The sequence below is a fragment of the Ovis aries genome, chromosome 1 (assembly GCF_016772045.2).
Source record: "Ovis aries strain OAR_USU_Benz2616 breed Rambouillet chromosome 1, ARS-UI_Ramb_v3.0, whole genome shotgun sequence".
Classification (NCBI taxonomy): Eukaryota; Metazoa; Chordata; class Mammalia; order Artiodactyla; family Bovidae; genus Ovis; species Ovis aries.
The window spans coordinates 29,831,154-29,903,242 of NC_056054.1; the positions used below are offsets into that span (position 1 = coordinate 29,831,154).

At 43.6% G+C, this 72,089-nt stretch overlaps 1 non-coding gene across 1 annotated transcript; it reads left to right on the top strand.

Moving 5' to 3' along the window:
• The first annotated feature begins 25,504 nt into the window (after window positions 1-25,504).
• On the top strand, window positions 25,505-25,576 carry TRNAW-CCA (transfer RNA tryptophan (anticodon CCA)). The gene has a single exon. It is a non-coding gene; the product is annotated as a tRNA-Trp (tRNA).
• Window positions 25,577-72,089: the final 46,513 nt, after the last annotated feature.

Below are 72,089 nucleotides of genomic sequence, written 5' to 3' on the forward strand. Positions count from 1 at the left end.
GTTCCTTCTCAGCTAAAAATAAGGTTTTGTTTGCACACAGGGCAAAGGGCCTGGGACCCTCCTGAGAAAATCCGCAGAGGAAACAGGACACAGAGTGGGCTGCAAAGGCAGGAACGGCACTCCTAGGCTCTCAGAGGCTGGAGGCACGGAGCGGGAAATGGCACTTCCCCTGTGTTTTTATGTTTAGCTGGGGTTTAATTAATAACCAGCAAACAAGTCTATAATTAACTTGATTTCCCTTTTGGCCAGCCAAGGGAATCATAATAAAGCTCCTTTTTAAGTCCATGGTATTGCTGGAAGGATGGGAGGGAAAGCAGGCTTTCTAGCTCTGCTTGCCCAATACTGAGGGCCCTGACTTGCAATCCTGGCTCCCTTCTCCTGCAAATTGTATTATCTGTACCAGATGTTGCATTAAAATAAGAATTACTATACTTCAGGGCTCAAATTATATGTGTCTGATTTACTGCCCTGCCTCAGTTTCAAATGCTACCTTGCAGAACGCTGATAAATGATAGCTGATTATTTTGCAGAGTGCCGAGGCTGATGAAGATACAAAGAGCGGGAAGGGGTTAACTGCTTCCAGGCTGGAACCACTTGGCTGGCCATTTGCATTCTCCTTCTGAACAGCTCAAATCTCCGCATACCTACTGCACTGAACATGTACCATTTGGTTGTTTTTATTCTTCATCTTCAAAATGACATGCTCAAGATGCTTGGCTCCTGAGATACTAAGGCACATTGTATGTAGCCATGAAATTAGAAGATGATTGCTTCTTGGAAGGAAAGCTATGACAAACCTAGACAGTGTATTAAAAAGCAAAGACATCACTTTGCCAACAAAAGTCTGTATAGTCAAAGCTATGGTCTTTCCATTAGTCATGTTCAGATGTGAGAGTTGAGCCATGAAGAAGTCAGGGTGCTGAACAGCTGGTACTGTTGATCTGTGGTCCTAGAGAAGACTCTTGAGAGTCCCTTGGACAGCAAGAAGATCAAACTGGTTAATTCTAAAGGAAACCAATCCTGAATATTCCTTGGAAGGACTGATTCTAAAGCTGAAGCTCCAATACTTTGGCCATCTGATGAAAAGACCCTGATGCTGGGAAAGATTGAAGACAGAAGGAGAAGAGGGCGAAAGAGGATGAGATTATTGGAAGTAATCACTGGTTCAATGGACATGAACTTGGGCAAACTCCAGAAGATAGTGAGGGACAGGAGGCCTGGCGTGCTACAGTCCATGGGGTCACAAAGAGTCAGATATGACTTAGAGACTGAACAACAACACAACTTTCCATAATGCATACTCATTTATCTGTTCGTGTGATTGTTTACCTGTTTCCTCTACTGTATTATGGGCTTCATAAGGCTAGGAACTGAACCTGTTTACCACTGTAATTCCAGAGCTTAATACAGAGTGAGGCACAAATGCACAACATTTTTTAATTGAATGAATGTTTAGGGGAATAGTCAAGCTGCCTGCCTGCCCCATCCCTTACCTGCTCCTCATCCTCTTTGATTATTTCTCCTTCCAAATTAATGTCTTCACCTATTTCTGAAACCACCTTGCCCTACAAAAAAGCTCTCTTACTAGCTTTATGAACTTGGGCAAGTTCCTCGACTTCCCTGAGCCTCAGTTTCTCCTATGTGTAAAATGGGGGTAACAATAGACCTGCCTTAATCTGGTCATTGTGCAGATTTAAATGAGTCAGCGTATGAAGGCACTCTGAAGTGTTCCTGACTCATGGAAGATGTTGTGTAAAATGGTTAAAACAAACACTTTATAAAAAGTGTTTTCTTGGTGAATATGCATTTCCTCTAATGTGACTTTAATTTAGGCCTTTGCTCTGGCTCTGCTTATCCCAGCCACACCCTTTGGCTTTGATTTTGCCATTCTCAGCATTCCTGGCCTCAGAGATGGCACAGGTCAACCAAAAGAGCAGCTGACCCAGACTTGGGAAGGCTGCTCAAAGGAGTGGATGCCTGCACTGGTTCTTAGAAAATGGAGAAGACTTTGCCAGGTGCTGAAACAGGACAGAATGTTCCAGGCAGAAAGAACAGCATGAAGAAGGCCCAGAGGAGCTGGAGGACAAGATGTTTGGGGACCACAGCTCACATCAGGGCCTAGTGTAGATGGAGTAGAGAATGCAAATCGGTGTAAATGCAGAGGAGCCTGGGCCTTAGAGGACTTCACATGTCATGCTAAGGAGTTTTGATAGTGTCAAAACAATTGACATCTTTGGCAGAAGAGGACACCATGGTCATCTCCAGTGGCCATAAAAGGGAAAACTGGGCCCACAGCAGGGGTCATGGTCCTGTTAGAAAGGGGAGACATGAATGCTTCAGCTGCATTCAGTCCTGCTCAGCGCCTGCAGAGATGGCTCCAGGTTCCAGGAGCACTTTCCTGGGAACCATATGGACTCCTGGGAGTCACCAACTTTTTAAAACCAAGGTTTGAAAGATGTGCCAGCTCTCCAGGCATGGATGAAGCTTCCTTCTCCTCATTTCAATTCAGCTCTCATAGGTCTCAGGGGATGTCACAGATTTGTGAGCGAGCAGGCAGCTGGAGAGGAAAGAGGTAGTTTTGTGGAGGTTTATCGAGTTCATCAGGCTCTGTAAGGAAGCTTTCACATGCTGGAATGAACAATTTCTTTCAATGTTCCCCAAAATCATGAGATGTAGGTATTGTGAACCCAGTGTTTATAGATGAAAAACTTAGGCCTAGAGAAGCTTTGAAAATTTGTTCAGCTAGTACTTGAGAGTGTTAGACTGTTTACACCCAAACTGTTGTCATTTCTACTTTACCTGGCTGTTTGCTTTACATTTACCCACCGTAGAGTGATTCTTTGGTACATGTGTTATTGCTCTGCTGGATTCTGAGCCTGTTCAGCATCCAGCACTGGGCATTTCACATATTAGGTTCTCTCAGTCTGTGTTTACTGATTGGCCCAGTGTCCTCTAAACCTACAATGACTCCATCAGTCACTAGAGGGCATGATGGATATGCAGTGTGGAGTGAAATTAAGAGTTACAGATGATTTAATTACTCAACTCGCCTCCCTTCCATCCATCCTTCATTCTATATATGGATCATTAATTTGTTCACAAAAAATTTGTGAAATGTCTGACATGTATTATGTACTATGGGACTCTGTGGTTAAAACTTTCAGATTTCTCATTGTTTTTGGTAACTACAGAGGAAAGACACCACAGGTTTAAATCATAAGAACACATAGAGAGCTCTTCACTCAGTCTTGGAGTAAAAGAGAACATTTTTGAAAAGGTGGTATCTGAGCTGGGTTTAAAAATGAGTTGAAATTTGCCAAGTGTAGAAGGGAGAGAGAAAGATAGTCTAGGTAAGAGCCAGCAGAAGCAAAGGCCAGAAAATGAGAAGTAACATGGTTCAGAGACTATAAGCAGATTGAGATGGAGAGATGTAATGGAAGCCTGGAGGCAGGTCTGGAGATATGGGCATATCCTTGAATGTCAGGATGATGACTAGCCCTGAGGTCTGCAGCAGAGTCCATGAAATATTTTAGGTGAGTTGAAGGTGAGAGAGAGAAGAGATTCTTTTCATGGTCTGTTTTGTCTTTCAGAAAGATCACTTTGGTTGCGAAGTAGAAACTAAAAAACTGGGGATAAGAAGAGCTTGAAGACTGTATTAATCCAGACAAGAGATGATGGTGGCCTGAATTAAGGCAGCAGATATGAGAATGGAGAGAATTAGATGAAATTTAAGATTTAAACAAACTTTAAGGAAGTGGAATTGATACATCTTGTTGACTAGTTAGAGATGAGGGAGGCAAAAGGGATTCCCAGGTTTCTGGTTTGAGTGACTGATGGATGGAGGTGACATTCACAGGGGTGGGGAACATGGAAGCAAGCAGTAGAGTTTGGAGGAAGTTGACAAGTGCAATTTTAAACACATTGAGTGTGAACTGCCTGGGGCACATCTGGGTGAAGAAGTCCAGCAGGCCTCTCCATGAAGAGACAGACTTTTGGAGGCACAAGAATATGGATGGTCTTTGAAGACATGAATTTGAATGACTTCAAGTAGGATTAGTGTTTGAAAAAAGAAGTAACAGGTGGAGGGGGAACCTTGAGGAGCCTCAACAGTTAAGGATTAAGATCTGAAACGGTGTAGGAAAATCTCTTCAAGAATTACATCATTGAATCCCACAGGGGCAGACTTTCAGGAAGGTTTGGTTAACAGTGGTAAGAGCTGAAGAGGTCAGGAAAAAGGACTAAGAGATATCTACTGGTTTAGAAAATAATATGGAAAGAGCAGTTTCTATGAAATAGTGTCGAAACCAAGATTCAATGGCTTGAGAAGTGATTCAGAGGTGAAGGCAGTGAGTGAAGATGCTCTTAAGGGAATCTTGGGTATGAAGGAAAGGAAAGGAGTTAGGAAGAAACTCTCTAGGATGCAGAATTAAGTGGGAGTGGTTAAATGTAATAGAGAATCTTGGCCACATTTATGAAATCACAGTGACTCAAGAGAAAGAGGCTGAAGATAGACGATGGAGAGTGGATATAGACAAATTTATGGGTGGCAGGTAGACTGCAGGGGATGGAAGTGACGTTTGCCTAATGGAAGCATTTCTATCCCTGGAGAATACAGAAAGAGACTGTAAACTGAAACAGGAGGGGATGATTCCCTCAGCCACACCTGTCTGAAGCTGAAAATTAGTCTTGTGATTCTGTTGCAAGTCTTTATGGTCATTTTGTCTACCCATCTGTCCATTCATCTAGTTTCCAATCATCCCCACACTGGAATCTACCCAGTTACTGGTCTGTCTGAGACACATCCAACTTGGCTGAGCCAATTCCCATCTCTATGTGTGAGACCAGTCATGCTGAGTTTATTATTTTCATTCTCTTTATAAAGCCCCCAGATAAAGATCCTTTCCAGGCACTGTTAGGGACGGAATAAATGAATCAATAAATGAATATACACATGAATACTCACTCCAGATCTCTTTTGTCCAAACATTTGACACGTACTTATTAAGCAAACATTATATGCAAGGCACCGTGCAGATGATAGGGCCATGATAATGAGCTGAGTGGTGCTTATAGAGCTAACCGCCTGGTTAGAGATACAGATCAGAGAGCAGGTGCCTGCACAGCTGATGCATTTTTGGGGAAGAGGCATAATCTATACACAGGAGGCTGGAGGTGGCTTCCTGGAGTGGGTGACTAACCAGAAACTGAGCTCTCCAGCTTAACCCATGTTGACAACTCTAGTCTGTTGTTTTAAGAATAGAAACCCAGAGTATTTCTATCAAAATCTGCCATACATAAATACATGAGTGAACAAATGAATGAAAGAATAAATGTGTCTTCCATCCTATTAACAATATTTATAGTCATCTATCATTGGAAAAGACTTTGATGTTGGGAGGGATTGGGTGCAGGAGGAGAAGGGGACCACAGATGATGAGATGGCTGGATGGCATCACTGACTCGATGGACGTGAATCTGAGTGAACTCTGGGAGTTGGTGATGGACAGGGAGGCCTGGCGTGCTGCAATTCATGGGGTTGCAAAGAGTCGGACACGACTGAGCGACTGAAGTGAAGTAAACTGAACTGATCTTTGAACATTTGCTTCCCAGAAAGCATTAGCCTCCAGTAACCAGTGGCCCAGTGTCAGGGGATTTTGTAAATAATGAAATGTTCTAATTTCATCCTGTTCTTTCCTAGCATTAGTATTTTTCTGGAGGACTGTAAGTATCTTATCTGACTGTAACAGGTATTTAAGGCAAGGCCCTTGAACTTAGGACATGAGGGACCTATTTTCAGTTGAAGTCAGCTTCTCCTCTGGGCTGCAGGTCATTTAACTGACTCGTGTGAGCCCTGTGAACATGACTGTCAGTGGAGGGTGGTTTTGCTCAGAAATTGTGGAAATGACTGGGAGAGATGGACAGTTTTGGCTAGTCCACCCCAGTCTTTTGGCCACACCACCCAGAAACCAATCTCCAGAAGAAAATAGTCTTCTCCTTTTGCAAATCTCCAGAGGAAAAAGAATCTACAGTTTTAACACACCTCCATTATAGTAATTAGAAATGATAAAATCAGGAAATGCTTTGGGTTAGAGACAAGGTTGATAGATGTCTTGAGGATCTACAGGCAAAGCTTTGCTAATAAAAATAACAGTGACTCCCATTGAGGAGTCAGGCTATCTATGTCCCCATCTAAGGAAGTGAAGAAAAGACAGGGGGCAGTGCTGAATAGGGGATAGAGAAGGGCTCAGCCAGGGTCATGTCCCCAGCTTGACCACCAGGGCCCAGGAGCTGCAGGGGACATTTTGAAATGCTCTAGTAAGACCCTATCATTCACCACAGGCTGAAAGGGGGAATTCTTTTTTTACTTAACACAGAGAAAAATACTCTAAACAAACAAGAGTTATAAACCAATCAACAAAGGTCTTCTAAAGACTTACTGGGTGCTGTTTGTCAGGGGTAATACAAAATAATTAGAAAGCTAGGAAAAAACATCTATTACACAGAAGAATCTGAAGAATAATACTATCTTTATAAAGTTAAATACTGAATTGAATGGTTCAAAATCAGGGACTATCAAAATTCAGAGAAAGTGAGGGTTGCTGTGGCGTCAGCTGCTCATGAAAGGCCATAAAAAATGAAATCTTGCTATTTGCAGCAACAAGAATGGACTTGAAGGTCATTATGCTAAGTGAAACAAATTGTTAATAGAGAAAGACAAATACTTTACAATATTATTTATTTGTGGAATTTAAAAGATACAACAAACTAGTGATAAGTCCAACAGGGGGGAAATAGCCAATATTTCATTAAAAAAAAAAGACTGCTCAGGAGTCACCTTTTCTGAGAAGCCTGTCTGACAGCTCCTTCTCCCCCAGCCACTGTTTGGGCTCCCAGCCATGTGATGTCATAGTGTGTGACATACTTGACCTAATACTTGACTTGCCTCCTGGTGCTTGCCAGGTCCTCCACTTGCCCATCCCCGTGAGTTCCAAGCAGTACTGATACAATGTGGTGTTTGGAAGACATTGAGCAAATACCTAACTTTCCAGGCTAACTTCCCTTATTTGAAACACTGGGGATAATAACATATCTCTTTCTCTATCTACTTACCTATCCAGCTATAAAATTATTAATATTATTATGATCTTTTCTATTTGCTCCCTGATGCATTTTTGACTCTCTTGCTTTGCTCTGGAATCCCAAGACTGACCCTTGTGGACTGCATCACGTGGAATCGCTCCCTTGAGGACCAGTTTGGCTCCTGGGAGGTCCTGGCAGGAGGTGGAGCAGTGGGAAGAGAGAGGTGCTGGGTATTACTTCGCTACCCCACTGCCACGTTCTTGGCAGCATTTTGCGGTTGATGTCCTGCTGGTTTTCATAGCTTCACTGACACAGTCTTGGCCCTATCCTGTCCCTCCAGCCCTTGGGGTGCTAATAGCTCACTGCTGTTGCCAGTGTTTGGTGCTCCAGGGTTCTCATCTGTTGCCTTATCTCTGTCCCTTTTCTTTCCAACAGTCCTTTTACAAAATCTTTTTGTTTTTGTTTTGGACCGTCTGTGGTGAACTTGGTTTCCCTGATGAATACCATTGTCTAACAGGGATGTTGTTGTATGGCTGGTAGAGGTCACTTGAGTTTTGTTCTTTTTCTCCTTCTGCAGTCAGACTGGCTGAGAGCCTGTGTTCAGCTTAGACAAAAGCCCTCTTACCCACTCCACTGTGAGTGGTTGCTCTTGCCTGATGGCTGGTTAGCGCAGGGGTCTCAGACATGCTGACAGTCCTGGCCTCTGTGGTAGAGGAATGTTCTCCGGGCTACCCTAGCTAGTAGAGGTTTGCCCCCCTTTTGCTAGAGGTTTTCCACTACATCCCCAGCTTCAGTTCTGATCTTCCTACCACCTGGCTCCTTTGGGGTTTATCAAGGCCTAAGAGAGATGTGAAAGTGTTTTCTTCTTCCTCTTTGGACCATGCCTTAGTCTGCTAGAGCAGCCATAATTGGATGCCACAGACTGGGTGGCTTAAACAACAGAAATTTATTTCTCACAGTTCTGGATGCTGGAAGTCTAGGATCAGGTACCAGTAGGTTTGGTTTCTCCTGTGGCTTCTGTCCTTGGCTCTCAGCTGCCTGACTTCTTGCTGTGTCTTCATATGGTCTTTTCTCTGTTGCATGCCCTCCTGGTGTGTCTTCCTCTTGGAAGGGCCCCTAATCTAATTGGATTAAGGCCCCACTCTTATAGCCTTGTTGTTGTTGTTCGGTTGCTAAGTCGTGTTTGACTCTTTGTGACCCCATGGACTGCAGCATGGCCAGCTTCCCTGGCCTTCACTATCTCCCGCAGTTTGCTCAGATTCGTGTTCATTGAGTTGGTGATGCCATCTAACCATCTCCTCCTCTACCACCCTCTTCTCCTTTTACTTTCAGTCTTTCCCAACATCAGGATCTTTTCCAATGAGTCGGTTCTTTGTATCAGGTGGTCAAAGTATTGGAGCTTCAGCTTCAGCTTTAGCATCAGTCCTTCCAATGAATATTCAGGGTTGATCGCCTTATTTAACCTTAACTGTCCCTTCAAAGGGCTTCCTAGGTGGCTCAATGGGTAAAGAATCTGCTTGCAATGCAAGAGATGCAGGAGACAAGGGTCTGATCCCTGGCTTGGGAAGATCTCCTGGAGGAGGGTATGGCAATCCACTTCTGTATTCTTGCCTAGAGAACCCTATGGACAGAGGAGTCTGGCGGGCAACAGGCCATGGGGTCACAAAGAGTTGGACATGACTCAAGTGACTAAGCACACACCCATGCATCCCCTTCAATGCTCTATCTCCAAAAGAGTCACATTGAAGATTAGGGCTTCAACATTTTGGGAGGACACAATTCAGTCCATAATAGGCAATGATGGAAAGCATGAAAAAGCAGACACATCAGCTCAGACACTTTAGGAAGAGAAATGCCTTCTTTCTCTGTGAACAGAGGACTCTAACTATATTACAGCCCACAGATCTGCCTCAGGGCCAACTTTCCATCCTCTTAGGTCTAGAGGAAAAGATGTGGGCTTCAAGCCAGTTGGAGCAAGAGACATTTTCTCAGTTTTCCTTTTGCCTTTTTTTTTTTGCTTTATGGAGAACACTCTTGAGCTACAGGAAAAGCAGGTGCTTTTCTTCCTATAGTGCCAAAGCCTCTCCTGCGACATCAAGACTTGTCCCTTGGTCTTTCCTAGTGACATTCTCTTTTCCAGCTTCTTTTTCTTCCTTCTCTCATGTTCTTCCTTCATTTTCTGTTTCTGCATCTTCTTCCTCCTGCTGCTTGTGCTCCTGCTCCATGGTGATGTGCTCCTGGAAAGCTTTGGGTGCTCCAGGAGCACAGACATGATGCTGCCCAGGGTGTTCAGATGGTGGGTGCTTGGCTCTGACACTGATCACCCGACTTTGTTATTTTTTTTTTTTATAATTTTATTTATTTTATTTTTTTCTCTATTTTTTTTTAGTTTTTTATTTTTTAAATTTTAAAATCTTTAATTCTTACATGCGTTCCCAAACATGAACCCCCCTCCCACCTCCCTCCCCATAACATCTCTCTGGGTCATCCCCATGCACCAGCCCCAAGCATGCTGTATCCTGCGTCAGACATAGACTGGCGATTCAATTCTTACATGATAGTATACATGTTAGAATGCCATTCTCCCAAATCATCCCACCCTCTCCCTCTCCCTCTGAGTCCAAAAGTCCGTTATACACATCTGTGATCACCCGACTTTGGATGGCTTCACCTTCTTTTTGCTTTCTCTTCAGCCTCCCTGGTTTTTTTTTTTTTCCCCCTCACTCCCAAAGGTGTGGGAAATTGAATAGAATGAGTGAAGGATAGAGCTATGGGAAAGTGAGAAACTTACCCTTGAGTTGGAAGCAGAAGTGGTGCTTTTAAACTTCTAGGAGGTTAGGAAAGATGTCTTGGGGCTAAATAAAGAGAACTCGCAAGGACTGAATTGAAGGAGTTGAGTGTGATGAAATGGTTTTATGAAAAGCTACTGATGTGTGTGGCAGTAAAATGCCTACAAGTGTGCATGTAGTTCAGTTCAGTCAGTTCAGTCGCTCAGTCCTGTCCAACTCTTTGCAACCCCATGAATCGCAGCACGCCTGGCCTCCCTGTCCATCACCAACTCCCGGAGTTCACTCAGACTCACGCCCATTGAGTCCGTGATGTCATCCAGCCATCTCATCCTCTGTTGTCCCCTTCTCCTCCTGCCCCCAATTCCTCCCAGCATCAAAGTCTTTTCCAATGAGTCAACTCTTCGCATGAGGTGGCCAAAGTACTGGAGTTTCAGCTTTAGCATCATTCCTTCTAAAGAAATCCCAGGGTTGATCTTCAGAATGGAGTGGTTGGATCTCCTTGCAGTCCAAAGGACTCTCAAGAGTCTTCTCCAACACCACAGTTCAAAAGCATCAATTCTTCAGCACTCAGCCTTCTTCACAGTCCAACTCTCACATCCATACATGACCACAGGAAAAACCATAGTCTTGACCAGATGGACCTTAGTCGGCAAAGTAATGTCTCTGCTTTTGAATATGCTATCTAGGTTGGTCATAACTTTTCTTTCAAGGAGTAAGCAAAGCACAACTTCTGGGGGCCTGCGTAGGATAACCTGAGGGATGACAAGCTGGTGGGAGTCCACCTGGGATCAATCTGGACATACTTACCCAGTGGCTCTTGACCTGCTGTGCTCATTGCTCCCCTGGGCCGTTCTGGAGGCCAATCTGTTGTAGAGCTTGTTGGCTGCCTCGTTTGTTGTATTTAGAGCCAGAGCCTGGGCTGAGGAGACCTCCTCCCCTCATGACCTCTGAGCTATCCCCATCACGAAAGATACATGTTGCTTTTGTATTTCTAGTTATACAAGCATTATGCTTCATCCTAGAAAAGTGGGAACATATGGAAAAATATACAAAGAAGGGGATTAAAAACACTGTCCTGATATCAAAGAGATCTGACATCAGAGTTTACAGAAACACTGTTAACATTTTGGTATAACTTCTTCCAATACATTTTTTTCTTTGTCCGTGTACATTTACATGTGTGTGCATAGAAACGTAAGTGTTCATTTAACTCATATAACCTGCTTTACATCAAGCTGGCATGAAAACAATGGGTTGATATTAATAGTTATAATGTATATTTTGCTGGCTCCCCCCTCTTTTGCAAAGGCCTTCTGAATTAGTTCTGGGAAGTTCTAAGGAATTTCTCAGATGAACTGAGGAACAACTCCTTTGTTTTTTTGTATTTTCAGAATTGTGGTCTTTACAGCAATATTTGCTCAGGAGGCCTCCAGGCCTCTGACTGTGCCTTGCTTTTGCTGCCAGGGCCCACCTTCAAAGCTTTTCCTAATGGTCGTTGTCATGAATCTTACAGCTGCCATTGACTTTGGCCCCTCCTGGTGCTGTGGAGCCATCTTCCAACTACAGAGCACAGGTGAGCTCTCCAGAGCCTGCAGGAAACCAAAGCCAAGCTGATGTCCCTATGGAGGTGGGAGGCTCTACCCCTTTTGGCTTATATTTTGGGGCACAAAAAAACCTGCTTTAGGTCCTATGTAGCAATTTCTGCCAGAACTTTTTATTGAAAACAGTTGGGGTAAATAGGCTTGAAAAATGGCCAAGATCAGCTCTACCTCTGCCTTCAAGCACTTGCTGCCCCTCAGCAAGAATTGAAATCTAGCCCCAATTCTTTGAATCTGGGCTGGTTCTAATGACTTACTACCAATAGGACATGTCCAAAAGTGCATTCTGGGACTAGGTCATAATAAGGCTTGCCACTGCTACTTGGGTCTCTTGAAATGCTCGTTCTTGGGCTCCTTTCTCTTGGAACCAACCACCATATGATGCGAGGCCTTATAGAGGGTCCATATGTAGGTGTTCCAGTTGACAGTCCCATCTGAGGACACAGTCAGTACCAACTGCCAGGTATGTGGGTATGCCATCTTGGATTTCCAGAGTCCAGCCTTCAAGTGACTCCAGCCCCAACAGACACTTGACTGCAACCACATAAGAGACCCTGATGGAGAACTGCCCAATTAGTGCAAGGAACCATGAAGGAACAAGATCAATTGCTCCTTTAAGCCACTAAATTTTGGGGTTGTTTGCTGTACTGTCACATAATCTAAACAGCAGAACCTCCTCTCTCTTGGCTCAGATATATTCTGAGTCCCCAAGGAACTAAGTGACGGACATCCTGTCTCCCAGAGCAGCCCCTGCCCTGCCTATGCATGGGGCTCTCTGTCTTGGCCCCTCCCTCCTATTGCTAACTGCTCTCCCAGGACAATTCTTCTGGAGTCATCCCATCCTTCCACCCACCATTTCCAGACATGCCTCAATCCCAAGGGTACATATTGCTTAAGCTCTAGCTGGGAACTCTGTGTATACAACATGAGGAGCTTCCTGTACATACAATTGTGTTTAATAAATTCATTTTTCACTTAGTGTTGTATTGGAGTAATTTTCTCATGTCATTAGAAATTCTGCAGAATTAATAGTCCATCATTTGAATTTATACCATCATTCACCCGTTTTTGGAAAATTGTCCCCATCTCTTTGTCTGCTTAGACTATAAAAAAAGCTGAGATGAATATCTTTGTCCATAAATCTTTACTTAGGTTCTCATCTTAAGGAAATAACTGAGTAGTCATCAAAGAGCATGACTTTTTAAAGACAATGGATAATGTCAAATCACTTTTCAGAAAGAGCATACGAAGCTACCCATCACTAGTCAATTTGATAGGCAGAAATTAGAATAAGAATAAAATTTTTATTTTAATTTGCATTTCTCTGATTCTTGGTAGTATCAAATAAAAGTTTTTTTTACTCTTTCATATTTCTGCTATGATTTTTCTCCTTCTTTAGCCACTATTAATTATCTCCTATGTGCTAAGAAATCAGCTTGACCACAGGAAGTGAAAAATTAGGTATAGAACCCTAAGCGTGTACCACATGGCTTGAGAAATAGCATTAGGACTGTGAAGTAAGGAAAGGACTTGACCTGAGTTCATTTTGGACTTATTCTTAGTCATGTTTTCAGTAAACTTGATTGGGTGCTACATGGCTGTCTCGCTCACCATTCGTTGAACCAAGGATAGGCAAGGAACAAGCAGAGAAGCTGGAAGAAGATGCGAGGAGCCTAGGAACTGCAGACAGTATTTGCAGCAGCAAGGCAACTTGCTTTACTCTCTAATGGCTGACACAGCAGCAACAACGACTACTCAACTTAATACAACTCAACTCTCTATCAAGAGCTTTTCAGGTGGTGCTTATATAGGACTATACCACGATGTGTGTGTGTAATGCCACAGATGATCCCAACTGTAGGATGTGAGTGGCATGAAATGAGACAGCCTGACCACTGCCACTTGGCCAATTGCTCTCTCCTGACTATGCCTCTGTGGAAAGACAATCACTTTGGCATCTGCTGTGTCTGTCTTCAAATGTTGGTTCTGCCACTTACCAGTTATGTGACCTTGGACAAGTTATTTTAATCCCTTTAGCCTTAAATTCCTTGAGTGTAAAATGATAAAAGTGTAATGACCCCCTGTGTCTGTTGTTGGGATGAAAAGGGATAGTATTAATAAAAAGATAATAAAAGTAAGTATCTTAAGCATGGTATCCATTCCATAATCATCAATGCCTATTCCACCTTATCATCTCTCAGTCTCTCCCTCCCTCCCTATGGTTTTGCTCCTGCCGTACTTCATTTCGCTCACATCATTTCTCAGCTCTCTTATAGTTACCACTCCTCAACTAGTCGCCCTTTTCAGTGTCTTATTCCTCCAATTTATTTGCCATATCATCTCTGACTATCTTTCTAGAATTAAATCTAATCATGTTTTTACCTTACTTAAAACCCTTTGCTGCTGCTGCCAAGTCGCTTCAGTAATGTCCAACTCTTTGCGATCCCATGGACTGTACCTCACCAGGCTCCTCTGTCCATGGGATTCTCCAGGCAGGGATACTGGAGTGGGTTGCCATGCCCTCTTCCATGGATCTTCCCAACACAGGGATTGAACCTGTGTCTCTTATGACCTCTGCATTGTCAGGTGGGTTCTTTACCACTAGCCTCACCTGGGAAGCCCTAAAATTCTTTAAGAGCTCCTTCATATGACTGGGACTTGGCTCCTCCTAGCCTTCTAGCTATCTCTTAACCTCTCCACCTCATCATAGCATGTATTTTGGCCACACAAGACTGCCTAGAGTCCCTGACACAGCGCCCCCCTCCCAGAGTCTGGCATCTGTGAACATGTTTTCTTATTTGGACACCTTTCTGCCTCTCTTGTCCAGATGGTTATTTCCTACCCATCCCTTAGAAATTATCTGAGGTGAGACTGTCTTCTCCAATCCTACGAGCTGGTCAGGTGGTCCCTCCTCATGTTTCCTCATCATGGCATAAAGATCAGGAAAGCACGAAGTTCCCTCCCCACCTTCCTTGCAGGCAGGAATGGCATCTTTATTCCTACATCCCTTTCACAGAGCCTAGCACAGGGTTTCTCAACATCTACACAACTGATGGTTCCTGGGTGGAGCTATAGAAAACCACAGTGCTTGTGTATCAGTGCACTAATCAGAGGTACTTTCCCATGGGGCCAACAGGATGGGCTGATGGAGGAGATGGATTATGGCAAGATTGCACATTATGGGGGTGGAAGCCTTTATTGGTGCTTGAAGAACCTATTGTCCTGGTCACATGTATATATTTTCATCTGATGTTGGAAAGCTGCTGGCCATGCACTTTATGGGTGGTGGATTATATAACACCCTGTTCACAGTGCTCAGGTAGGTGTGAGTACTTATTTTCTGTCGTATTTTCAGTCATTTATTGCCCAACAGGGCCCAATCACAATCCACACAATGTTTTTTAAGAGGAGTGTAAATATTTGCTGAATAGTATCTGAATTTGTTGTTATGCTTCAAAGTTTTTTTATCATCAGTCTTGTGCTGAGGCTTGCTATGAATGCCATGTAGCATTCTGAACTGGCACAGATACCCTAAGTATTGTTGGACCTGCTGGGTCATCACAGGTAAGTCTAAGAATTTACTGCATTACAGCCTTGACCAGGCAGAGAACCTTCTCCTCTTGTGTACTTCACTTAAAGCTGATAGTTTACCTCCCAGATGGGTGAAAGTGGCAAGCCAAATGGAATCTATGTTGCCTCCAAAATTCAGAGGCTCACCAATTGTTGTGCTTCTTTTTAAGTGGTAGGAAGTTTAAGGTACAGTAAGTTAATATTCACTTTTGGGAGATCAGCATGAATAGACTTACTGGTACTCATGGAACTCAGGGCTTCTCCAATGGCTTAGAGGTAAAGAATCTGCCTGAAACATGAGAGACTCAGAAGACTTGGGTTCAATCCCTGGGTCAGGCAAGATCCCTTGGAGATGGGAATGGCAATGCACTCCAGTATTCTTGCCCAAAACATCCCATGGACAGAGGAGACTGGTGGACTACAGTCCATGGGGTCGCAAAGAGTTGGGCGCAACTGAGCAGAGAGCACACAAGGAACTCACAAGTCTGCCATTTTAATGAGATTTCTCTCTCACCCCCTAGCTTGCCTGTATTTTACCATAAGCATCTATAGTATTTGCTATTTCCTATGTTCTGGCCCTAATAAAATGATACTATTAGTGTAATGAAGTAACATTTTGCCACCTAGGAAAGATGGTGAAGGTCTTTGTGGCTTAAATTTTGTGGCATAGAGTGGGAATTTTGCTATTATCTTGACCAAGTATACTGCTGTTTCTGCCTGGAGAAAATAAACCTCTTCTTGTGTTTTCTGTTCATTAGAGAAAAAAATCAGCCACTGTGTACCAAATGTCTGATGTTAATGATTTACTCCAGTAAAGAGCAAATCTAGAACAACAGATATTTTTGGGGATGCCACCTTATTCTTTTTATTCAAAATCAATATTGCCCTTCATTTGTCAATCACTGACGATGCCATAGGCTCTGGAACCCCCTCCTCTGAATTCCCTGGGTGAAATAGATGATCTTCTATTTCTCTTTTTGAGTTTAAAGCCCATTCAGAGATAGATACAGTAAATGCATAGTAAAACACTACATTTATGATTGATAAAGCTGACTGGAACATGGCTTTCAATCAGAAGCCAAGTGGGTGTGCTTACATTTTAAATTTTGACTCTCTCCCTATCACTGGCACAGTGGACCCACTATGGGCCTTATCCTAGCGCTGCAGCTTGCCACACTAAATATAAGGCATAGAGAAGCACAAACTATGCATTCCTTTAAGCAATTTAGAAAAACAGAAGGAGGATGGAGCCTCGTCGAGCATGTTGAATTCCTTTTCCTAGACTCACCAATTATATATTGTAGAAGAAGGTGACTTCTTCTCTTCCTCTGGAGAAAAATCAAGTGAGGAATGGAGGAAAAGGCCATCAGTGCAGCTTGTAGCTACATCATGCCAGTCTCCGCCTCTGTCTTCACATGTTCTCTCCCTGTCTGTGTCTCTTCTTCTCTTCTTATAAGGACACCAGTCATATTAGATCAGTGTGTGCATGCTAAGTTGTTTCAGTCATGTCCAATTCTTTGTGACCCTATGGACTGTAGCCCACCAGGCTCCTCTGTCAGTAGTATTCTCCAGGCAAGAATACTGGAGTGGGTTGCCATGCCTTGCCCCAAGGGACCTTCCTGACTCAGGGACTGAAATCTTCTCTTGGAAGCAGGTTCTTTACCACTAGTGCCACCTAGGAAGCCCCTTATTAGATTAGGACCCACTCAAATCCAGTATGACCTCATCTGAACATGGATACATTTGAAAAGCTCCTATTTCCAAATAAGGCATACTTATAGATACAGGGGCTTAGGACCTTTGTGTGGGACAGAATTCAACCCACAGTAGTGCTAAATTCTTTAGAGATTTCTTTCAATGACACTTCCTTAAGACTACTGCAATTTCTTTTTTGTCTCAAATAAATAATACGTTTTAGAAGAAGCGCCTCTTGTACAGTTTTTTAAATCCTAATTGTTATCATTCTGCACAGTTTTTAAAATTCAAGATTTACAGGCTACAGTCTATTAGAAAAAATGTCCTACCATTATGGGTGTGGCCTGCTTCAGGGAAATCAAAGAAACTCTTTGAATTCTCCACAGGAAGAAACAAAACATTTCTGAACTGAAATACAATGAGTCTAGATAGGATAGGATTTATCAAATGAAAGACTTATTTTTCAAGAGAGGTGGAAAAAACCCTAACAAATAAAATGCCTTTCACAACTAGGATGTGACCAAGCTTCAATATAAGGAAAGAGGAATCTTATAAAAATATAAAAAATTAAAACAAAATATTTTAGTTCAACATTTTTGAGCTTCCCCTGTGACTCAATGGTAAGAAGATGCTTGCAGTGCAGGAGAGTGGTGGTCTTAAGGCATGCATGTGTGTGCTAAATCACTTCAATAGTGTCTGACTCTTGGCTACCATGGACTGTAGTCTGCCAGGCTCCTCTGTCCATGGGATTTTCCAGGCAAGGAAGTAGGAGTGAGTTGCCATGCCCTTCTCCAGAGGATCTTCCTGACCCAGGGATTGAACCCATGTCCCTTATGTCTCCTGTATTGGCAGGTGGGTACTTTACCATTCGTGTCACTTGGGAAGCCCATGTCTTAAAGGATCTTACTATTAAAAAGAAATAATAACCTTTCATGTTCATACAGTTAGTGGAAGCTCACTAAGTGCTTTCATGTAGTAACTCAGTTGTGACTCAAACTATTGTGAGAGATTTTGTTTTAAAACATAAGGAAATTGAGGCAAACCATAGGGATGAATTGACTTGTTCAAGATCAGATGACTGGTCATCTGACCACAGAGTTGAGAGCTCTGTCTCTCTGGCCAGAAGTTCCAGATAATTCTGTAGGGCATGCTAGTGGAGCCTATGGGCTTTTCTATACTTTTACTTTTTAATCCTTCATTGAACTTGAATATGATAGAGCAATCACTAAGTCAATCTCTTTGAGCCAGAATTTTACTAAGTGCTGGGGTGCATAATTATTACCCCTAAGTAATTCAAAGACATAGAAACTGATATTCTATGTGGTTCATTAGAACTGATACTCCCCCTAGTCTAAGTGCTGTGGTAGATGGTGCCCTGTAGTGCCAAGGATCTCATTTAGGGACAAATCCACCTGTCTGGGGGGATGGAAGGGTCTGAAGAGGCTTCACAAGTTAGGGGACCCACACTGAGCCTTCAGGGACAAGGAGAATAGGGTAGGAGGTGGAAATATGGATACCTGCCTACAGGAGAAGTGTAGGGTGGAATGCAAACAGGAATGGTGAGTGATGGGTCTGCACAGGTAAGCAGAGTCCCAACCTGAGGTTCTTGAGTGAAAATCCAAGTGTCTTTGACTTCATTCAGTGGGCAATAGAAGGGAATGGGGGAGGAAATGGGGAGAAGAAGAGGTTATTTTAAACAAGTGGTTTTCAATTGGAGACAGTTTGCCTCCTTCCCTCCTGCTCCCCATGTGCTGTGCTGTGCTTAGTTGCTCAGTCATGTCTGACTCTTTGTGACTCCATGGACTATAGCCTGCTAGGCTCTTCTGTCCATGGGGATTCTCCAGGCAAGAATACTGGAGTGGGTTGCCATACCCTCCTCCAGGGGATCTTGCCAACCCAGGGATCGAACCCAGGTCTCCTGCATTGCAGGAGGATTATTTACTATCTGAACCACTAGGGAAGCCCAAGAATACTGAAGTGGGTAGCTTATCCCTTCTCCAGGGGAAATTCCTGATCCAGGAATTGAACTGGGGTCTCCTGCATTGCAGGCAGATTCTTTACCAGCTGAGCTACCTGGGAAGCCCCCTGCTCCCCATACTGCTTCCCATACTGCTCCTGGGCATTTGGCAGTATCTGAAGACCAACATAAACAACATGTTAAAAAGCAGAGTCTTAGAGGAAGGTAAACTTTCAAACTCATTCTATGAAGCCGCCATCACCCTAATACCAAAACCTGACAAAGATGCCACAAAAAAAGAAAAGTACAGGCCAATATCACTGATGAACAAACATAGATGCAAAAATTCTTAATAAAATTCTAGAAATAAGAATCCTGCAACACATTAAAAAGATCATACACCATGACCAAGTGGGCTTTATCCCAGGGATGCAAGGATTCTTCAATATCTGCAAATCAATCAATGTAATTCACCACATTAACAAACTGAAAAATAAAAGCCATAATATGATTATCTCAATAGATGCAGAGAAAGCCTTTGACAAAATTCAACATCCATTTATGATAAAAACTCTCCAGAAAGCAGAAATAGAAGGAACATACCTCAACATAATAAAAGCTATATATGACAAACCCACAGCAAATATTATCCTCAATGGAGAAAAATTGAAAGCATTTCCCCTAAAGTCAGGAACAAGACAAGGATGCCCACTTTCATCACTACTATTCAACATAGTTCTGGAAGTTTTGGCCACAGCAATCAGAGTAGAAAAAGAAATAAAAAGAATCCAAATTGGAAAAGAAGAAATAAAACTCTCACTGTTTGCAGATGACATGATCCTTTACATAGAAAACCCTAAAGATTCCACCAGAAAATTACTAGAACTAATCAATGAATATAGTAGAGTTGTAGGATATAAAGTCAACACACAGAAATCCCTTGCATTCCTATACACTAATAATGAGAAAATAGAAAGAGAAATTAAGGAAACAATTCCATTCACCATTGCAATGAAAAGAATAAAATACTTAGGAATATATCTATCTAAAGAAACTAAAGACTTATATATAGAACACTATAAAACACTGGTGAAAGAAATCAAAGAGGACACTAATAGATGGAGAAATATACCATCTTCATGGATCAGAAGAATCAATATAGTGAAAATGAGTATACTACCCAAAGCAATCTATAGATTCAATGCAATCCCTATCAAGCTACCAACGGTATTTTTCACAGAGCTAGAACAAATAATTTCAAGATTTGTATGGAAATACAAAAAACCTCGAATAGCCAAAGCAATCTTGAGAAAGAAGAATGGAACTGGAGGAATCAACCTGCCTGACTTCAGGCTCTACGACAAAGCCACAGTCATCAAGAGAGTATGGTACTGGTACAAAGACAGAAATATAGGTCAATGGAACAAAATAGAAAGCCCAGAGATAAATCCACACACCTATGGATACCTTATCTTTGACAAAGGAGGCAAGAATATACAATGGAGAAAAGACAATCTCTTTAACAAGTGATGCTGGGAAAACTGGTCAACCACTTGTAAAAGAATGAAACTAGAACACTTTCTAACACCATACACAAAAATAAACTGAAAATGGATTAAAGATCTAAAGGTAAGACCAGAAACTATAAACCTCTTAGAGGAGAACATGGGCAAAACACTCTCTGACATAAATCACAGCAGGATCCTCTATGACCCACCTCCCAGAATATTGGAAATAAAAGGAAAAATAAACTAATAGGACCTAATTAAAGTTAAAAGCTTCTGCACAACAAAGGAAACTATAAGCAAGGTGAAAAGACATTCTTCAAAATGGGAGAAAATAATAGCAAATGAAGCAACTGACAAACAACTAATCTCAAAAATATACAAGCAACTCCTGCAGCTCAATTCCAGAAAAATAAACGACCCAATAAAAAGCTGGGCCAAAGAACTAAATAGACATTTCTCCAAAGAAGACATGCAGATGGCTAACAAACACATGGAAAAGATGCTCAACATCAACATTTGCAAATCAGAACCACAATGAGGTAACATTTCACACCAGTCAGAATGGCTGCTATCCAAAAGTCTACAAGCAATAAATGCTGGAGAGGGTGTGGAGAAAAGGGAACCCTCTTACACTGTTGGTGGGAATGCAAACTAGTACAGCCACTATGGAGAACAGGGTGGAGATTCCTTAAAAAACTGGAAATAGAACTGCCTTATGACCCAGCAATCCCACTACTGGGCATACACACCAAGGAAACCAGAATTGAAAGAGACAATGTACCCCAATGTTCATCACAGCACTGTTTGTAATAGTCAGGACATGGAAGCAACCTAGATGTCCATCAGCAGATGAATGGATAAGAAAGCTGTGGTACATATACACAATGGAGTATTACTCAGCCATTAAAAGAATACATTTGAATCAGTTCTAATGAGATGGGTGAAACTGGAGCCTATTATACAGAGTGAAGTAAGCCAGAAAGAAAAACACCAATACAGTGTACTAACACATATATATGGAATTTAGAAAGATGGTAATGATAACCCTGTATGAGAGACAGCAAAAGAGACACAGATGTATAGAACAGTCTTTTGGACTCTGTGGGAGAGGGAGAAGGTGGGATGATTTGGAAGAATGGCATTGAAACATGTATAATATCATATATGAAATGAATCACCAGTCCAGGTTCGATACAGGATGCTTGGGGCTGGTGCACTGGGATGACCTGGAGGGATGGTACGGGGAGGGAAGTGGGAGAGGGGGTTCAGGATGAGGAACACGTGTATGCCCATGGTGGATTCATGTTGATGTGTGGCAGAACCAATACATAAAGTAATTAGCCTCCAATTGAAAAAAAAAACAGAGTCTTTACTTTGCCAACAAAGGCCCATATAGTCAGTTATGGTTTTCCCAGTAATCGTGTATGGATATGATAGTTGGACCATAAAGAAAGCTGAGCACTTAAGAATTGATGCTTTTGAACTGTGGTGCTGGAGAAGACTCTCGAGAGTCCCTTGGATTGCAAGGAGATCCAATCAGTCAATCCTAAAGGAAATCATTCCTGAATGTTCATTGGAAGGACCAATGCTAAAGCTGAAGCTCAAATACTTTGGCCACCTGATACGAATAACTCATTGGACTCATTGGAAAAGACCCTGATGCTGGGAAAGATTGAAGGCAGGAGAAGGGTATGATAGAGGATGAGATGGTGGGATGGCATCACCAACAAAATGGACATGCATTTGAGCAAGCTCTGGGAGTTGGTGATGGACAGGGAAGCATGGTGTGCTGCAGTCCATGGGGTCATAGTCAGACTTGACTGAGCGACCGAACCGAACTTAACTGAACTGGGAGCAGTTTTGGGCTTCCCTTGTGGCTCAGATTATCATGATGGTGAGGGAGAAGTTGCTACTCGCATCTGTCGGTAGAGGCCAGTTATGTTGACAGATATTCTACCATGGACAGGACAATCTCAAACAAAGAGTAAATCAGCTAAATATAGCAATACTGTCAAGGTTGAGAAACCCTGTTTTAAACAAGGGGGTGATAATTCTGATTTTCTTTTTCTGTGTTAGAAAGACAATGGAAATTGCTATAAGAGCCTAGGAATTGCTGTATGACCCAGTTAACTTATTCCGAATGTTCTTTCTTCTATAATTGACTGAGTAATATTCCATTGTGTATATGTACAACATCTTCTTTGTTCATTTCTTTGTTGCTGAACATTTAGGTCACTTCCACATCCTGGCTATTATAAATAGTGCTGCAATGAACATCAGAGGGCATGTATCTTTTTAAATTATGGTTTTCTCTGGGGTATATGCCCAAGAATGGGATTGCTGGGTCATGTGATAGTTCTATTTTTAGTTTCCTAAGGAACCTCCATACTGTTTTTTACAGTGACTATACTAATTTATTTAACGTATTTCCATCAACAGTGTAGAAAGATTTCCTTTTATCCACACCCTCTTTAGAATTTATTTGTAGCCTTTTCAGTGATGGCCATTCTGACCAATATGAGGTGATATCTCATTGATTTGCATTTAGCTAATAAGTAGTGATGTCCAGCATCTTTTCATGTGTTTGTTGACCATCCATAATAGACTGAATATATGGCATTTTTACATTCTGTTTTATTTTTACTCTCCCTATTCCACAGTTATCAGACAGTACTTTATGAACTTACAGCCCCTTAGAGTTATGCAGTGCACAAACTGAATGATAAAGGAATCGAGTGTAAATTTTTTTTTGTTTTTTTAAATTCAAATATAGCTGAAAAAGGTTTACTATTTTGTGTTAATTTCTGCTGTACAGCCAGTTGATTCAGTTATACATATTGACATTCTTTTTCATATTTTTTTCCACTATTTTTTTAATCTCAGGATAGTGAATGTAGGTCCCTGTGCTATACAGTAGGACTTTTTGTTTATCCATTCTCTGTATAGTAGTTGCATCTGCTAACCCCAGCCTTCCAATCTACCCTTCTCCTCCCTCCATTCTGGCAACTACAAGTCTGTTCTCTGTGTCTGTGCATCTGTTTCATAGGTAAGTTCATTTGTATCCTATTTTAGAGTCTACATATAAGTGGTATCATATGATATTTCTTTCTGATTTATTTCACTTAGTATGATAATCTCTAGGCCCATTCATGTTACTGCAAATGGCATTATTTCATTTTTTTATGACCAAGTAGTACTCCATTATATATATATGAACCACATCTTCTTTATCCACTCATTGTTTGATGAATATTTACGTTGTTTCCATGTCTTGGCTATTGTGAATAGTGCTGCTATGAACATAGGGTTGCAGGTATGTTTGAATTATAGTTTTGTCTGGATATATGCCCAGGAGTGGGATTGCTGGATCATATGGTAACTTGAATAGAGCTTAAATTTTGTGAATGAATGACCAAATGAATAAATGATTGGGCAGTCCAAAGAAGGGAAAACTAATTGCATACCAGGTGATGCTGAAGGAGAAACTTGTCATTAAAAATCCCAGCAAGGTATCACACCGAATTTCCAGAGAGCATTGATGTGGAAACAAACAGCTCTCTGCCAGGGCCCTCTTGGCTGACACTTCAGAGTCTCGGCTGGCGAGGGGCCCTCAGAATGGAAGCTGGGTTTAGATCCTGGAAAATTACTAGGTTTTCTGGTCTCCTGGGTCCTCTGCAGTCTTATCAGTGCAGCTTTGTCAGGGTTTCCATCATAAACCCTGGGTATGGGGCTAAGTGGCCTGTAAAACCTGACTCTAGGCTAAAGTTGGCAGGAACAGATCATGCTAAGATGCAATTAGTTTGACTCGCGGACTCTTTGGTTGGCTTCTTTGCTTAATTGGGAGAGCACAACCAAGAAACACAGGTTTGGTGCTCCTTCTGTCTCTAAGGACAGGCACAGAAAAGCTTCTGTTTCAGGGAAGGAAAACAGGCCCACTGCCAATGCAGAGCTCTGGGAAGGAGCGGTTTGGAGAGGGCTGCTCACCAGAGGTTGAGAAATACTGCTGGGCAGGTGCCAAAGGCAGTGCTGTGACCTGGGCCAGCCTCTAGCCTGCCTAGTCCTTCATGTTCCCGTGGTTAAATTATGTGGTCCTTATGGCTAGCTTTTGTCTCTGAGTGGGGGTGTTCTGGGATGGATAGTTGCAGCAAAATAAAATGCTTGTTTAAAGCCATGCTTCACATGGAAGCTCTCTTTACTCCATGGTGACATTTATGCATTATTTTGGTCATTGCCTATTATTACATCTTTGTCTGGAGTGAGTAGTCTGGAACCATAACAGAGTCAGACTTTGCTCCAAATATAGGCACTGTCCCTTGCCCAAGGATACACATAGGAAGATTTCTGACCTCATTGGGGTCTTTGTTTCTTCATTTCTTAAAGTTGGGAAAATAATACCTAATTTACGGCATTGGGATGAAATGTAAATTATACAACTTATAAAAAGACTAACACTGGCAAAAAAAAAAAAAAAATCAGTCAGTTCAGTTCAGTTGCTCAGTTGTGTCTGACTCTTTGCGACCCCATGGACTGCAGCATGTCAGGATTCCCTGTCCATCACCAACTCCCAGAGTTTACTCAAACTCATGTCCATTGAGTCAGTGATGCCATTCAACCATCTCATCCTCTGTCATCCCCTTCTCCTCCCACCTTCAATCTTTCCCAACATCCTTCACATCAGGTGGCCAAAGTATTGGAGTTTCAGCTTCAACCTCACCCCTTCCAATGAACACTCAGGACTGATCTCCTTTAGGATGGATTGGTTGGATCTCCTTGCAGTCCAAGGGACTCTCAAGAGTCTTCTCCAACACCACTGTTCAAAAGCATCAATTCTTTGACGCTTAACTTTCTTTATAGTCCAACTCTCACATCCATACATGACTACTGGAAAAACCATAGCTTTGACTAGATGAACCTTTGTTGGCAAAGTAATGTCTCTGCTTTTTAATATGCTGTCTAGGTTGGTCATAACTTCCAAGAGTAAGCATCTTTTAATTTCATGGCTGCAGTCACCATCTGCAGTGATTTTGAAGCCCCCCAAAATAAAGTTTGCCACTGTTTTGCCATCTATTTGCCATGAAATGGGCTGAATGCCATAATCTTAGTTTTTTGAATGTTGAGCTTTAAGCCAACTTTTTCACTGTCCTCTTTCACTTTCATCAAGAGGCTCTTTAGTTCTTCTCCACTTTCTGCCATTAGGGTGGTGTCATCTGCATATATGAGGATATTGATATTTCTCCTGGCAATCTTGATTCCAGCTTGTGTTTCATCCAGCCCAGTGTTTCTTATGATGTACTCTGCATATGGGCTTCCCTGGTGGCTCAGAGGTTAAAGCATCTGCCTCCAATGCAGGAGACCCGGGTTCGATCCCTGGGTCGGGAAGATCCCCTGGAGAAAGAAATGGCAATCCACTCCAGTATTCTTGCCTGGAGAATCCCATGGATGGAGAAGCCTAGTAGGTTACAGTCCACGGGGTCGCAAAGAGTTGGACATGACTGAGCGACTTCACCTTCACCTTCACTCTGCATATAAGTTAAATAAGCAGGGTGACAATATACAGCCTTGACGTACTCCTTTTCCTATTTGGAACCAGTCTGTTGTTCCATGTCCAGTTTTAACTGTTGCTTCCTGACCTGCATATAGGTTGCTCAAGAGGCAGGTCAGGTGGTCTGATATTCCCATCTCTTTCAGAATTTTCCACAGTTTATTGTGATCCACGATAAGGGCTTTGGCATAGTCAATAAAACAGAAATAGATGTTTTTCTGGAACTCTCTTGCTTTCTCGATGATCCAGTGGATGTTGGCAATTTGATCTCTGGTTCCTCTGCCTTTTCTAAAACCAGCTTGAACATCTGGAAGTTCACGGTTCACATATTGCTGAAGCCTGGCTTGGAGAATTTTGAACATTACTAGTGTGTGAGATGAGTGCAATTGTACAATAATTTGAGCATTTTTTGGCATTGCCTTTCTTTGGGATTGGAATGAAAACTGACCTTTTCCAGTCCTGTGGCCACTGCTGAGTTTTCCAAATTTGCTGGCATATTGAGTGCAGCACTTTCACAGCGTCAAAAAATATGGCTTCCTTAAATAGAAGATTTATATTACTAGTACTAATACTATTGCAATAAAACACAATGTGATAAATGCTGTCATTGGGTATCTATTGGGTGGGCCAGAATGTTCCTTTGAGTTTTCCACAGATGTCATGAAGAAGCATGAATAAGCTTTTTGGTCAACCCAATATGTGTGTGTGTTCTCAGTCACTTAGTTGTATCCGACTCTTTGTGACCCCAAGGACTGTAGCCTGCCAGGCTTCTCTGTCCATGGAATTTTCCAGACAAGAATACTGGAGTGGGTTGCCATTTCCTATTTTAGAGGATTCTCCTAACCCAGGGATTGAACCCACATCGTTTGAACCTCCTGTATTGGCAGGGGATTCTTTACCATTGAACCACCTGGGAAGCCTGGCCAGATGAAGGCAAAGATGTAAAAACTCAAATGTGTGAGTGGGTGGAAATGGGAGGGGAATCAGGGAAAGCTTCATGGAGGAGGTGACATGACCTGAAAACTGAAAACCAGATTATAAATTTTCCAGGCAAAGAAGAGAGGAGAGAACGCTCAGCTTAGTCTGAACAGCATATGCACAGTACTTGTGCATAGCTGGTTTGGAGCCTGAGGACACGTCTGTGTGTCCTGATCACAGGGCACGGGACAGAGGGAGGGGTGTGATGGTGCCATGGACGATCCCATCTGAAGCAATTCTTTCTTCCCATCTCTCTTCTTTTTCTCGTTTTCATTTTAGAACATTTTTGTACATGCATATTCTTTGGTGCACAGCTGCATAAGGGAAGGAACTGGTCCTCCATCACATGGGGAATTAGTCAGAGCCTTGGTCTTTGGGCCCCAGCCCCAGCTCTGGGCTCACTGCTCTCCCCTGGGGGATGTGGTCTTTTCTGGGCTCCTTTTCCTTCCTCAGAGCTGACTTCCTACCTCTGGATCTGCTCAGTTCTCTACCGCTACCCTCTACCTCACTGCTTGGCCTGCCGGAGGGCTCACTCCCATAAAGTTCTCTTAAAAATTTTTTATGACTCCTTAGTCCAGGCTCCCAGTCTACCCTGCGCCACATGTGGGCTTGTTAATTCTTTCAAAGGTCCACGTATGGCACATCGTAGGGATGGAGGCTCAGATCTACAGGGCAGCAGCTGCGTTCACTCTGGGGAAATGCCAATAGATGTCCATCTTCCAGAGTGAGGGGCAGGGGTCAAGCTGAGAACTAGTAGCAGGCAGGCAAACACATTTTGAACACCTGCTATTATGGAAGATTGTGCTGGCTACTTTTATATCTGAAATTGAGATTCACAGCCTGATGGTATTACTAAATACTGTGGATAATTTACTCAAATTTTCCAAGTCTCGGCTTTCCTAAACATAAAATGGAATCATAGCACTGATGACTCCAGAGAGAGCAGATCAGATTCCTCAGTGGCTTTGAGCGTCTCCAATTTTTATATTCTCGTTGATCTGTTCAGGTTTGTAAGAGACTCTTAGATGAAGCAGATAATTCCTTGGCTCATCAGTTGAATGGTCTCCCTGGAATGGGCCGTGAATACTGGACCTTGAGTTAGGACTAGAAGCCAGAGGCTCTGTGTGCCAGCTTGAGAAGGTTTGGGGTCAGAAGAGAAAATTAATTGCGAAGAGCACAGCCCTCATTTTTCCCTTTTGTCTTTGGGACGTGGGTGCTCAGGGCACAGTGAGGGGACCTACTTAGGTTCACCCAGGTCTGTTAAAGCTGGAGAAACAGGGAGAAAATTTTTAAAGCCTCCTCCCTCCTTGCAGTCAAGTCCACTGGGGTATGTTTCTTATGCCCAGGAGGCATGTGCTGTTTGGGAAAGAACCTGACTTTGAAGTTAGCTGGGGTCTCCCGTTAGCAGTTGGGTGTCCACAGGCAAGTCACTTAACCCCTCAAGTTTCCTTCTACATGAAACAACATTCATGTGACTTTCCTGAGGGATAAATGACCTGGCACACAGGAAACACTCTGTAAATGGTAGTTCCCTTCTCCATCTTTCCAGAAATACCTTTTCCCTCTAAGGACTACTACCCAGCCCCAGGGCACAGCTCACTAAATTCCCTATAAAATTTGGCTTCTCTGGGCCCAGCTTTGGAAATTACAGCAAGTTGATTCATCACATTGTTTGAATTATGGCAATATGAAAATACAGAAAACCCACTGGGAGTCAGCCTTTTCCCATATATAAAACAGGGTTATGATGCCATATAAACTTTTAAAAGAGAATACTTTAGTTTATATCTTCATGCATATGATTGGGGAAAAAAGAAGGAACAAGTAAAGAAAAAAGAACACACTGGCAAAGAACATAATTCAAACCAACACTCCTGCTTATTAGTCCCTCAGGTCCGTTTTCTTTATCTTCATTCTTCATCTTCATAACATCCTGGATCTGGCGCCCACACTGTAATGGGCTGGGGGCTTTCAAGGGCCTTCAGGGTCTGGCTGTTTCCCTGAGATCCCTCAGCTCATCCCCTCCTCTCCATCTGCACTGCCACAGCCTGCATCCTGGTCACCAGCATCCCTGCCCTGGACCACTCCACTTTGCAATGAATTGTCCCATGACCTTGCAGGATGCAACCTGGAGGTTGGATGAGAGTGAAGAAGAAATGCAGGGGACACAAATTGGTATGTACTTTTCGCCATGGGAGACCTTCAGAGGCCCCGAGTGCCCTCAGGAGAAAACCTGAACTCCTGAACAGTCCTGCCAGCTCCCCACAACCCAGCACTGCCTCTCCATGTTCTTTTTCCATTTCTCTCTCCTTTCCTTGAAAATGCCCCTCTCTGCTTCCTCTGCCTGAAAGGCTCCCTGCTCTAAAATCTCTTCTCTTTTGCTAATTCCTATTCATCATTTAAGACTCAGTTTATATGTAACTTCCTCCGGGAAAATTTAGGAATGATGAATGAATCTATTTTCATATTCATTCTGTGATCTGCACAGGGCAATGACAAGACTGATTTTTGTCCATCGTTCTATCCCAGTGCTTGGCAAGGTACTTTCTTACTTGATGGACCCTTGAAAAAAAATATGTGCTGTGTTGTGACGACTGAATTTAGTCCCAATCTGGGTTCTACCATCTTTGATACTCAAAGTCACTTCCATGGTAACTTTATCACCTTTCTCATCTGTAAAATGGGCACAAAGATACCCACTCTGCAGTACTATTATAAGAATCAGAGACAAGATAATAAAATGTACAGCCGATAATTGTGGATTTAATTTCCTGAGTGCCTACTCATTACAAGGTTTTGGGGAAAGAAGAAATTTCTAACCTTGTGCCCATCAGTCATGCTAAATTAATCAATCCTGGCTAATGCCTACCAGAGAGGCACAACGGTAAATTCCTGGATCAGGGTTCTGTTTACACTTGGAAGGGAAGGAGTATCACTTCTTAGTTTTCAAATGAGACCTCCTCTTGCATGGCAGCACATGAAAGAATTGCCTGGGCGTGTGTCCAAGTTTCTGCATGCAACATATGTGGATGTTCAAACATAATTTCATTTATTCATGACCCCTACCTGTCAAGAGTCCACATCTAAATCAAGAAATACGAATGATTAGTCTTTATGGTAAAGGTGTAAAGGGAATGATAGTTGTGTAGCTTACTAATTCTTCTATTATTTTTCATCCCTTTGTCTTTATATGCTCATCTATTTTGTAGGAAACAGCAAAGATGGCTAAAGATCAAACTCTCCTAAATAAGCATGAGAGATTTCTCTAGTTGCCAATCTTCTTACCAAAGCCACCAACAGTTTTGGATCTGGGCAAAGCACTTACAATGGTATCTGAAGAAATTCTTGGCAAAGTGGGCTGGCAGAGAACCCCAAGGCTTGGAGATTAGAAACAGACTACAAGATTATTAAAAGATCTTTTCCTAATTGTCCACTATCTTGTAGTTAAACTGTATGTCCACTTAGATTACCTTGTGTGATCTTTGTGCAAAACTCTGATATTGTACGAGTTGGTATTATCCAACTCACTTACAGAGTAGGAACAGGCTCAGAGTTCACCCAAGGTTGACCAATTAATGCTACTGCCAAGACTTCACTTTGGTTTTGTGACTCAAAGTCCTCTTTTTGTCCTATATGTACTTCATCCAGGCAGGCTGAGCCCCGAATCCCTGTTCTTATCCCTGCCTCCTCCTTCAGTCTGGAGGTCTGAGGAGGGAGGGATGCTTTATGCACTGCCCCCTCTTCTCTGCTCTCAGTCTCAGCCCCTGAAGCCTATTTTGCCCACTTCTCCAGATAGAACCCACCACTCCCCCTCTGCTCTGTTCATCTGGTATGCTAATGAGTAACAGGTAGGTGTGATGCAATGTGGTCTGAGCCACAGGGAAGTATGAACTACATTGTGGGTTTCTGCTTAACTACATGGTATCAAGGGAGAGGGCAGGATAGGGAGGATCTAACAATAGCTGGGTAGATTCAAGGTATCTTACTTCTCGTAACTGTGCACAGTATATGTTTCTATCCCTGCTATATGGATTGCTGTTCAACTGCTAAGTCATGTCTGACTCTTTATGACCCCTTGGGATGCAGCATACCAGTCTCCCACAGGCCAGGCTTCCCTGTCCATCCCTATCTCCCAGAGTTTGCTCAAATTAATGTTCATTGAGTTGGTGATGCTGTCTAACCATCTCATCCTCTGATGCCCTCTTCTCCTTTTGCCTTCAATCTTTCCCACCATCAAGGTCTTTTTGATAAGTCAGCTCTTTGCATCAGGTGGCCAGAGTGTTAGTGCTTCAGCTTTAGCATCAGTCCTTCCAGTGGATATTCAGGGTTGATTTTCTTTAGGATTGACTGGTTTGATGTTCTTGCAGTCCAAGGGACTCTCAAGAGTCTTCTCCAGCACCGCAGTTCAAAGGCCATCAATTCTTCGGCATTCAGCCTTCTTTATGGTCCAACTCTCACATCCATACCTGACTACTGGAAAAGCCATAGCTTTGACCATACAGACCTTTGTTGGCAAAGTGATGTTTCTGCTTCTTAATACACTGTCTAGGTTTGTCATAGCTTTTCTTCCAAGGAGCAATCATCTTTTAATTTTCTGTCTGCAGTGAGTTTGGAGCCCAAGAAAATAAAATCTGTCTCTGCTTCCACTTTTTCCCCATCTATTTGCCGTGAAGGGATGGGACCAGATGCCATGATTCTAGTTTTTTGAATGTTGAGCTTTAAGCCAGCCTTTTTACTCTTGTCTTTCACCCTCATCAAGAGGCTTTTTAGTTCCTCTTCATTTTCTGCAATTAGAGTAGTATCATGTGCATATCTGAGATTGTTGTCATCTCTCCTGGATAATGGATTGCATTATGATTAAAAGCAGATCTTGTCTGCACAAGGAAAAGGAAAGGTGCCAGAGCCTTTATTGAGTGCCTGCCATGTGCTAACACCTCACACATGTACAGTTGGTTGACTCCTCACATCATTCTATGGAGGAAGGGATGAGTGATCCCATTTTAGAGACAAGGAAAACAAAGTTTAGCAAAGTGGAGTAATAGGTTCATCCAGGGAATAAGTGGTAGAAGCCAAAGCCCAAGACTTGGTCCCTACTGCAGTTCCAGGAAATTGCCCCACATGCCCACAGGCCTGTCTGATGAGAGGATGTCAATCCAGATTAGTACTGTCCAGCATGCTGGGATGAAGTGGAGACAGACTGCAACTATTAGATGAGGAAGAAGGAGGGGGTTATGAGGTGTGAACAAACAGGAAACAACTGGGATATGATCATAGGAAAATGTAGGAAATGTTCCAGAAAGTCAAGCTTTTTTTTTTTATTGGAGTACAATTACTTTATAATGTTGTGTTAGTTTCTGCTGTACAACAAAGTGAATCAGTTACATGTATATGTGTATCTCCTCCCTCTTTAATCTCCCTCCCACAACGCCTCCAGCCCACTCCTCTAGGTCATCACTGAGCAGCGAGCTGATTTCCCTATAGCTGCTTCTCACTATTTTACACTTGGTAGGGTATATATGTCAATGCGACTCTCTCAATTCGTCCCACCCTCTCCTTCTTGCTCTGTGTTCACATGTCATTCTCTACCTCTACGTCTCTATTCTTGCCCTGCAAATAGGTTCATCTATACCATTTTCTAGATTCCATATATTGCACCAACATATGATACTTGTTCTTCTAAGAAAGTCAAACTTATAGAGCTGTTTGCAGCAGACGTGGTGGGAAAGTCACCTTCTGGCCCGAAAACCACAAGTTCTAGGGAAAAAACATCATATCAAATCACAGAAACTCTTTGAAGAAAAGGGTCTTTCATTCGTTTAATCGGTCAGTTCATGCTCATCAGTTCTGTACTACGAGCCAGTACTATTCTGGGCATAGCAGGTTTGAGGTTGAATAAAACTCAGTTCCTGCCCTTGGGCTGCACATTATAGAAAGGTTATGGAGAGAGAGACACGTGTTACTGGGGTGACCAGTGTACAAACTGATAAATGCTACGACTTTGAAAAGTGCAAAATCGGGGCAGGGGGCTCATAAAGGACAGAGCAACTCTGCCTGGGGAAGTCAGAGAAGACTTCAAAGAGGAAGTGATGTGAGCAAGACCTCAAAGGAGGAGTAGGCATTTTCCAAGTGGAGATGCAAGTAGAACACATTACAGGCAGAAGGAAAAGGGTGGCAAAGGCACAAAAGCTGCCTGTGGCAGATTCAGGGGAGAGCGGGCAGCTATACATTAAGTGCCTGAAAAAATGTATATTAATATAATGTGTCTGTTCTAACCCTTTAATGTCTGTGTCCTCCAGCCCTGTACTTTTAACACAGAACATAGACCTCACCCAAGGAGACTGGTGAGTGAGTGCAGATGGCCCAATTATATAATGAGGAATCAGTACTCAGCTGCCAGCTGATTCCAACACTTCATCTCACCCACATCTCAGCAATGTCACTGCAGGAAAGCTGTCAGTGTGAATGCAGTGAGGTGGTTAAACCCAGCAGACTCAGGCACTGGGGTGGTTAAATCCCAGCCTGAATTTGACTCAGCTGCTTACTAGTTGTGTCACCTAATAGACTCTGTGTGTCTCAATTTCCTTGCCTGTTAACTGGAGTGGCAGTATACCAATCTCCTAGGGTTGTTGTGGATTAAACTTGACCATTTTGTGTTTGTATTAAGTGAAGCAGTCTCCCTCTCTAGGTCTTTCTGATGGAATCCTAACATGACTGACTTTGGAGACAGTTTAGTCTCAAACTTCTGAGGCACATGGAATAGTTATTTGAATGGGACCTCAGAAATCTTTTAGTCCAACTTTCCTGGTTTGGAAAGTTGGCCTTGTGATCTTGGGCAGGGGGCTGAATTGCAACATCTGGGTGCTAGTGCCTAAGAAGGAAAGTATGACTAAAGCACCCAGCAATACTAAGTGCCAAGTACTGAAAATACTGAGATTCCACAATGCACCAGCCTCTGTTGTGCTTTCCAGAAGTTGGCTTGTTTATCTCTCCCAACAATCTCATGAGGCAGCAACTGCAATCACTTCCATTTTACCAATGAAGACACAGCAACATGGAGAAGTCAAATGGCTTTCTCAAAGTCACAGCTGGTCCATGGCAGAAGCAGGATTTCAGTTTGGCATTCTGACCCCAGAACAGGTGTTCCTCTGGCATGTCACCTTACCTCTCTAGGACAAGGGCAAGAATGGCTACCTCTGTTATTACTGTTTCAGAGTTCTTCACTCAAGAACTGGGAGATCTGGGAGATGAAAATCCCCAACATAATCCATACAATTAAAACTATGTGGTGCGGTGGTAGAGCCCACCTGCCAAGGTAGGAAACTCAGGAGATGTGCATTCGATCTTTGGGTCTGGAGGATCCCCTGGAGTAGGAAATGGCATCCCACTCTAGTATTCTTATCTGGAGAATCTCATGGCCAGAGGAGCCTGGCAGGCTACAGTCCATGGGGTCACACAGAGTCAGACATGACTGAGCAACTGAGTACAGCACACATTGTTAGGTCACATTTATTGACCATAAAATGCATAGATGTATAAATATTAATAATGTCAAATTGTCACAGAGCATGTTGTTGTTGCTGTTTAGTAGCTAAACTGAAATCATTATAGAGCATAACAAATGCATCAGTTCAGTTCAGTTCAGTTCAGTCGCTCAGTCGTGTCTGACTCTTTGCGACCCCATGAATCGCAGCACGCCAGGCCTCCCTGTCCATCACCAACTCCCAGAGTTCACTCACACTCACGTCCATCAAGTCATTGATGCCATCCAGCCATCTCACCCTCTGTCATCCCCTTCTCCTCCTGCCCCCAATAAAATGTGTAATAAGCAACTTGGAAAGCAACGTAAAATAGTCTCTCAGCTACCTTGGTCTGTTTCTTTGTCATTTTATGTCCTTGACTTGAGCTGACCCCTGTGTTCCTGAGTTGCTGAGAAGGACTGTCCACATGGCAGGGTTTTCTGGTCAGTGTTCCCGGTCAACAAGCAGTGATGACAGCCCTGGCTGCAGTGGGCGGGAGTGATGCAGCTGGGAGCACGTCTCCATTTCCTCTCCTGGCTGACTTCACTCTTGACCAGTTCCTGGAAGGAGGGCAGCTCATTGCATAGCCAGAAGGGCCTCAGGTCTCAGCAGTTCCTGAGAATCCCTAAAATTCATTTTGTTTCTATCTTCCCTGATGACATCACCCTCTCTAGAGCTCATTTTCTTCTTAGGATATGTCAAGCTGATTTGGGGAAAGCCCGTTACGTATGGCCCTGTATGAAGCGTTGGGAAAAGTTCTGCCAGGGGACAGGGAATCAAACTTCTCGGCAGAGTTGGGCCACTGGCTGACTGAGTTGTCCTGGGAAAATCACCGCCCCTCTGTGGGCCTTAGTTTTCCCTTTTGTAAAATGAGGAAGTTGGTTCTATGATCTGGAAGTTTCCTTCTGGTTTGAATACCTACAGTGTAGCATCCAGGATTCCCTGGTGGCTCAAATGGTAAAGAATCTGCCTGCAATGCAGGAGACCCAGTTTCGATCCTTGGGTTGGAAAGATCTCCAGGAGAAGTGAATGGCTACCCACTCCAGTATTCTTGCCTGGAGAATTCCATGGACAGAGGAGTCTGACAGGCTGCAGTCCATGGGGTCATAAAGAGTCGGACATGACTGAGCAACTTTCAGTTCAGTGTAGCATCCATCTATCAATACTTTAAGTCATAAATGAAGCATATTTATTATTGAGCATGTTAAATCTAGAATGTTGATGCATTAAACCTACAACACAGAACCTTGAATTGAGGTAGAACAGGTTACCTGAATGATGCCTTCCACCCCATCCCATTCCCACTTTCTACTATATTTCACAGGCATTTTTGATGGTGGTTTTAAAATAGATCTACAATTCTTTTACACTTGTCTTTTCAATAAGAGCTGTCTGATTCTCCTGCCCTGTGTGACTTCCAAAGTTAGGTCATAAAAGGTACATATACACAATGGAGTATTACTCAGCCATTAAAAAGAATACAGTTGAAGCAGTTCTAATGAGGTGGATGAAACTGGAGCCTATTATACAGAGTGAAGTAAGCCAGAAAGAAAAACACAAGTACAGTATACTAACACATATATATGGAATTTAGAAAGATGGTAACAATAACCCTGTATGTGAGACAGCAAAAAAGACACAGATGTATAGAACAGTCTTTTGGACTCTATGGGAGAGGGAGAGGGTGAGATGACTTGGGAGAATGGCATTTAAACATGTATAATATCATATATGAAACGAATCGCCAGTCCAGGTTCGATGCATGATACTGGATGCTTGGGGCTGGTGCACTGGGATGACCCAGAGGGATGGTACGGGGAGGGAGGTGGGAAGGGGGTTCAGGATGGGGAACATGTACACCCGTGGCAGATTCATGTTGATGTATGGCAAAACCAATACAAAATTGTAAAGTAATTAGCCTCTAATTAAAATAAATAAATTTAAATTAAAAAAAATAATGAAAAAAAAATCATCACAGAGGGACTTCCCTGACCCGTGGTTAGGAGTCTGCCTGCCAATACAGGGAACACAGATTTGATCACTGGTCTGGGAAGACATCACATGCTGTGGGGCTGCTAAACCCATGTGCCCTGACTGCTGGAGCCCTTGCGCCTAGAGTGTGTGCTCTGCAAGAAGAGAAGCCACTGCAATGAGAAGCCCATGTACCACAATGAAAAGTAGCCTCAACTCCCTGTAACAAGAGAAAGCCCTTGAGCAACAATGAAGACCCAGCAGAGCAAAAAAACCAAATAAATTAAAAAAAAAATCACAGATTCATCTCTATTCTTGCTGTAGGATTGCTCACCCTGGGGAAAGCCAGCAGCCATGTTGCATATGTTCTCAAATGATTAAAAAAATTTCCTGGCATTTGGGAATGTCACAGTTTAGAGTATAGCCAGTTGCATGTTTCAGTAAGCCTCAGTGACTGCTGAGTGAGCTGGGCAACAGTAAGCATGAGCTCTGCTGTGTGGGAAGGGAAGTTGAAGGTTGGAAAAGACAGCTATTCAAGGACTATCTCTATCCCTCTCTTTCACGACTTGATATCTATCTGAATTATTGAGATTTGGGCTTGTGGAATATTTTAAGGATTTACTTTCAGCTCAAAACTAAAAACTTCTTCCTTAATGCCACACTGCTTGGAGGGGCTAAATACATTTGTCGGGATCTAGAAAACTCTGCCCATCCAAAATAGGAGGAAGAGAAAGCAAACATGTGGTTGATTCCCGCAGAGTGTGAATGATAGGAGGTCTCCCCATGGTTAAGGTGCTTTGCTTTCTCCTACTTTGGTGTCATCATAAAAAAAAAAAAAAAAGAAAGACTTCTGGCATTTTTCAAGAATAGCGATTCCCCATATTTAGGTGATTTTTGCAGCTTTCAAAATGACTTTCTTATGTCCCATCTCCTTTGTTATTTACCATTAGCTCCAGGGGGAAGTATTGGTATTATCCCCTAAGATGGGGTTCATTTTATGCATCAGCTGGGTTGTATCCAGACATTTGGTCAAAGGCAAGTCTAGACATGACTGTCAAGCTAGTTTTTTTGGATACCAGTCTACTCAGTAGACTTTCAGTAAAGGAGATTACCCTCTATAATGTGGATGGATCTCAAAAAGACCTTAGATAAAACAGGCTAATCTCCCCTGAAGAAGAGGGAATTCTGTCTCCAGACTGTCTTTTTATTTGAGCTGAAGTATTATCTCTTCCTGAGTTTGGCCTGCTGGTCTGCCCTGAAGATTTTGTACTTGTCAGCCTCCAAAACTGCTTGAGCCAATTTCTTAAAATCTTCCTCTCTCTCTCTCTCTCTCTCTCTCTCTCTCTCTCTCTCTCTCTCTCCAGTTGACTCTTCAACAACATGGGTTGAAACTGCACAGGTCTGCTTACACGTGTGTGTGTGTGTGTGTGTGTGTGTGTGTGTGTGTTTCCCAGAAAATATAGTACCTATATTTTCACTTTCTAGAGCTTTAAATTAATTAAGTTTGGGGAAAGAGATCACAAGGCTGTGTTGTGCTTAGCCACTCAGTCGTGTCTGACTATTTGCGACCCCATGGACTGTAGCCCATCAGGCACCTCTGTCCATGGGGATTCTCCAGGCAAGAACACTGGAGTGGGTTGCCATGCCCTTCTCCAAGGGATCTTCCCAACCCAGGAATCAAATCAGGGTCTCCTGCAGTTCAGGCAGATTCTTTACCAGCTGAGCTACCAGGGAAGCCCAGAGCTTCTGAGATGTGGACTCAGAACTGGGGTTTGAATTCTGATTCTATGTAATGGTTTCAGTTTCCTGAACTTGAGTGGGTCATCTATCAATTCTTATGTTATTGAGGCAGAGATAGCAATACCTATAGCTCTACCTTCCCCAGAGGCCACTAGTTTTAATATTTTGGAGCATTTTTTCCCCAGTGCTTTATAGTCTCTTTTCTCTTTCCATGTGACCAGTCTCATGATCTATGTTGAATAATAGTAACAATAACAAATAACAGCAATATTACTTACCACATTCCAGGTCATATTTTAAATGTCCTCTAGCAAGTCTTTGCAGAGAAGGCAATGGCACCCCACTCTAGTACCCTTGCCTGGAAAATCTCATGGATGGAGGAGCCTGGTGGGCTGTAGTCCATGGGGTCACTTGGGGTCGGACACGACTGAGCAACTTCACTTTCACTTTTCACTTTTGTACACTGGAGAAGGAAATGGCAACCCACTCCAGTGTTCTTGCCTGGAGAATCCCAGGGATGGGGGAGCCTGGTGGGCTGCCGTCTGTGGGGTCACATACAGACAGACACGACTGAAGTGACTTAGCAGCTTAGCAGCAGCAAGTGTTTGCTAATTTAATCCAGACCCAACTCCACAGGTAGGTGCTGTTATTATTGACATTTACAGATGAAGGAAATGAGAAGTAGGAGAGATCGATAATTTGCCCAAGTTTACACAGTTAGTAAGTGGTGAAGCTAGGATTTGAATTTGGACAGGGTAGCTCCAAATCCTTTGTTTCTAAGGAGTATGGATTTCAGAGAAAGAGAGGAAAGCAGGAAGCTGAAAGCTGTTTAGCTATGGCTTCCTCCCTCCATCCCAACAAGGTGGGAGTGGAAAGAACACAGGATTTGGGGCTGATGAACTCAGTTCAGGTCATCGCTCTCATTTATTAATGTGACCAAGCTCTGCTCCCTTTCGGTGTCCTCATTTACAAATGAGGAGTTAGAGACTTAAAATGCCCTTTCAGTGGTGCTATGAGGACCAGAGATAAGATACTCAAAATGTCTAGTGTGATCCCTATACATAATCATTGCTCAAGAGACAGAAGTTGTTGGGGCTGTTGATGAAGGTCTTTTATGTCCAAGAAATAACAAATTCCCAGATGCAGCCCTGCTGGTGAATGGTAGAGGTGTTGACTGCATAAGAGGTGGAAGAAATAAATGGGAGGGTGAGGAAAGGGGTTCAGGAGCATCTGTCAGTGTAAGTGGCCCCTGACGTTAGAGACTCACAGCAAGCCTGAAATATTCTTCAGGGTAAGGATGGTGCTTTCTCATTCATTCATTCAACAAATATTTCTAAAGCACCTGTGTGCCAGACACTATTCTAGGTGTTTGAGCTTTATTAGTGAGCCCCAGAGAAACAAACAAACTCTCACCTCTTGCGAGTTACAAGTGGGGGAAGATAGGCAATAAGCAATAAACACAAGAAAAAGGAAGTTATTGAGTACATGGCTAAACTGGTAAGAGCTATGGGAAAAATAGAGCAGGTTAGGGGGATTGGGAATGCTGGTGAGGGGGTGGGGTAGGACAGTTACAGTTTTAAAGACAAGTTAACTTTGGACCAGAGACTTGAAGGAGGAAGCCATGTGTATATCTGGAAAAAATTGTTCTCAGCAGAGAGGCAGGTAGGCCAGCGTGGCTGGAGAGGAGGGAGCCAGGTGGACAGCGGCAGCAGTGGTCAGAGTGATGACAGACACCTGGACCACAGGGACTGGAGCTCAGGCTTAAGTCTGGCTTATCCTCGGAGTAAAATGAGGAGTCAACTGAGGATTCTGAGTAGAGAAATAACTTTATCCATCTTTTTTTAAAAAAGAAAAACACCAATACAGTATACTAACACATATATATGGAATTTAGGAAGATGGCAATGATGACCCTGTATGCAAGACAGGGAAAGAGACACAGATGTATATAACGGACTTTTGGACTCAGAGGGAGAGGGAGAGGGAGAGGGTGGGATGATTTGGGAGAATGACATTCTAACATGTGTACTATCATGTAAGAATTGAATCGCCAGTCTATGTCTGACTCAGGATGCAGCATGCTTGGGGCTGGTGCATGGGGATGACCCAGAGAGATGTTATGGGGAGGGAGGTGGGAGGGGGGTTCATGTTTGGGAACGCATGTAAGAATTAAAGATTTTAAAATTTAAAAATAAAAAACTAAATAAATTAAAAAATATATAATTTTATTTATTTTAATTGGAGGTTAATTACTTTACAATATTGTATTGGGTTTGCCATACATCAACATGAATCTGCTACAGGTATACACGTGTTCCCCATCCTGAACCCCTCTCTCTCCTCCCTCCCCGTACCATCCTTCTGGATCATCTTTTTAATTAAATGGATCATTCTTGCAGCTTGGTTGAGAGTGGATGGTAGGGAACAGGGTTGGCAGCAGGCATGCTGGATGGGAGGCTGCTGCAAAGATCCAAGTGGGAGGGGTTGATACCTCAGACCAGGATGCTAACAGAGGTGGTAGGAAGTGGTCTATACCTGGAAGGTAAGCCCAGCCTGGTTTTCTGACAGATTGGATGTGGGACTGGAGAGAAAGGATGACTCCGAGCTACTGACTTGTCTGACCAGAAGATCTGGGTTTCTCTCAACTTAGGTGAAGACTGGAGATGAAGCAGAATTTGGGATGAAGACCATGTGTTCAAATTTGGAGATGCTGAGTCTGAAATACCTATTAAATACCTATGATATCTAAGGATTAGATGTCTAAGAGGAGATGTTGAGTGGGCAGATATATGAGTCAGGGATTTAGGGGAGAAGTGTGGGATTAGGATGCATACTTAGGAGTCGTCAGCATATGATCTGTAAAACCATATAACTGGTTGATATCATCAAGCGTCTGTCTGTCTATGTATCTATGTATCTGTGTCTTTATCTCTGTGGGTATGAATGTATGTATGTATCTATCATCTATCTGTCACTTCTCTCTCAATCCAGAAAAGAGATACGAAGAAACTAAGACTGGTGCTCTGTAGCCCTCTAACTTTAGGAGGCAGGGAGAAGAGAGGAAACCAGAGAAAGAGGCTGAACAGGAGTCATCAGTGAGATAGAAGGGGAATCAAGAGAATGTTGAAAGCCAAATAGAGAAAGAGCACCATAGTGGAAAGCGGAATCAACTGTGTCAAAAGCTGCTATTCGCTCGAGGGAACTGGTCATTGGATTCAGCACATGCAAGTCATCTGTAACCTTGGCAGACTCACGTTCATAGGATGCAGGGGTGGAAGCATGACTGGAGAGGGTCCAGGTGAAACTTCAGGGCAGGCATTGAGCCAGGGAGAATACCAAAGCTCTTTGGAGGAGTTCTTTTGTAAAGGGAAACAGAAAAATGGAGCAGTGGCTGGAGGAGTGTGAAGAGTCAATTTTGGGTTTTGTAAGAGAGATGGGAAGGACACAGGTGTTTGCTGGAGGATGGAAAAGGCAGAGGGAAAATTGGAAAGCATAGAAGAGAATGGAGGCAATTTCTCCATAGGACAGACTGTCTCTAGAGACAGGAGGAATGGAAGTAACCATAGGCATGGGTGCAGGGTGGACGATGGACATGAGGGTGTAAATGTGTACAAGTTATCTTCAGAATTCATGTTTCTCAGTGACAAGAGACAACAAAGTCATCAGCTGAGATGGGGGAATAGGGAAGAGGTGCCAGAGATTTGAGGAAAGAGGGAAAACTGTGGAGTACAGTAGGCCCCCTGTATCCACGGCTCCTGCATCTGCAGATTCAACCGACCATGGATCAAAAATAGTCAGGGAAAAAAAATCCCCAAAGTTCCAAAAAGCAAAACTCGAATTTACTGAGTTCCAGGAGAAGGCAATGGCAACCCACTCCAGCACTCTTGCCTGGAAAATCCCATGGACGGAGGAGCCTGGTAGGCTGCAGTCCATGGGGTCACGAAGAGTCGGACAGACTGAGCGACTTCACTTTCACTTTTCACTTTCATGCATTGGAGAAGGAAATGGCAACCCACTCCAGTGTTCTTGCCTAGAGAATCCCAGGGATGGCAGAGCCTGGTGGGCTGCCGTCTATGGGGTCGCACAGAGTTGGACACGACTGAAGTGACTTAGCAGCAGCAGCAATTATTTACATAGCATTTTCATTGCATTAGCTATTATAAGTAATTTAGTGATGATTTAAAGTATCCTGGAGGATGTGTGTAGGTTATATGCAAATATCACACTATTTTATGTAAGGAACTTGAGCACCGGTGGATTCTAGTATCTTGGCGGGGGCGGTAGCTGAGACTAGTCCCCCCAGCGGATATCAAGGAGTGACTATAACCTCTAGTTTTTTCCCTTGTCCTTTGTAGAGGAGTCAACACAGGGGAAATGTGACAAAGACTCAAGACGCAGAAATGAACTGGATTTCTGGAACATTGCCCTCCCTGTGCGCTAGTTTTGGCATCTGGTGAGGTTTGAGTCTTGGCTTCCTAGATATGTGGCCTCAAGGATGTCATTGTCACCTCTTTGATTTAGGTCTCTCATCTGGAAGGAAGGGGTTATATGAGGTTACCAGTGTTGTGTGCCCAGCTGGTGCCTAGCACATAGTGGATCCTGCAACAAGTCCACTGCCGTTTTCCAGGCGTTGTTGCTGCGTTATCCCAGTGGACGGCACGATGACCTTGGAGTCTGAAGAATTTTCCATTTTTGCACCTCAGTAAAGCAGAGGTAATATAATCATAGACTTAAACTAACCATAAAGACTAACTCCCAATTTTTTTTCCTCTTAAGAGAGGAAGAAAAGATTGCGTGAATTCAGATTTACCATCTTCCAAACAAATTGCTGAGTTTTTTCTCTTTCCAAATATATAAATTGTAGAATGGACAATTACAAAAGATAGACAAGCAGGGCCAGCCAGGCCTTGGCTGGCAACTTTTATGTAAATTGCTCTGCTCCTCATCTCAGGTCCTTCATTTGCTACGTGGGGAATTGCAGCTCCTTCTGTTGGGCAGCTCCTCCTGTAACTGCACTACAGCTTCAGAGCCTGAGGGAAACAGGGCTGAGCAGCAGATATAAAAGCATTTTGCAAACTGTGGAGGACGGGGAGGTGCTCAGGTAGTGGCTGGTGTAGCCCTGAGGATGGGGGGCTCCTCTGTAGCTGAGCTGTCCCAGGGCTCAAGAGTGGCAGCAGCTCATTACAGCCCAGAGCTACTGCTTCAGGACTGTTCCAGAAGGCCCCAGGGCAGCCTCACATGCTTCTTTTAGTTCTGACTTTTGCAATATTTCTTGGTGAAACCAGGAAATGCTGCTTATGCTCTTGACTAGAAATAAAGTACAAAAGGGTCAGGTGGCCCAGACCTTGAAAGGGAGCAGATGGGCAAGAACACAGCACTCTTTTCCATCTCTCCCAGTTCTCCAGGGGAAACCATGGCAGGCAGCGTCCAGTATATAAATGTATATAAATACATCCTTTTTCATCACTGACTCAATGGACATGAGTTTGAGTAAACTCCAGGAGTTGGTGATGAACATGGAGGCCTGGTGTGCTGCATTCCATGGGGCCACAAAGAGTTGGACATGACTGAGCCACTGAACTGAACTGATTCCTTTTCAGATTCTTTTCCATTATAGGTTATTACAAGATAATGAATATGGCTCACTCTACTATATATTACTATATACTATACAGGTAATCACTCACCTAGAGCCAGACATCCTGGAATGTGAAGTCAAGTGGGCCTTAGAAAGCATCACTATGAACAAAGCTGGTGGAGGTGATGGAATTCCAGTTGAGCTATTTCAGATCCTGGAAGATGATGCTATGAAAGTGCTGCACTCAATATGCCAGCAAATTTGGAAAACTCAGCAGTGGCCGCAGGACTGGAAAAGGTCAGTTTTCATTCCAATCCCAAAGAAAGGCAATGCCAAAGAATGCTCAAACTACCACACAATTGCACTCATCTCACACACTATTAAAGTAACGTTCAAAATTCTCCAAGCCAGGCTTCAGCAATACATGAACTGTAAACTTCCAGATATTCAAGCTGGTTTTAGAAAAGGCAGAGGAACCAGAGATCAAATTGCCAACATCTGCTGGATCATCGAAAAAGCAAGAGAGTTCCAGAAAAACATCTATTTCTGTTTTATTGACTATGCCAAATGCTTTGACTGTGTGGATCACAATAAACTGTGGAAAATTCTGAAAGAGATGGGAATATCAGACCACCTGACCTGCCTCTTGAGAAACCTATATGCAGGTCAGGAAGCAACAGTTAGAACTGGACATGGAACAACAGACTGTTTCCAAATAGGAAAAGGAGGACGTCAAGGCTGTATATTGTCACCCTGCTTATTTAACTTATATGCAGAATACATCATGAGAAACACTGGGCTGGAAGAATCACAAGCTGGAATCAAGATTGCCGGGAGAAATATCAATAACCTCAGATATGCAGATGACACCACCCTTATGGCAGAAAGTGAAGAGGAACTAAAAAGTCTCTTGATGAAAGTGCAAGAAGAGAGTGAAACAGTTGGCTTAAAGGTCAACATTCAGAAAACAAAAATCAAGGCATCTAGTCCCATCACTTCATGGAAATAGATGGGGGAAATAGTGGAAACAGTGTCAGACTTTATTTTTTTGGGCTCCAAAATCACTGCAGATGGTAATTGCAACCATGAAATTAAAAGACGCTTACTCCTTGGAAGGAAAGTTGTGACCAACCTAGATAGCATATTCAAAAGCAGAGACATTACTTTGCCAACAAAGGTCTGTCTAGTCAAGGCTATGGTTTTTCCAGTGGTCATGTATGGATGTGAGAGTAGGACTATGAAGAAAGCTGAGCACCGAAGAATTGATGCTTTTGAACTGTGGTATTGGAGAAGACTCTTGATAGTCCCTTGGACTGCAAGGAGATCCAACCAGTCCATTCTAAAGGAGATCAGTCCTGGGTGTTCATTGGCAGGACTGATGCTAAAGCTGAAACTCCAGTACTTTGGCCACCTCATATGAAGAGTTGACTCATTGGAAAAGACTCTGATGCTGGGAGGGATTGGGGGCAGGAGGAGAAGGGGATGACAGAGGATGAGATGGCTGGATGGCATCACCGACTCAATGGACATGAGTTTGGGTGAACTCTGGAAGTTGGTGATGGACAGGGAGGCCTGCCATGCTGCAATTCATGGTGTCACAAAGAGTTGGACATGACTGAGTGACTGAACTGAACTGAATTGAACTGTACACTAGGTCCTTGTTGTTTATCTATTTTATATAATAATACAGTGAAAGCGAATGTGAAGTCACTCAGTCATGTCCAACTCTTTGTGACCCCATGGACTGTAGTCTACCAGGCTCCTCCCTCCATGGGATTCTCCAGGCAAGAGTACTGGAGTGGGTTGCCATTTCCTTCTCCAGGGGATCTTCCTGACCCATAGATCAAATGCGGGTCTCCTGCATTCCAGGCAGATCCTTTGACCTCTGAGCCACCAGGGTAGCCCAATAATATCTATTAATTCCAAATCCCAAATTTATCTTGCTCATCTCTTTGGAAATCATAAGTTTTGTTTTCTATGTCTGTGAGTCTATTTATGTTTTGCAAATAAGTTCATTTGTATCATTTTTTTAGATTCCACATATAAGGGATTTCATATAATATTTGTCTCTCTCTTTCTGAGTTACTTCACTTGGGATGATAATCTCCATGTCCATCCATGTTGCCGCAAATGGCTTATTTCATTTTTTTAAATTTTGAATTTTTTTAATGGAAAGATAATTGCTTTACAGAATATTGTTGGTTTCTGCCAAACATCGACATGAATCAGCCATAGGTATGGATATGCCATTCTTTTCTATGGCTGAATAATATTCCATTATGTATACATACAGCACTTCTTCTTTACCCATTCATCTGTCGATGGGTCCCCTGTGTGTGTGTGTGTGTGTGCGTGTGTGTGCACACGCGCGTGTGCTCGCTCTCAGTCACTTTGGTTGTATCTGACTCTTTGTGACCCCATGGACCGTAGCCCACCCTCACCCCCAGCTCCTCTCTGCTGCTGCTGCTGCTAAGTCACTTCAGTTGTGTCCGCCTCTGTAGGACGCCATAGACGGCAGCCCACCAGGCTCTGCCATCCCTGGGATTCTCTAGGCAAGAGCACTGGAGTGGGTCGCCATTTCCTTCTCCAATGCATGAAACTGCAAAGTGAAAGTGAAGTTGCTCAGTCGTGTCCGACCCTCAGCGACCCCATGGACTACAGCCCACCAGGCTCCTCCATCCATGGGATTTTCCAGGCAAGAGTACTGGAGTGGGGTGCCATTGCCTTCTCTGCAGCTCCTCTCTACGGCTTAATAAAACAGATGACTGAACTCCTTCCTAGTGTTTCTAATTCAGAGATTCAGGCAAGGTCGGGGGGTGGTGGTGTGGCGTTGCTTCAGGTCTGGCATTTCTAACAAGCTCCCACGTGAAGTGGATGCTATTGCTCTGGGGACCATGCAATGAGAACCACTAACCTAATTTCTATCCTTCCCTTTATTTTCCTGCTCCTGCCATAGTGACCTTCCCAAAACACTAATCAGACAGTGTTGATCCCAGTGTTTCAAACCTTTCAGTGGTTGCCTAGTGCCCTCAAGAAAAAGCTTATCTTAGAGAGCCACTCAAAGCTCTGCCCTCTTCCCTGTGGCCTTGACCTCCAATTATGGTGCTTGGTGTGCTGGCCTGGGTGGTCTTCCCTCTGAGGGGCAGGCTGCCCTAGAGAAGATCTGAGGTGCCCGACAGGGTGCTCTCTGTTTGTGACTTTGGGCAAGTAACGTACTTCTCTCATGTGTATGGAAACTGAACATAGTAGTTGTAGGGAAAGAACAAATGAGCCAAGAGGGCAGGGGTCTGGCTGTCTTTCTCCACATCCTCTTGCTCTCACCCCACGTTTTGTAAATAATGACTTTGCATGGTTATGTAACAGCTGAGATGTGCATGAGCATCAGGACCTATGGAAGCACCACCTGAAAAGCCCTTGGGGCTGTATCCACTGGAGCGACCACAAGAGAATACAGCATGTCTGTTGCTGCTGCTGGCTTGTTGCTGTGCCAATCAGGAGAGAACAAGCATGTTTGTAGTTCCCACAACTCACGTCTTTCTCCAACTTCTTCCTATCTGCTGCCTTGCCCACCCTGGCTTCAGTGATCAGCTAGACAATTGGGGTAGTTGTCAGGATACAGGGAGACAGCAGTGTTAAGAATTCTCTCCTTGTCCTGGAGCTGGGAAGGCCAAATAAACTTTATGGAGGGCACTCAGCTCTGTGGCTGCCCCATGGCAAGTCCTCAGGGCCTCCCCTGCCCACCTGACCTGCCTTCCTGCCCCCTGAGCACTGTCAGCAGTGGCTGACAGTCTCTTAAGTACCACTGGAAGGGCACGCCCCAGGCCAGGTCTCTTTCAACAGGGTGGTTAGGGAGGGCTTCCTGGAGGAGATAAAACTTGTGTGTCCCTTTCAGTATGGCCACTAGATTGATGTTTTCTGTACCTTATTTTATTTTTCCATGGGATTTTTTTTTCAACTCATTCTTTCACGTATACAAGTATGAATCAAACAGCTCCTCCATGTCACACACTGTGCTGGAGACACAGAAGAGAAGGAGGCTGTAAGCCCTGGAAGGCAGGCCTGTGCTGTGAGGCAGCAGGGCAGGAGGACCTTTGCCGTGGGAGTGCCTGGAACCAAAGCTCCACTGGGCCTTGCCCTGGCTGTGTGAGCTTGCACATGTTATGGCCCATTCCTGGGCTGTGTTTGTGAAATGGGGCTGAAAGGGCCCAGATCCGAGGCCAGTTTGGAGGAGGGAATGAGACAGCTGACAAAGCAGGGGCAGAGGAGAGGGACTCTTGAGATATGAGCCTGTTCTCTCCCTGACTGAAGGGAAAGAGGGGGCTCTAGAGCTCTTAGCCTATAATTTGCTGAAGGCGCTAGCAGCCCCTGAAGGTAAGGCTTGGCTCTGCTAGCCACCACCTGTTTCTCATCTCCAAAGCCCAGGTCTAGAACTATTCCAGGAGCTTTCAAGAAGGGTCATAGCCCTCACTGGGATGAGAACTGAGGCCCCCTGGGACTGGCTCCTAAGACTGTGGAAGCCTACTCATGGAGACCACCATCCCAGAGGGCTTTCTCTGCTCTGCGGTGGGTGCTCTGCCATGCACTTGGCACAGACTTCACTACAGCAGCCCCTGAGAGAAGTGTGAGAAAGCACTGAGGTGTGGTTGTGTATGGGTTCTCTAAGGTTGCCCTACGAACAGCCATAGGCCGGGTGGCTTCAACAACACATACTTATTTTCTCACACTTTTGGAGGCTGGGAGTCTGAGCTCAGCAGGGTTGCTTTCTTCTTTCTTTGGCTGTAACAGTCTGGCTTCTCCCTGTGTCTTCACATTCTTCCCTCTGTAACCATCTGCGTCCAGATTTCCTCTTCATATCAGGGCACAGGTCAGACGGGTTGAGGGTCCTCCCCAGCTTCATTTTACCTTAATTACCTTAGAGACCTTATCTCCAAACAGTAACATTCTGAAGTACTGAGGGTGGGTGGGGTTAGGACTTGGACACATGAATTCAGCCCATCACAGGTGGCCAGCCCCCAAGACTGTCCCCAGTGATCCTGCCTCCTCGTTCCACAGCCTGGTGCAGTCTCTTCCCACGCTCTTCCAGAGCTGGCTTGTCTCTGTGGTTGGCCAGCTGTGTGTGCCAGAGCAATGGCATCGCTTGTGATGTTGTTGTTGTCCAGTTGCCCAGTCATGTCTGATCCTGTGCGACCCCATGGACTGCAGCACTATCGCTTGTGATAGGCTGTTCTAAAAGACTGGTTTCCATGTTGGTTGCTCCTGCTCTATCTCTCTCTCTGTCTCAGATCACCTGCCCTGGGGGAAGCCAGCTGTCCTGAGGTGAGGTTGATGTTGTGGGGAACTGAGGCCTTCTGCTGACAGCCGCAGGAGCGAGCCATTGTCAAAGCAGATCCTCCAGCTACAGTCAAACATTTGGAAAACAACCTCATCAGGAGAGTGAAAAGGCTGGCTTAAAACTCAACATTCAAAAAACTAAGATCATGGCATCTGGTCCCATCACTTCATGGCAAATAAATGGGGAAACAATGGAAACAGTGACAGATGTTATTTTATTGGGCTCCAAAATCACTGTGGACGGTGACTGCAGCCACAGAATTAAAAGACACTTGCTCCTTGGAAGGAAAGCTATGACAAACTAAAGAGTATTAAAAAATAGAGACATCACTTTGCTGACAAAGGTCTGTATAGTCAAAGCTATGGTTTTTCCAGTAGTCATGTATGGATGTGAGAGTTGGACCATAAAGAAGGCTGAGTGCTGAAGAATTGATGCTTTTGAATTGTGGTGCTGGAGAAAACTCTTGAGAGTCCCTTGGACTGTAAGGAGATCAAACCAGTAAATCCTAAAGGAAATCAACCCTGGATATTCATTGGAAGGGCTGATGCTGAAGCTGAATTTCCAATACTTTGGCCACCTAATGCAAAGAGCCAACTCATTGGAAAAGACCCTGATGCTGGGAGAGATCCAGGGCAGGAGGAAAAGGGGCCGACAGAGCATAATATGATTGGATCGCATCACCAACTCAATGGGCATGAGTTTGAGCAAGCTCTAAGAGATAGTGAAGGACAGGGAAGCCTGGCGTGCTGCAGTCCATGGGGTTTCAAAGAATCCGATACAACTTAGCAACTGAACATCAGAACAACCTCGTGAGAGGTCTTGAGCCAGAACCATCCAACCTCACTCTTCCTGGATTCCACACACTCAGAATCTAGGTGAACTAATACATGGTTATTGTTTAAAGCTGCTAAATTTCAGGGTAATCTGTTACTCAGCCATCGATAACTATTGAAAAAATTAAGGGCACACAGACTGTAAGTGCAGCCCAGACTGGATTCTTGACTGTCGGGCTCTCCCATCAGATCAGTGCCCTTTTCAGCACAACCTGTTACCAGAGCCAAGATTAGCTTTGCATAGAGATGGTTGCTGTGAAGAATGCAGGAAGAAGCAAAAACAAACAAACAAACAAACAAACAAACAAAAAAAAACAAAAAAACCCAAAAAAACAGAGAGGAGAGAAGAGAAAGAAGATTGTTCATAACCAGTTGGGGAGAGGCTGACGGATACAGCTAAAACCACACATCAGACAGGTGAAAATAAGGGGGCTAAGGCCACACCAGTCTGTGGCTCCAGGGCTACAGCTGCTCCCCTGCTGCCTGGGTCCGGTGTGTGATCAGAGGAGCAGAGATATCCACAGGATCATGACCAGCCTGTGGGCTGTAGGCATCCCCAGAAAGGCTGCGTTAGTCTACATTCACTCTGGTCTATCAGATCAAAGGCCTGTCCTTTTTGATTCAGAGCTTTGCAGCACCCAAGGACTGACTAGGAGGTAAGTCATAATAAACATTTCATTGCCTACTGGGTGCCAGGCATTGAGCTAGATGTGTGATTTAATTTTATACTGGAAAGAAACCTGAGCAGAGCATACTTCTATACTCATTTTACGGACAAAGGAAATCAAATTCAGAGAGCTGAGACACCAGGGTAATGTTTCTTTCCCAGCTGGTGTGTAAAGACTTGAATCCAATTCTACTTCGTTCCATTTGCTCCACTTCACCAAGCTCTCAGGCATTGTCTCTGCACCAACCTGTATTAACGGATAAGGAGGTAGATTGCAAAGAGACTTATTTAAACCCAATTTTGACAACCTCACACTGGATTATATTTACTTCCTTCCTTGGGACAGAGGGAAGCACAAAAGGTTTGAGAACTGAGAACTAGGCTTTGCCTACCCTTGGACACTCAAGGAAGGCTTCCTGGAGATGGTGGTGCCTAAACTGAGTCCTGACAGAGAGGTTGAAGTTAGACAAATGGAAAGAGTGGAATGTGCCTTAGGCATATGTGAGCACCAGCCAGGTGTTCTTGGGAGCCTGGATCTTCAAAAGTGTGGCCCAGGACCAGCCTGGCAGCCCCAGCATCACCCAGCAGTTGGTTAGAAATATAGAATCTCAGGTTCTAACCCAGACCCATAGAATCAGAATCTGAATTTTAACAATAAGCTGGGCCATTCATATGCACTTTTAAGTTTAGGAAGTGCTACAGAATAGGGAGTTAGCATGTGTAAAAACAACATAAGATAAGATGAGTAAGGTAAGGCAAGGCAAACTTCCTCAGACACATGAGTAGGTGCAGTGAGGCTGGGATAGAGGTGCAATGGGGGTGCTAGGCATGAGGCTGAGCCATGGGCCCAAGTCAAAACTGTTTTCAGGCTCGGGGAATTGAGGTCAAATCTGATTATTTAAAAGAAGACAAATATCTGGATATTGATGAAAACTATGCTGATTTTTGGAGAAGGCAATGGCACCCCACTCCAGTACTCTTGCCTGGGAAATCCCACAGACGGAGAAGCCTGGTAGACAGTCCATGGGATCGCTAAGATTCGGACATGACTGAGCGACTTCACTTTCACTTTTCACTTTCATGCATTGGAGAAGGCAATGGCAACCCACTCCAGTATTCTTGCCTGGAGAATCCCAGGGATGGAGGAGCCTGGTGGGCTGCCGTCTCTGGGGTCACACAGAGTCGGACATGACTGAAGCGACTTAGCAGCAGCAGCAGCAGCAGCATGCTGATTTTTAAATGCTGTCAATTTAAAAATTAGAAATATTCTAATGGTTAAAAAAAATGATGCTTTTGGGCTGTTAGTTTGTAGCTTCCTGCTTCTATTTCTGAGCATAGAGTCTGTATCTTCATAAGTGATATTGAATGAATGAATGAGTGAGTGAATGAATGAGTGAGTGAATGAATGAGGTGGAGGGGATTTGACTATTTTCCCAGTGCCTGCAGAGGTAGCTAAGTATTCCTCTTTCCATAGTTTTCCACCCTTGGCCTTAGTTTTCTCACCGAGGTTCCAGTTGATGATTTCTAAGGACCCTTCTGAATCTGACCCTTGGTACCCCTAGGAGAATGAATTTTCTGTCCTGAGGGGCAGAATCAGAGGCACTGATGCAAGGCAGCTGCTGTGTGCCAGTTCTTGGGTTTTTGGAGAATTCAGGGTTGTTTATGGGTGGTGTGTTTTCTCCTTTGCAATGGGGACTGAGCGTTCCGCCAGATGAGAGGAAATATCTCCTGATGCGGTTTTTCTTTCTTCTGGGGTAAAGCCTTGTAAAAAGAAGGTTCCCTGTAGACATGGAGGGAGATGAAAAGGGAAGCAGGGCAAGCCTCGGGCCTTTGGCAGGGTCTTCCTGCTCATCTTCATTCCATGCTCTTCTGAGTCTGGCTTCTCCTTTTCCTGCCACTGTCCTAGCTCAGACCACCCTTGACACACTTTCTAAGGTTTTCAAAAGCCCTCCTCCTCTTCTTGATGCTCTCATCCCTGCCTCTGCTGCTCGGAAGAACCCTGTCCTCATCTTACCCTTTCTCTAGAGGAGAGCATTTAAATTGGAGCCTGAGATCATGTTACCAGTGAGCTCATATAGGAACTCATGATCCCATCTGAGAAGCTGTTGGCCAAGCTCCCCAATGAGAGACGATGGGGCAGATGAAATAGGAGAAGATTTTGGCATTTCACAGACTTGGGTTCAAAGCTCAACAATGCTGTTCACTGGTTGGATGTTCTTGATTGAGACTTCAATCTCTGTAAGCCTCAGTTTATTCATCTGTAACAACAAGGTAATAATACAGCCCTTATAAATGTATTGTGAAGATTTTTTAAAAAGTAATATTTCTAAGCAGTTGCTATATATAAGATACTACGAAAAGGACTTATTTGTATCATTGCATTTAATTCTCACAACAATCCTATGAACGAGGTGCTATCATTATGTCCATTGTACAAACAGGAAGACTGAGATACAGTAGAGTTAAGCAAATTGTCTCACAGGCAGCCCCTGAATCTGCCTGTGCAGATTCTGATCCCAGGGCCTCACGCAGGACCATTGACTTGGATAAACCTAAGGAAATGTCTCAGACATGGAGACTATCCTCATTCAGCCTTCAGTTCAGCTCAGTTCAGTCGTGTCCAGCTCTATGCAACCCCATGAATCACAGCACACCAGGCCTCCCTGTCCATCACCAACTCCCGGAGTTCACTGAAACTCATGTCCATCGAGTCGGTGATGCCATCTAGCCATCTCATCCTCTGTCATCCCCTTCTCCTCCTGCCTCCAATCCCTCCCAGCATCAGGGTCTTTTCCAATGAGTCAACTCTTCACATCAGGTGGCCAAAGTATAGGAGTTTCTGCTTCAGCATCAGTCCTTTCAATGAACACCCAGGACTGATCTTCTTTAGGATGGACTGCTTGGATCTCCTTGCAGTCCAAGGGACTCTCAAGAGTCTTCTCCAACACCACAGTTCAAAAGCATCAATTCTTTGGTGTTCAGCTTTCTTCACAGTCCAACTCTCACATCCATATATGACTACTGGAAAAACCATAGCCTTGACTAGACGGACCTTAGTCGGCAAAGTAATGTCTCTGCTTTTGAATATGCTGTCTAGGTTGGTCATAACTTTTCTTCCAAGGAGTAAGCGCCTTTTAATTTCATGGCTGCAGTCACCATCTGCAGTGATTTTGGAGCCCAAAAAAATAAAGTCTGTCACTGTTTCCTCATCTATTTCCCATTAAATGATGGGACCAGATGCCATGATCTTCGTTTTCTGAATGTTGAGCTTTAAGCCAACTTTTTCGCTCTCCTCTTTCACTTTCGTCAAGAGGCTTTTTAGTTCCTCTTCACTTTCTGCCACAAGGGTGGTGTCATCTGCATATCTGAGGTTATTGATATTTCTCCCAGCCATCTTGATTCCAGCTTGTATTTCTTCCAGCTCAGCGTTTCTCATGATGTACTCTGCATATAAGTTAAATAAGCAGGGTGACAATATACAGCCTTGACGTACTCCTTTTCCTATTTATAACCAGTCTGCTATTCCATGTTCAGTTCTAACTTTAGCCTTAGTAGGAGGTTTAATGGACCAAACAAGCATTAGGTGGCCAAATTCAAGTTTACTGAAATAATTTTTGTAAAGGGGTTTCAAATGGATTTTCACTGACATTATCTTTCACTTCTTAGCAGCTCTGAGGGGTTGGTATTACCTTATTTTTTCAGATGAAGCAACTAAGGCTCAGAGACCTAGCCAACAGTTAAGCCAAAACTCGAATCCATTTTTCCTAAACCAAAACACAAGCTTGTTCTTATTCATCCTGGTATTTGTCACTGTTAAGAAATGAAAGGGGACTTCTCTGGTGTTCCAGTGGTTAAGACTTCACCTTCCATTGCATGGGTTGTGGGTTCGATCCCTGGTCAGGGAACTAAGATCCCACGTGCCTCGTGGCCAACATAAAACCCCCAAAACATAAAATAGAAACAATATTGTAACAAATTAAAAAAAAACCTTTTTTTTTTTTAGTTTTTTATTTTTTAAATTTTAAAATCTTTAATTCTTACATGCGTTCCCAAACATGAACCCCCCTCCCACCTCCCTCCCCACAACACCTCTCTGGGTCATCCCCATGCACCAGCCCCAAGCATGCTGCACCCTACGTCAGACATAGACTGGCGATTCAATTCTTGCATGATAGTATACATGTTAGAATGCCATTCTCCCAAATCATCCCACCCTCTCCCCTCTCCCTCTGAGTCCAAAAGTCCGTTATACACATCTGTGTCTTTTTTCCTGTCTTGCATACAGGGTCGCCATTGCCATCTTCCTAAATTCCATATATATGTGTTAGTATACTGTATTGGTGTTTTTCTTTCTGGCTTACTTCACTCTGTATAATTGGCTCCAGTTTCATCCATCTCATCAGAACTGATTCAAATGAATTCTTTTTAACGGCTGAGTAATACTCCATTGTGTATATGTACCACAGGTTTCTTATCCATTCATCTGCTGATGGACATCTAGGTTGTTTCCATGTCCTGGCTATTATAAACAGTGCTGCGATGAACTTTTAAAATGATCCACATTAAAAAAGTCTTTTAAAAAAAAGCTAATGAATTATATTATTCATTAATCATATTAGTAACTCAGTGAACAAAAGGACACAAGACAAGTTGATCTTGATGACAGGAGCAAAATGTACAAGTACAAGCTGGGTTTGGACCACTGGCTGCTGTCTCACTGCAAAGACCCACGCAGAGGGGTGGTAAGGAAGAGGGATTGACATCACCGATTCTGAGCTGGGTGTTCCCAAGGATCAGAGGGGAGTTTGAAGTATAGACTTTGCCAATTTCCTTACTTCAGATTCCTAGGTGTACTTATGCCTTGGCTGCGGTGGAGGCAAAGACAGGAGTACTCAGGACCTAAGATGAACACTTTTCTAGGCAAGTCACAAGACTAAACTGAGGTTAAAAGCATCTGCCTGTTGGGTCTAGATTTTCCAGCATGCTTTTTACCTTAAACATTTATACTCTAGCCTCATCAATAGCATTCTCTGTTCCTCACCACCTTAAATAGTTTAGGCTATGTTCTTTCTTACCTTTGGGATTTTGCACATGCTATTTCTTTAGCTGGCGACAGGAAGAGTCTGCAGGATGGGCAGAACGGCAGAGAGAGGTGAATGCTGTTAGAGGAAAACTCTCAAAGGTGCTGGGTTGAATTGTTGTTATTGTGTAGTCACTAAGTTGTGTCTGATTCTCTTGCGATCCCATGGACTGTAGCCCGCCAGACTCCTCTGTCCATGAAATTCTCCAGACAAGAATAGTGGAGTGGGTAGCCATTCCCTTTTCCAGGAGATCTTCCAGACCCAGGGATCAAACCCAAGTCTCCTGCCTTGGCAGGCAGATTCTTTACCGCTGAGCCACCAAGGAAGCCTGCTGGGTTGAATAGTTACAGCTTAATGATCTGTTACTTATTAGCTGTATGACATTGGACAAACTTCTTAACTCATTTTAATCATTTGTAAAATAGGGATGAAAAGAATAACTCAAAAATTTGACGTGATTAACAAATGGAATACCTGATTGGCTGCTGGAGGACAAGAGAAGATAATGCTCTTGCAATGTTTAGCACTATGTCCTGCAGTCAGTTGGCCTGCAGGAATGGTGAGCTCTTCTATTATTAGCTCTTCTATTATTATTAGCTCTTTATTATTATTATTATTAGCTCTTCTATTATTATTATTATTAGCTCTTCTATTATTAGTCTTTTGGAAGGTGTTCCTTGATGCCGTCTTCCCCCATCAGATTCACGTGTTTGTGCTGTGTGTTCTCTGAGCACCTATTAAAATTCTGATTCTGTAGTTTTGGAGTGGGGTTCAGATACGCCAGTCCCTTTTCAGCAGTCATTCCAGGTGTTTAGTCCCAATTAATTTCATTGTCTCAATTGGTGTTTCTTAATCCTTGCCCATAAGATATGAGGCATTTTTGTGAGTCTGAACTCTGTGATGGTGGGAGCTGCATCTGTATTGGGCACTTTGAATTTCCAACCCTTACAGGCCCAGATAACCCTGGAGGTTGAATGCAAGCATGGATGGCTTGCTGATGCTTGCCTCTGCAGTGCTTTATGGATAAAGAACTCAGGATATATAATGTGTCTTCCTTTCCTGATATCACTGTTACTAGTTAATTATATTCATTTGTCCCTGCTCCCATCACGTTTCTGTCTCCTTGTTGATGCTGACCGATAAAGGGTGATGCAGTATAATGAGTAAGAGCATGAATTCTGGAGCCAGAAAACCCCAGTTTACCCTTTCATAAATGGAAATATCAATAACCAGAGCTTTGTAAATTATACAGGTCTGTGGGCTTGTGCGGGCTGGTCTCTGAATGGATGGTTTCTGAGTAAACTGTGGAGAAATCCTGAGGCACATTTTCCTTTATCAAGTGTCTCCAAGCTGTCAGGACCTCTAAGTGAAGTAAGATTTAGGGAACGCGGGGCCCTTGAATCCTGCTTCTCTGTCATATCTTGCAGGGCCCAGCTCTATGATGGCCCGTATGGGCCTTTCCAGGAGTCTCCCAGACCAGAGTGGCAGGATCAGAGACTGATGGTGTGCAGGGGCTGGGGCTCAGACAGATGGGTGTAAAACCAAGCACGTGGCCCACCCTCTGTTCTGCAAGGATTACGTCACTGATCTCTGCTGTCACTGACTGAGTGCACCCAAGATGAATTCAGGACGAAGAATAGGATAAGGTGTTCTGTGCTCTGGAAAAACGAGACCTCTTAAGTATTTCAATTGATCTTAGGAAAAAGGTTTTATGAGTCCAGATTCTTGCTTCTTCCCATACATCAAAAAGCGCTAAAATGGTTAACTGAGATACCAGTCCCTCTTCCTTCACTGAGATGTATGCTTGACTGCACATACTGTCTTGCCAGAATCATACACACACTGGCCTCTCCCTCTGGCTCTTTAGAGCAGTCCCCCCAGAGATACTGAAAGGCTATTTCCCAGGCTATAGTCCTCATTAAGGCCCTGAATTAAACTCAATTCACGGTTCTTATGTTGTGTGTTTCCCTTTCAGTTGAAAGGGGTTATTCCCTACTCAACAGCACTTAGCTTTCCCTAGCAGCACCCCCAAGAAAGACCCTAACATCCCACAGGGTCTGAGTCTATTGACAAGTGAGAATCCCAGCTTCACTGTCATCTAGGTACCACCCTGGCTGGTCTGGAGGCCTCTCATCCACACCCTACCTGCTGTGGCCTGGATCCTATTTACAGCTTCACTTTCACATTGCTACTGCTGCTGCTAAGTCACTTCAGTCGTGTCTGACTCTGTGTGACCCCGTAGACGGCAGCCCACCAGGCTCCCCCATCCCTGGGATTCTCCAGGCAAGAGTACTGGAGCAGGGTGCTGCCGGGAGCCAGTGTGAGGAACTCCGCCCATGGCAAAGGTCATGAGGAAGGAGCCTTCAGCATACGCAAAGGCGGGATCGAGCCTCAGGAAACCCCCTGTTCCCAAGCATCTACCCCCAAAACCAGAGTCTGCCTACTTTACTGTTTTATGCTCTTACCTATACCTCTGACTTTACAGGGGGCTCTCCCCCATCACCTTTCTCAGAGAAGGAGTTAACCTACAGCTCCAGTTAATAAAAATTCCTGGGCGTGACAGGAGTGTTTCAACTTACGAACTCCTCTGAAGGTTATCTAGCCTGCCTGTACAGGTTCGTCCGGCCACATGTGATTGTTTACAGCCTCCCAACCATGAGAGGCACAAGATGCTTTAAACTTTCTATATACAGATTCTTTTGAGAAGTTACAAAATTATTAGTATAGTATTAGTGGGTTGATTAGAAATTATATTGGTGAAGGGTTTTTCATTTGTTGAGCCAATATTTGCTGCTAAGTCTCCATAGTCCCTGCCCTTATAATGAATATAACTAGCATATAGAAGAAATAAGTATTAACCTTTACGATTAATCATGTTAACCTTAGGCTGAGTAAATTCCTTTCTTAATTGTAACCCACTACAGCCTCACCCTAGAGGAATGCAACTTTATCTGGTACCTTTGGAGGGTGGTGCCTGGTTTAAGAAAAATCACCCCTGGAAAATAAGTTTTGGTTGACTGACTGTTATCAGAAAGAAAGGATCATAAAATGTCAGCAGGCCTCATGGCCAGAAGATGATGTAAAACCCCTAAGACCTTTTTTGTATACATTTATATGAAGCACCTGATTTTGATAAAGGTCAGGACTGCTGACCCCCACGTGACTTTAAAATTTCCGTTTGTCTTTATGTGTAAAAAAAGGTATATAAGCAAACCTGAAAATAAAGAAATCGGATCAGTTTCTGGAAAGACTGATTCCCCCGTGTCGTTCTTTCTTTTTCTCCGTTTTTCTGGCTGAATTCCTATCTGGAGCGTGGGTGCTCGCCAAGCCTGCTAATTTTGCCCTGGCTTTTAAGTTCCACATGAGAGGGAGCCCAAGGCAGGGCACCCTCTGATATTCAAGTGGGCACCGGTGGCCTACGTAGGTGGTGCAAGCTTCTTGTCTCGAAGCTTTATTGGTATCCCACGTAAACCAAGTTATTCAGCCTTTTTTTCTCCACTAATTTTCTTACTACACCATTTCTTTCTAATCTCCTTCTATATCTTTAATTAAGCAATTAATTCCTAGGATGCTGACTCCGTCCCCACTTCGAATTACCCTGGATCCACCGGGGCTGGACCCTGGCAGGGTGCCATCGCCTTCTCCGTACCTTCACATTACAGGCATTTAACCTGTAACAAGGCTTCTACTCTGAGCTGGATGGTGGGTGGAAGATTGGCTGAGTACTCCTAACTGGTACCATATGTTTGAATGGCAAGGAAGGTCCTGGATTAGGGACCTGGAGGCCCACATGGGCTCTGAGTTGTTAAGTCCTGAGAGCATTGCAAGAAGCCACCAGGACCTGGAGCTGTGTACGAGGCCATGCTCGGTGTGGATTGTGAGGGGATTTCCCTGGGTTAGTTTCTGAGAGAACCGTAGGAAAATCTTGAAGCAGGATACTGAGGATTGAAGAGAGCAGTGACTTACTTGTAGCTCCACTGTGAATCAGTCAACATCCGAGCTAAGACTTCAATCCAGGGCTCCTGATTCCCAGCCAGGGCTGTTTGCACATCCCCACAGTGTATCCCCTTTCCTTCTAGGCATCGTATTGTCCTCATCAGTAAAATGGGTTTACTTCTCAGGTTGCCTCGCATATGCATGTGAGATTCAGCCTGGCTTTTGGAGATGCCGCCAAGCTCCCCTCAAGGCATGGCCCAGGAGACTTGCTCAGAAACTGGACAGAAACTTGGTTCCTTCTCTTTCTCTGGCTTATGTGTGACCAGAGGCCTGTTCTTTGACCACCTGGTTCTCAGAGTTTCCAAATGCAATGGGAAATGGAATTTCTGCTCTTATGGAATTCAGAGAGCCGTGGTGCCACCAGAGCCAGAAGAATCTAGTGAGACTTTCCAGGTTTGTGGGACAGAAGCTCTGGTGAGTGAGCGCCTTTGCTATGGGGCAGGGTGACCTGAACAAGGCACTGAGGGCCAGTTACTTAAATCTCAGTTTATGTTTCTGTGGAATGGAGGTATGGAGTTTTTTTGGACTGGGTTGAAAGGATCAAACAAGGTAATGGACTTGTAAATATTTTGTGAGATAGACATTGTTCTGAGAGGTTATTTATGAATAAAGTTGTTGTTGGCAAACAGTAATGATCTTAATTTTTACAAGTGTAACTTATTTTGTACCTCTCATGTTTTAGGTATTTTATTAGACACACTGTATTTATTTATCACTAAACCTTAGAATAATCCTATGACTCAAGGTGGCAAAAGAGCTTCTGTATATTAGCTCTTAAATCTTTAAAATAATCTTTAAAATAATCTTTATATTAGCTCTAAAATCTTCTTCTTCTTGCTATTCAGTTGCCAAGTCATGTCCCACTCTTTGTGACCCCATGGACTGCAGCACACCTGGTTTCCCTGTCCTTCACTGTCTCCCAGAGTTTGCTCAGATTCAAGTATATTGAGTTGGTGATGCTATCTAACCATCTCATCCTCTGCTGCCCTCTTCTCCTCTTGCCTTCAATCAGGTGGCCAAAGTATTGGAGCTTCAGGATCAGTCCTTCCAGTGAATATTCAGGGTTGGATTCCTTTAGGATTAATTGGTTTGATCTCCTTGCAGTCCAAGAGACTCTCTAGAATCTTTTCGAGCACCACAATTCTTATTATACAGATGGGAAAACTGAGGCTCAGAGAATGAAGTGGTCTGCCCAAGGCCCACGAAGATGTGGCTGAGCTGGGACTGAAACTCCTTCTGACTCTAAGCTGACACTCTTTCCATCAGTCTGTATTCTTCATGAGAAACTCAGTCAGTGGTCAAAGTCCACCATCCTGGGTGTGAGAGTAAGCTCCCGGATAGCAGTTTCAGAGCAGACATTTTAGTTCTGACCATTGAACACTCCAGAAACCATGAAAGGCTGAATCCAAATCATTTCTGTTCAGCCAGTGCCACTCTTCTGCCTTGAAGTGTTTTCTAGTTGAGGGTAAAGAACAAGGGCTGAGCTGGTGTGGTGTAGATAGATGATCAGGCTGCATTCCAGTGGGAGGTTGGGTCCTGGGCCCTGGCCTCACAGGGATGGTTTCACACTGTTCAATCTGTGAGGCTCTCAGCTATCTGGGCAGGTCTAGATGTCAAAGGAGAGGACTGAAACGTAAGATCTAGGTTGGGAGTTGAGTTCAAGCCAAATGTGAAGGTTGAGCTCTGTTAAGCACTGGATGTCCAGAAGTTCAGGGGGAAGACAGGCAGTGTAGAAACATGGAGCTAGGAGGAAGCTGGTCTCGGCCACTTCATTCACAGCTCTTCTGTGCATGCTGCTAGCGGCATACTTCCTGGGCACTGCTGTCTGCTGTTCATGCAAGGTTCTTGACGGAAGCTTGTGGAGCTTAAAAGAGCTGACCTCCTTAAATCTGCATACAACTCCATCCTCCAGACGCTTATCACACTAACCTGAAACCATCTCTCTGGAGAGAAAGACTGTGTCTCCTCCTTGAGTATCTGCAGCCCACGGCTGAGTTATGAAACACGATGCAAAAGGCCCTCTGTGAAGTTTTATTATATTTATTTTTAAACGTGAATATTTTAATCAAATTATTTGTAATAAAGAAAAAGGGAAACCTTCTAATGTTCATCGATAAGAGAATGAACATTTAGAATGTTCTAAAGAGCATTTAGAATGCTCTTATTAATGAAATACTATGAAGCAGAAGAAAAAACAACGAACAGGCCGGAAGTATTCTTAAGGATAAATCTCATAGATAAAATATTATATGAAAAAGGCAAGTTGCAAAATAATAAATGCAATATAACAACATTTGAATATAGCTTAAAATGTACAAAATAAAACATATTTAGAGATGTTCACCTCTTCCTCATGGTTTTCCTTGATGGTTGTAAGAAGGTAGGCCTTTGAACATAGGTCTGTACCTACTCCCTTTCTGCCCTGCAGCTTCATGGCTGTGTGTGCTTGGGGAGCTTCCTCTCTGGGCTCTACTTTTCCAGTTGATGACAAAGCAGGCAGAATAACACAGCGGCAGCCATGGAGCTCTGAAAGTCCTCAGTCACAGCCCATCCAGGACCTGCCACAGTCTTTGACCCAAGCCAGTGACTGAATACTTGGGGCCTTTCCTGCCCGGCACGGGAGTCCTCCGGGGGTGGGGGGTGTCTTTGCTGCGAGGGTCCTGTTGGGTTGGGAGCCAGTTGTCAGTTCTGCGCTGCTATTAGGGTCACTCTCTGCAAATCCCACTTCCTCCCTGCTTTCCTTTTCCAGGTGTCAGATTCTTACCTGTCTGTTGGACTTTCCCCACCTAATCCTGCCTTCTCCCACTTGAAACTTTTACAGACACTACTCCCAATCTACCCTTTGTACCCCGATCTATTCTCAGTGTCTGCTTCCTGGAGGATCTAACAGACTCACATACCTACATAATAAGGGCACAGGATATAGTAGATGTAACAGTCATCATAGCTGATATTATTATTACTATTAGTATTATTTCCCCTGATTAAGAAAAACCTGCAGCCCCTCTGATCAGGTGAACCTAGAGTGACAAGAACAAAGAATGTCAGTCCTCAGTCTGACCAGCAATTATCAGGCAGAACCAATTCTCTGCATAGCTACCGTGTACTGCAGATCATGGCTTGGGGCCGGAGGGCGGGGGCTGCTGAATCTCAAAGATCTTAGTTTCACAAATGATCATATCCATTTCAATTGTTCTGCTCACAAAGGGTACAGGCACACACTTGGAGTGTGCAAAGCAGCTTAGGTTTCCTGAGGAATAAACGAATTTTAAAAAGAGGAATATTTCATACTTGACATGCTCAACACTTCCTTCCTGATGCCTAGTGGAGGGTGTCTTGGACAATAATTATACTTGTCAGGACTGGAAGACAATCAAACATGAGCTGCTCTGCTCTGAGATTTAAGACCCTGTGGGATATTTTGCATACTGGTTATATTGCCACCTTTGGTGTTTTCACATTTATTGTCCCCCCAGGGCCATAAAAATGTCCTGCCTTTTATAGAGTGTGCAGATTCAGAGGTCCCCTCTGACCCTCCTGTCCAACCCACCAGAGTTGGAAAGTTCTTGCTTTGTAACTGAAATGCTACCCTGCAATTAAGTTGTCGGGCCTGGGCACCAGCATGTTAGAAGAGGGCTCCCTGCTTACTGCCCACAATCCAAATAAGTTTACTGAGAGACCTTGACATTGGGAAGGCCCCTAGCACCTAAGACAACCCACTTTGTACCTTTGTGTGTGTTAGTTCCATTTGACCATCTGACCCAGTTTGCCTTGCATTGTCTTTATTTGTCTATTATTGCAGTATAAATATTACTAGTACCTCATTTCCCTCTTAGATATGGAGTAGTATCTTTAACAAAACATAGGTATGCATATGCATATTTTTAACATAAAAACAGTGAAAGTTTGGAGTCATGAAGCAGATACAAGTTTATAGGAATGAGACTGCTTTAATTTATTCCTAATTGTTTATTGCACGGTTCTGTAATGCTGCTATACAGGGTCCTCCAGTGAGTTTCATGAAGAGTCAAATGAGCACCATCTTGAGTTTGACGAAGTACAGTCTGGCTTGAAGTCAAGGGTATGGCATGAATAACCACTCAGGGCTCTTTTGAGTTACATGAATGCATGAAATAGATCAGTGGGTGCTGACAAACCACCAGAGTAATTAGTTTTTGAGGTTAAATGAATGTGATGGTGATAATTAAAATGATAATAAGCCAATGCATGATAGTTATATTGTAAGCTAGGCATTGTTCTAAGTATTTTATACTTAAATACTTAACTGATTTAATCTTTACTACAACCTTATAAAACAGATACCATTATTATTGCCATTTTACAGATAAAGAAATCAAAGCACAAAGAGGTTCAATAGCTTCCCAGAGCCATGAGATTTTTAATATTGGCACAGAGAGCCTTGTTTTGTATCCTATTGTTTTGACAAGAAATGCTGGAAGGATACAGACAGGGTCTGCAGCCCTTGGGCTTTCCCTCTTGTTAACTTGGCCCTAAGTTAACTTGCGCTCTCCCTTTAGTCAGAGAGTATGTGTAATTTATCATCTAAACTAGGACAGTTTGGGGAATGGAAAGGAGTGTTACTAATAGTTATGCTGGAACTAGGTATAAATGGATTGGCAATGTGGACAACCCAGGTCTTCTGACCATCATATATTTGAAATCCGGCTTAAACTCTAGCTTAAATCTACTCTAACAACAAAAAATTAAGAGAAGGAGCTTTACATGTCATCTGGGAATAACATGGATATATGTGAAAGCAGAGGAAGAACTGTCTTAGAAAATAGTTTTGAAGAACAGTGAGGACTTCTCCCTCCTTCCAGGTTAACACGTTAGCCTGCCATGGTTTCACGGATGTCATGGAAAACTGGTGACCTCTGGGTTGGAGACAAAGAACTTTATTACTCACGGCACAGTGAGCAGCACAGCTTGCTTATGTGATGTTCTCTTGTCCCTCAAGTCCTGAGGTGGGGGCGGGGGGTGACGCCATGAGGCCCAGACAGGTGCTGCAGGGAGACTGAGTTTGCTTCAGGACTGATGAAACTCGAGTTTAGGAAAACAAATCTTTTATAATGGCTGCATGCAAATCCACCTGACCTTTGCCCTGGGGGAAGACATTGCTTTTATTCTCTGGGGGCAAATAAATCTGCCTTCTGCTCCTGAGGGAGACTCTAGTTTCCAAGTCTGTTTGTTCTACAAACATCTTTGAAAAGATAGTTGGTGCCTTGGGACTTCTTTGGTGGTCCAGTGGCTAAGACTTCATGTTTCTAGGGCAGATGGTGTGGGTTCGATCCCTGGTGCAGGAAGTTCTGCCTGCAGCATGGTATAGCAAAAAAAGAGAAAAGGAGGAAAAAAAAAGGGTGCCTCTGCTTACAGGATATGCAGAAACATTAGGGGCCCATGGAGAATTGTTTCCCAACACAATTGAATGTCACAGCCCCAGAAATCTCTGCAGCGCCTTGGCTGGGATTTCTGTACCCAGTAGGGGATGGGCAGATGACTTCCAGGCTTCCTACCAAGTCAGGGATTCCATGAAATTCTGGTTTTCTTCCTCTGGTTTTAGGAAAGTCTGAGGTTGAGACAGGGAAAATGATGAGAACAAATGACAGAGAAGTGCACAACTGTTCTTTTTCCATTTGTTTCTTTTCTCTCTTTAAGACTGAGCATTTTTTGGCAAACTGTTGTAACATTAATACTCTGCATGGTGGATGTTTTCTGTCAGAAATTCTACAGATGATTAATGTGAGGAGAGTAGACACTTGTTAGAATTATTATTCATAAATATGGTAAATATACTTTTCCAACTATCAAAGTAATTTGCCATGATTATTCTAAAATATTTCAAAAATCAAGACACCAAGTAAAATAATCACCCCATGGTGGTTCAGTTGGTAAAGAATCTGCCTGCAATGTGGGAGACCTGGGTTTGATTCCTAGGTTGGGAAGAGCCCCTGGAGGGGGGCATGGCAACCTACTCCAGTATTCTTGCCTGGAGAATTTCATGGGCAGAGGAGACTGGCAGGCTAGAGTCCATGGGGTCACAAAGAGTCCGGCACAACTGAATGACTAAGACAATATTACCTCATGGCAACCACTGGTAAAATTTTGGCTTATAGTCTTTCAGGATGTGTGAGTGTGTTTACATACATATAACCATAATTGTCATTGTAAAAATACAAATGTCAACTCATTATTATTTTCATTGCTTTGGATACTATGGGCAGTTTTCATAAACATAATTTTCAGAAGTTGGATAATATTACATTAAAAGCAAACCTTTATTTGCTGCTCTGCTGTTTGATCTTAAGTCTAATGTATAAGATCACTGGTTCTGGGATGTCTTATATCACCACCACTTCTAGCTTTACAAAGTTGGATTAGCTAATTACCTCTCTGAGCCTCAATCTCCTCAACTGTAAAATGGGGACAATCATAGTCTTTTCATAGAGTTGATAGTGAAAACTAATGAGATTGAAATCATATTTATTAGTCCTTTGATATGTGAACCTAAATGAAAAGTATTTAACACATGCTTATAATTATTACTATATGTAGTTCTTCTCCATTATAAACCATGGTTCAGTGAACATCATGTGCGATTTTCCAAGACTTAGGATGATTTCTTTAGAACAGATTCCCAGAAGTGCAATGACTGGGTTAGACATTTATGACTCTAGATTTGTGTTTGGAAGGTGACCATTCAATAATTGATCCCAGGTGGAGTGTGAGCACTATGGTCAGTATGAAGGCAGAATAATTCCATGAATGAATGTTTTAATGCCATACAGATCTTGTGGATGCACGTATGGCATAATTAGCCACCGTGCCCCGTGACCCTGAATCACCAGTGGAATGATGGACTCTCTAGGGGGCTCACAACTGCTGTCTCAATGGCCAAATGGCCAGATTTTGCTTCCAAATGTGTCATGTTTTCTTGGCACACTGTATAACAATGAAATTTAAATGTCTTTCTTTGGCCACAGGCCCTCCCTCTCTGTTTTATTCTGTGATGGCTTTATACAGTGGGGTGGTCCATGAGCCCCTGTGTCCTACAGAGCAAGAGCTGTATCTTATTGCCCAAGATGTCCCAGTGCTCATCCTGGAGCCTGGCATAGCAGAGGGTTTCTAAATATGGGCTGGCTGAAGGATCTTGGAGAAAGTGGCCCTGCTATACATGCACACAATTTCCTGCCTCACTCTGAGGACCATGGTCTGGCATTTTTTTTTTCTTTCCAAGTCTCAGTTTTCTCATCTATAAAATAAAAGACTTTAACCAGATGTCCTAAAATATTTCCTCTGGTTTAAAAGTCTGTGTGCCTGTTACATAATTATAATGATGAATTCCTACTTTGTGCCAGGAGTTAAGAAACTTTACTGTTCCTTCAAGGAGTTTACTTTTAAGTTAGGAAATATATAATTGCCAATTATTTTATGTGCATAAATGCCAAAAAATTTGGCATTGGGCAATACATGATTAAATCTCTAAAGAGCAGGGAGGATGTATAGCAGGAGTGATTCAATTGTACAGTGAGCGTTGACAGAGCACACACAGTCTATGAGCCAGGTTCTGTCTTAGATATTAGACTGACACGTCGTCAAGGGAATGGGCCATGAGGCACTAGCTGGTATTCAAAACCAGCAGTATGATCTTGGAAAAATTATTTAATACCCTTGAGTCTCACTTTGCATATATGTAAAGTGGAAGTAAATAAAGATTTATGGAGGGAATTTGACTGTTAAGTCAGTTTGAAAAATATGGAATGACTTGAAGTTTGAGAAACCAGTATCAGTTGCCATTATTGTAAATTTTGTTTGGCTGTTGATTTGTCATGCTTAGCATTGAGGGGTGTGGAGCGGGGCCTTTGGCACTCCACTCTTTGGTCTGGTGGTCCCTCTGAGTACAGCTTGGTTCCTCCGATCCATACTGTAGTCAGAGTGAGCTCCCAACAACTCATCTGATCATGTCACTTCCTGCTAAAATCCCATAGGACATGTAATTGAAATATAGGAGAGGGCCCAGGGGCTTCAGTTTGATGTATAATGTTTTATATTTTCACCTAGGTAGTAGGTTCATAAATATTATTTATAGCACTTATACTTTGTGTCTGCTGAAATTATTTTTTTCAATTAGAAATTCATGCGGAGGAAGTACCAAGGCCACCATGCTCATTGCCTTGCCCTGACATCATGCACGCTGTCTGGAAGGGGACACAGAATCCTCCAGGGTGGTGGGAACAGGAGGGCTCTGAATCAATTCTTTAGGTCATTTGAGACTTTAAGAACGTACTATTTTCTAGAAAGAAACCAAAACTGTGTTCATGAATTGGAGTCTTTCTTTTCCATACAGTGTTTGATGGTTTTCCCAGGGAGAAAGAAAAAGGTGGAAAAAAATAGAAAAATACCCCAAATGTATGCAGTCACAGCAAAGGAGAAAAGGGTCCTCATTGCCCAGCTTCAGTATGAAATGCAGAGGAAGGTCCTAATTGTCTCCCAGGCCCCAGGGCCCTTTCTAATTTATAGAGGGAAGGGCCCAGGAGGTAAATCTCGATGTCATTTTCTAAGCCTCCTAAAATGAGCCCATTAAACTACTGGCTCATGAATGGAGGCGTTTTTCCCAGGGTTGGAGGCCCCCACCCTCCTCCTATACCTAGTATCACCCAAGTCACCGCCACTCTAAGAGGCTGAGTGGCACATCTGACAATGCAGCATTCAGGAAGGCCTTCCTGGATGGGGTAGGAAGACTGTTTTATGCCCTGTTAATTACTGCAACAATTTATAAAATTCATGACAAACAGAAAGCCCTTACAGAGATTGTATTTCAAATGGTATTTACCTGTAACAGAATCCCCTTTGTTTGTAATTCCTGGATTTATGAGCTGTTGCACAACAAAATGGAACCACCCCTTGTCCCCATGGTGGGCACTGGCTTCAGGATCTTGATTGGGCCATGGAGATGGAAACCTACCCAGGCTTGGACTGAGACACTGCCATCCCAGATCGACTTCCAGTCCTTGGCACTTCTCATTTTCATAGTCTGTGAACTTGGGGGAAGGGAGGTTGGACCTGGGCAAGTAAATTTTCTTGCAAAGAATCTCTGTGTCTCAATCTGGAAGGACCTCGGGCATGAGTTAGTCCAACTGTGTATCCATCATAGTAGTCCTCCCTATGGTTTCTCTATCTCTGTTTGCATACTGCAGTGACAGAGCTCCTTACCTGAAAAAGCACCCCACATGATTGCCTTTGGTTTCTAGTCTTGTCCCTTTCCTTTTCTCCCCAACCTTCCCTTGGCCATAAGAGTGATTTTCCTAATACTCACACCTGATCTAGTGGTCCTGCTTAAAATCCCTCAATAGCTTCCCTTTGCTTTGGAGATAAGGCCCAACTGTGTAACAAAGCCTGCAAATTCCTGCCTGGAGTGGCCCCTGTCTTCTTGTCTACCTTCATCTTCTCGTCATCCATTTTGCAGCAAAGCCAAGTGAATTTCAGTTGTGCACTTGCATTAAAAGCTCACGATAAGAATCATAAATCAAAGAGACCAAGGACTTAACTTCGGGGCAGCAAGTGAGAGTGTGTTTGTGGAGCTGGGGTGGTGCCTTCTCCAGTGTCCAGTGTTGGGGTGAGGAGATCAGAGCCCTGCAGAGGGAAGAGAGGATGCTGACAGCTCCAGAGATGAGAGGGAAGGAGGACCCTGGCAGGAAAGGGCAAAAGTGGAGGAGGATCAGAGTCCTGAGGGCCAGGGAAAGACCTGCAGTTCTGTCTCTCAGTGACTCCGAGCCTTTGGCAGTGTGGAAAGCAGCCATCCCCTCTCCTCTGCCCCACCCTTGAGGCTGAGAAGAGGGACCTCTGCTCTCCTTTTCTTTGCACAGCAGGGCTGGCTTTCAGTGAATTTCTGGTACCTCAGGGAAGACTGTCCATCTCTACAAAGGTGCTAACTTTATGAGTCTTGGACACAGAGTCACTTTCATTTTCTCCTCAGTGTCAGAATATGTGTCTTCTGTGAGATAATGCAGGAGGGGTTCAACCTTGTATCCTCTGAAGCTGAGGACTGTTTATTGAGCAGTTAAAACCTGGGGAGACTCTGTACTTGAACTTTTCAAAGTTCTGGTTTTAATTGGGCTGCTGTCTATGGGGTTGCACAGAGTCGGTCATGACTGCAGTGACTTAGCAGCAGCAGCAGCAGCTTTCTTTTAAGGGAAGAATTGTTCTACATAGAGTTCTAAAGAAAAGAGCATGAACCTCAGTCCATCAGGTTTCAGCTGTTCTACTTACTGGAAGCGTGGCCACAAACACAACACTTCCTCCCTCTTCGTCTTGGCTGTAGTTTTGGAAAAAAAAAAAAAAAAGAAGTCGTTGCTTGGAAGGGCTTTTGGAGATGATCTAGTCTTTAGGAAGCATAGACTTGATTCCATTGTTTTTTCATCTATTTTGATAGACTTAACACTAACCCCTAATTCTCAGAGTTTCTCTGCATAGAATGAAAATAATCTGTTATTATAAATATTATAAGGATGAGGTTTCTGCATTTTCCTTTTCCATCAAACCATATTGTAAAGAGAAGGGGAAAGAGAAGTTTCAATTTGTCTAAGTCCAGGTGTGGGAAAGGGGGTGTTAGGATATTTTTAGCTGTAAGTAACAGAAGACCTGACTCAAATGGCTTAATGAAAAGAAAATTTATCTTTTGATGTTTTGGAACATTAGAACTATGGGAGGTTCTGGGGCTAGGAAACTGAATTGTTTGAGGATGTTGCCAAAGATCCCAAGCTGAGTCTCAATGGCCCCAGCAACACACCTTCATGTTTCATTGTCCTCTCTCTTAAACCCAGAGTGTATAAGAGCAAGGAAAGAGCAGGCACTGGCTGTGGGTAGACTTCCAGCAGCATCTGCCCCAGAAGGGAACCCATATACACCACACATCCAGCAGGAGGGCAGGTTGATTCAAGGTCATGACCATTTCAAAAGTAGTTCAGCCTTCATATAGATACACCCTGTCCTTGAATAGACAAGGAGAAATTTGGCATTTTTAGACTCAACTTACCTTGGGTTCAAATTTAGCTCCACCAGCACTAGACATGAGAGCCTGGGCAGATACTGGATGGCTATGTGGTTTAGCCAGTCAAGGGAATGCGGATCAGAACCATAATGAGATACCCCTAAAGACCCACCCACAAGAATGACTAAAATTAAAGATACTTTAATTTTAGAATTTGGAACAACTGAAATATTGGTGAGAGCGTAAATTGATATATACCCTATGACTGACCAAGCATTCTGCTTCTGGTTATAGGTCTAACAGAAACAAGTGGCTATGTCCATCAAAAGACATCTATAAGAATATTTATAGCAGCATTATTCATAATAGTGCTAACTGGAATCCACCCAGATGTCCATCAACAGGAGGATGGAGAAATACATTAAGAATGGTGGATGCGGTCATGTGCAGCTCAGATTCCCCTTCAAGGCGAGACTTGCTGTCCTAGCTTTTGCCAGCACCACTGGCAGACAACTTTCAGGCTGTCAGCCCCTTCCAGCAATGCCTTGGCTGTCCCAAGCCACCTTGCCCAAGGCTTCCCTTCCTGGGGGAGGCCTTATCCACACAGCCATACCACTAAGACCATTTTTAGCTCTAGGTCACCTTGTGAGGTTGCCTGGGTCTGTACAGATCTCTGGAATTCTCCTTCTTGCCGATCCCATGCCTGCCCCTCCTTTCCACGGCTGTCATCCCAAGGGCACTTCCTAGTGATGATACGGAATGCTAATCTTTGTCTCAGAGTTGGAGTCATAGAGAGCAAACCTGCAGCGTATGGTGGATCCAGGCAATAAAACACCGCGCAGCAATAAAAAGAACAAACTATGACAGAGGCAACCTGTGAATGCTGGGTGAGGAGAGCCAGCTACAAAAGGGAACACAACATAGAATTCCATTTGAATGAAAGCAGAGGACAGCAAAATGGCTTGATAGAAGAGGTGAAAGAGGCCAGAATAACGGCGACCTTGCTATTAGATACCCTTGGGTGGTGTTGGAAATAGTCTATATCTTGATTCATCAGGTGGTCACACACACACACACACACACACACACACACACACACACGTTTATATTGAATGAGCATTTTATTGAACGACACACTTTGATTTGTGTGCTTTACTGCATTGTTTTACTTCAATCACATGAAAAAATAAAATAATAAAAGAGACTGTATTGAAATTGTCTCTGCTTCCTGAATTCCCTAATGGCTCAGATGGGAAAGAATCTGCCTGCCATGCACAGGAGATGTGGGTTCAATCCCTGAGTCGGGAAGATGCCCTGGAGAAGGGAATGGCAACCCACTCCAGTATTCTTGCCTGGGTTAGGCAGAGAAGCCTGGTGGGCTACAGTCCATGGGATCGCAAAGAGCTGGACATGACTGAAGAGACTAACACACACACTGCCTCCTGATAGTCTGCAGCTCTCTGAGAGCAGAGGCTCTGCCTGCCCCAGAGTGGGTGTTTAGTAAACTTGAAGGAAATCCAGTCAAATAGCAAACCCTAAGTTACAGGCATACAGTGTAAATCCAATGAGATAACTGGTGGAAAGATGCTTCGTAACCTGTAAAAGTTCTGTGCAAGAGTTAGGACCCAGCTTCTGAATTTGGACAGACA